The sequence below is a fragment of the Bidens hawaiensis genome, unplaced genomic scaffold (genome assembly GCF_021521415.1).
Source record: "Bidens hawaiensis isolate Kalapana, Puna unplaced genomic scaffold, B.hawaiensis_p1.1 tig00001236_1, whole genome shotgun sequence".
Taxonomy (NCBI): Eukaryota; Viridiplantae; Streptophyta; class Magnoliopsida; order Asterales; family Asteraceae; genus Bidens; species Bidens hawaiensis.
Window position 1 is genome coordinate 3,086,690 of NW_027491070.1, and position 60,948 is coordinate 3,147,637.

Below are 60,948 nucleotides of genomic sequence, written 5' to 3' on the forward strand. Positions count from 1 at the left end.
ACGCAGTTCTAAATATCAGAGTTAATTAAAAACATTCGCGGAATATAAAAACTTTAATAAAACATTTCATAACAATTCAAAACTTGTCTTAAACAACCAACTTGTCTTTTGAAAACTAAGTAATTAAAACATAACACGCCCTAAGCCTTCCGATGCCAGTCTCTTATTCAACGCCACGTGTCCCCTCAAGCGAGCTGCCTCATCCTACTCACCTGCGTGCATACTAAAAGTCAGCTACGCTGAGTGAGTTCTAGTTAATCATACATTATACAATACACATAAACTTATATTCTTTCAATCATACTTTCATACTTTCTTTTGTACTAACTTGCTTTCATATCTTACGTTATAAAGAGCATTACGCCCTACATTCCTCGAGTATTATTAGGGCTCGGTACCCTCCTTCCTCGAGTATTATCAGGGCTCGGTACCCTCCTTCCTCGAGTATTATTAGGGCTCGGTACCCTCTTTCCTCGAGTATTATTAGGGCTCGGTACCCTCTTTCCTCGAATATTAGTAGGGTTCGGTTCCCTAGTTCTCGAATATTAGTAGGGTTCGATTCCCTCTTCGTTACCATACAACCATACGTCATACCTCGAGTATTATTAGGGCTCGGTACCCTTTTCGTAACCATACAACCATACAACCATCCTTTCCTTCTTTTATTAACTTTATCACGTTCATACACATAAGCATACATATCATACTTACCTTATACATAGCGTTACAACCTGACGGTACGTGCAATATCCGAAGATCGTTCACGTACCATCAAGCCATCATTCATACATATCATTTTATTCACATAAGGCATACACTTATCTCTTAGGATAAGCATATTAACAAACATATTGAGTATGCACACAGCCCCGAAAACATAACACATAAATGGGGCTAGAAACTCACCTGGATCCTGTTACGCTCTCCGTTAATCGTTATTCCCTTATTGAGCTGTGCACGGCTAACTGTATAATATTTACATGTATCAATTAACTATCACTACTCATATCATCTTTCTAGTCTTAGCTACTACCCACAACGAACGGGGGTCCGGGGGCAGCGCCCCTGGTAGTGGGTTCTAGGGGCGGCAGCCCCTAGCAGGGTCCAAGGGGCAGAGCCCCTGGCTGGGGTCGAGCTGCCAGGCCAGCTTGGAAAAATTTTATTTCCACTAATTGTCTTAACACATTTTCCATTAGCATTTTGGATCATTGAATAATATGTTACCTAAAAGTTCAAGGGCTTATTTGAAATTAAATCATTATTTTCTAAGTCCAGGGACCATTCTGTCATTATGTTAAACTTCTAATTCGTCTCAGTCCTTTAACGAATGGAGTTCATAACGAATGAACCCATTCGTTACCTTATAACGAATCAGGCCTTATTCGTTTGATCTGGTTAGCGAATTGAACCCTATGACGAATTGAACTCTTAGCGAATCAGTCCACATAACGAATTAGTCCATATAACGAATTAGTCCATCTAATTCGTTCTCTCTTCTAGCGAACTGGCTATAACGAATCAAGGGTGATTCGTCATCCCTTTCCCTTAACGAATTGAACACGAATTGTAATCGGTTCGCTATGTTCTCATGGACGAACTAGCTAGCGAATCACCTTTAATTCGCTATATTCCTGTAGCGAACTAGGGTTAGGTCAGGAATGTCAGAACATTCCCTGACATTCCCCCCTCAACCTCGTACCACTTTCCGGCGCCGTCATTTCCGGAAAGCCGCCGGAAAAACGCGATTTCGCCGGAAAAACGGGTTTTAGCTCGTTTTTCACCGTTTTTCGTCCCGTTCGATCCAGATCTGAGCTAGGGTGACCCCTAAGCTCATCATAGGTTCGGTTTATACCCGATTCCATCCGGATCTCGTGACTTAAACGGTTTAACGGTGTCGGCTCGGTTTAAGCTAATAAAACATCATACTAGTATTACCTCGGGTCGGTGCCCGGTTTCCTTCTTGGGTTCGGTGTAGATAGGGAAGAACTAGAGAGAAATATTAAATGTGTGTTTTGGGTGGTGTATGGAATGTGTGAGAATGAATTAAATGAGGGATTAATGGTTTATATAATTATGGATCATGGGCTTAAGCCCATGGTCCTTTCCTCTATCTTTCATAATCCAAGTCCATAATCCATATCCATTTAACCCAACACTAGCCCAACTTGTATTCTATTTCTCTAAACCGATAACAACCCACTATAAAATAGACGATATTTATTCTATTAATAAAACCGAAATTAGGATGTTACATTAATCTTACTTTACATGCATACTTATATGTAAAGTGCGCAATCAAAGCGCCACATTGTGCCCAACGCCCTTCGCCGTGGCCATCGTCCTCGTCCTCGCCCTCGCCTGTGAGCGTGCGCATCGGGTGCTCCACACCCTCCGCTAGGACCACTGTGTGCATGCTAAACATAAAAGAATATTAATATGGAAACTTCATCTCTTATAAAGAGCTTCCATTTCATTCCCACTTTTTATGTGGGATGAGTTTTATCTTTCTTATTTATACTCATGTGGAATGTTCCACTTTCTTTTATCTTTCCATATGAGATGGATTCTTTTATGCAATATTTATATTTCCTTATTTTCTTTTTTTTCTTCTTTATTTTCTTTTTATTTTCCTTATTTAAAATTTTCCCATTACTTATCTTTGAGAATATTTTTGATCCTTTAACTTTATTTAAGTTTTCTAATTTAGATCAAAATTTTGGAAATGTTCCAAAAACCCAATTAAAAAACACAACTGACAACCAAACAATACAATATAAAAAAACCCACAAACTTTTTTTTATTTTTATATAACAACTAGTTTTTATCCCCCGTATTAAGGGGGTTGTTTTATATTGTTTGTTCTAATATTTATTAATTTTTTGAATTTATATTTTTTTATTGTATGAAAGTTAATAATATACTTATGGTTTGATGATAAATTGTTTCACATATACATGAGATGTTATAACTCGGTTTAAAAGCTATACGATTTTAATGAGACCAAAGACCCGTTTATATTTTTTACTATAAAATTGGTTTTTTAATTATAAATAATATTAAAGTTCCATTAAAGAGCGTTTCCACGGGGTAGAACCTCCTCAGGGAATATAAGGTTTTCATGAGGCTGATCTTGAGCCGCCATCCAAGCACGAATACCTTCGTTTTAGAGAATATTTTTGGTGTAGAAAGTCTCAAATTCAGGATCTTCCGCCGCGCGAATTTCTTGAGAAACAAAGTCATAGGCACGTAGGTTCAAGGCCAGACCGACTACTCCAAGAGCACTCATCCATAAACCAGTTACCGGTACAAATAACATAAAGAAATGTAACCAACGTTTATTGGAAAAAGCAACCCCAAAGATTTGGGACCAAAAGCGATTAGCAGTGACTATTGAATAAGTTTCTTCAGCTTGAGTTGGGTTAAAAGCACGGAATGTATTTGCGCCATCACCATCTTCAAATAAAGTATTTTCTACGGTAGCACCATGAATAGCGCATAGCAAAGCAGCGCCCGGTGTATGAAAGTTAATAATATATTTATGGTTTGATGAGACCCAAGACCCGTTTATTTTTTTTACTATCAAATTGGTTTTTTAATTTAAATAGTATATATATATATATTTTAAAATATATGGGATATTAATTTTATTATATCCTATTTTATAGGATTTTTGCATCAAAAATTTGGTGAGAATATTTTTTAATTTAATGAGATATTATAACCCGTTTAAGGAATATCTGGGTTTGGTAAGACTCATACCCATGAATTCGGGTCAATGCATGGTAAGCCTCTATTTAAAAATCAAACAAATCTGATGACTCCAAAAAAAGGGGGAGCGACCACATCGCGACACATAGGATTTTTATGTCTTCGTTTATATATATTATAGATATGACATTCATAGTAAATATAAGACTAACTTTATTCACAACCCATTCAACCCAACTTTTTAATAAAAAAACTAATTTCTCTCTATTTACAACCCAACCTGATCCTACTTTTCATTTTTATTCATAACCCAACCCAAACTAATTATTTTAATACATATATCTTATTTAGATTTTATTTATTCTATAAATTTATTAAAATTAATAAAAAATTCCATTTCCATTCACAACCCAACTCAAACCTATTTTTTAACTACAAAATATGGTTTATTGTTTTCAAAATATATTAAAAAAATAGACGTTTAAGATAATAAGTTTATGAACTAATAATATTGTAACACAACCATACTTGAAAAAATACGTTTTTATCGAAACTTCGTTTTTAGTAAAACTTATATTGGAATGTTAAAAAAAACGCTAAACAAGACTGCGTTCTTTTATCTTTTAAAAAAGTTAAATATTAATAGTTATTAAAGAAAAACTAGTTTATATGTGAAATTAATTTTTAAATTAAAAAAAAATAGAATATATGGGTCAATTAGTTAGTGACATGTGACATATAATCAGTGGCGAAGCTTGGACTGAGGCACCGGAGGGCCAAGCTGGTCCAAGCTCAAAATATATACAAAATTTCATAAACGAGAGGGGGGGGGGGACTCAAATTTTCGGCCAAAAAGGCTAAACTTACCCTATGTATAAAATTTTTTGGCCGAAAATGGGTAAATTTACACTTCTGCGCAAAACAACAGGAGGGGCTGGGGCCACCCTGGCCCCAATGAAGATTCGCCCCCGCATATATAGGTTGCAACCCAAGGTTGTCACCACAACATGGGTTGAGGAATAAAATTCATTTTATCTTTTATTTTAATTGATTGGGCCTAACACAATATAAAAAAACCCATCAATTTTTTTATATAACAATATGATATTTATATTAAAGATAAAGAATGCTTATTATTATGGTAAAAAATTTTCTTAAAAAATGTCGTATGAAAAAGTTATAGACGTTTTAAAATGATAGAGTATTTGACATGTGCATTGCATGTGAAGAAAGAAAGTTATCATAAGTGAGTTATTACCTTCATGCCCTTTTCATCAATTTGTATTTTTAAATTAATTTTCATCATCCAAATATAAGATCAATGAATTAGATTTCTTTTCACCCTTCTCATTTGTATTGTACTTTGTATTTTAACTTTACCCTATTATTGAAATGTATATTAAGGATTCCCACTCTTCTTGATCTCATAGAAACCTTAAAACATGTTTTTTAACTTTAAATATTTATTAATGATTCTAGTTTTTAAAATTTTATACTTTTTGCATACAAGTCAACATGTTTTTGTAAAAGTATCGTGGTAGACAAAAATGTATAGATTTAGAGTAGGATTAAAAAGTATATCAGTTAGCCGGTTTTCTCTTAAAGACTATCTCTTAACTCGGTTTCACCACATTCATCATAAAGCTATACTATATAACATAGTGTGCAACACTTAATTAGTTCTTTATATAATTATTTTCTACACGATGATTATTTATTTAGCTAGCATAAAAAATAGTATTTAACAATTTTTGAATAATGCAAGATTCTCAATTTTAAGTAGCTATATATAGATTAATGGGGGGTAGATATCTAATGATAATCTTAAATATTTGTGTGGAACATATATCTATAATATATATAAACGAAAACATAAAAATCCTATGTGTTGCGATACGGTCGCTCCCCCTTTTTTTAAAGTCACCAGATTTGCTTGATTTTTAAATGGAGGCTTCTCATACATTTGACCCGAATTTATGGGTATGGGTCTTACCAAACCCAGATATTCCTTAAACAAGTTATAATATCTCATTAAATTAAAAATTATCTCCACCAAATTATTGATGTAAAAATCCTATAAAATATAATATACTAAAATTTAATATCTTATTTATGTTAAAATATATATATATATATATATATATATATATATATATATATATATATATATATATATATATATAGGGGATGGATCATGCGAAAAGTGATTTTATAGCGAGAAGTGCGAAAAGTAATTTATAGCCATTGATAAGTTTGATCGATGGCCTACATTAGACATGGCAATCTTGTAATTATTTGATCATTTGTTTTAATGTCTTTTATTATAAAAGGGTATTGTTGTATTTTTCATTATACACAGATTTATAAAGTGTGATTGAAAATTGTTCACAGAGTTCAAGCCACCACCATCTTCCATAACATAATCAAAAGCTCCCTAAATTAAAAATGTGGGAAGAAATCGTCACATGCTCGTAGCGATTCATGCGATCTGCAATACTTTCTTAAAGATTAGTTTTAGTTTGTATATAAAAAGGGGTGTCTCTTAGATGGACCGCATCATTTTGAGGCTTTGCTGGTGTAGACATCTTCTATTGAAAAGGTTAGGTTTTCTTTATTGAACAATTTTCAGATTCAATATACATGTATTCATAATCTGAATCTTAATTTAAAATTCGTTGATTTAACTACTACTAGTATAGGAGGAAAAAGCTAGGGTTTTAGTATAATATAAATTGGGGAAAATTTCTCTGTTGTTCATCTAAACCTACACAAGTTAATCTTAATCATTTTTTTAATTTTAATTTCTTAAAAAAAATTCTTTAGTTGGAGAATAAGGCTCACAAACTGTTTATGTTTTATTTCATTTTAGATGTTAATCGATCTCCAACACAGCCAAGTTTTAATTTGTTTGTAAATTATATTATGTACTTACACATTATCAAACTCAAAAACTGCACTTTTACGTACACTGAAGATTTGTAGTGTTACTTTTTGAATAATAATAATAGGTGAATTTCAAATGTTAGCAAAACACTTGTAATTGGTCCGCAAAGCTATACTGAAAATAGGTGTGTAGGTACAGAATACAGTTCTTTCTGTGTTGGTACATGTATTTGTGTGTAGGTACATATCATTACCTGTCTAGTTATAGTTCATCATGTGTAGTAAATTTTCATACTATTTTCAGATTTCTTAGTGTAAGTGGTTTATATTTTTATTTATAATTTTATTATGCAATTGTTCTTATATTCTTTCTTGATTATGTGTAGGATGTTTAAGTTTATATGTAACTGTGTAGATTATATGTATTATGTGTAGGAGTGTGTAAGTTCAAAGTTTAAATTGTGAAGGTAATCGGGATTTTGTTTTGTTATATATAAAAAATTGTGATTATTGTTTTGCAGAGAACTCGGCAGGATCAAAGACTATTGTGACTTATATGGGGACGTTTATAAGAAATTTGGACTATTGTTTTGCAAAGGACTCAACTAAGTAGGATTAACAACTATTAAGCTTAAGTTAAATCAGCGATTTTATTTTGTGTTGGAATTCTGAAATTATTTATATGTTTTGCGTTGGTCGTATAGTTTGTATTGTTATTTGAAATGGTTAAACATGAGCCATTGTATTTTGTGTAGCTTCCCAAATGGGCTGAATGGTATCTGTGGATATTGTTTAAGCCAATATATTATGACATTGATTTTTTTCATTTATGTTGTTATTTTAAATAATGCATTCATTTCTACTATGTGTAAGTGTAGTATAAGCTTGTGTAAAATACTTTTGCATTTGCCTTTTGCATTATCTATCCTCATTTTACCCGTTAAAATATTAGTTTAATATATTTTGCCTTTTTTGGTCTGTTTGATTTAATATTTACTACATCATATTGTGTTGCTAAATTTTGACCCTACAAAAATACTTGTTTAATCCAACATTCTAGTGTAGCCATGAAACCTAACATTATTAAAAAAAATGATATTGATTATGTTGGGAACTTTTTTTTTTTTTTTTTGTAGTCAGTTAAATATCTTTGCCAAGTTTGTGATATTTGAGGTAGTAATTGATTATGTGAGACCTTATTTATGATATGTAGAACATATATACTTTATCCTAAACTGAATCATCTTGTCATGTGCAAATACATCGAAAATATGAGATAAAATTTATATTGAATTTTTATTGAATTCAATGTTGAATTTTTATTGAATTCAATGTAAAATACTTGTTATATGAGATAAAATTTATATTGAATTCTTGTTAAAATGTGATCTTATTATTAATATTATTATAATTAGTAGTAGTTTTTATATAACTGTTAAACTTTGATTTCCTTTATTTTGCTTCATACACATGTACTTAGAGCCGATGGTCTCTCTGGAAGCCACCTCTTTATTCCTTTGGATAGAGGTACGGTGTGCCTACATCCCACCCTCCCAGACCCTACTTATAGCTTTGCTGTCGGTGGGATTTTACTGGGCATGATTGATTGATTGATTAATTGATTGTTATGTGTAAATACATCGAAAATATGTTTCCGAGATTTAAATTTTATATCAAATTCTCTATAGGATAATGATATGAGATATATTAATGAAAAGCACACAAACATTCTATTATTCATACATATATGAAATAAATTAACTAAAAATTAATATTTGTAACTTCTTCAACAGTTATTATGGTTTACCATATATAAAAAGCCATATGTGTTTACTATTGTACCCCTATCATTAAATAAATGATAAAACAAAAAGATAAATTTTGTTTGGTTGAATTTATTTCTCGCACTTCTCGCTACAAAAACACTTCTGTAAAGAACCAAATCATATATATATATATATATATATATATATATTATTTAAATTAAAAAACCAATTTTATAGTAAAAAAAATATACGGATCTTGGGTCTCATCAAAACCATATAACTTTTAAATCGGGTTATAACATATCATTTATTTGTGAAACAATTTATCACCAAACCATAAGTATATTATTAACTTTCATTCAATAAAAAATAGAAACTCAAAAAATAAATAAATATTAAAACAAATAATATAAAACAGCCCCCGTAATACGGGGGATAAAAACTAGTTTGTTATATAATTGACAAACCAACGTGATTGGTTCTACAATTTGAAGATATATATTTATTCTCATTAAGTAACATCAATTATCTGAAATTGCCGCTATAGGCCATGAGAGGTCTCATCCGTGTCATAACATGTCAATCAAGTACGTTGTTATAGACAATAAGCCTCTCGATCACTTATTCCTATTTATGTATGTTGAATTATATTTATGAAGTGTATTTACATATAATTCCATGTGACGTATAATTGTTGTAGCCTGACACGACTTATTTTGTATGGACTCTTTTCCAACTCTCAGTTATGAAAATTCCAGGCTTGTCAATATTGACACACAAAAAAAGTTATATTGGAAATAAAATTACCGCTTGACAAGTTTTTACTTACCTTAGTGATGGTGGTTTGTGCGTGACCAAGAACGATGGCGAGTCTGAAAAGATGGTATGGGTTCTGATGGTAACATAGTATATATTTTCCTTTACAGATTAAAGCATGCGCTAACAGTTAGAGTGAGGAGTGGCAACGGTGGTGTTCCTACACGAACCCGACAAAAGATAGATTTTTTTGAAGTAGGTTTTTTAAGCGATTTATAGATTTTTTGATCAACTTTTTAGAAGCGGCCCAAAACCGCTTAAAATGATATTTTCACTGCCCCAAAAACAGTTGGGTACTAGTGTGTGTATTGTAAGGTTCGACTACAGATAAAGTTATCTCGCGAAGTGTACAAATCAAAGTATATATATAAAAAGGTCATGAGGTGACAAAATAGTAAAGAACGGGATGTGTAATTAGAGTAATTATGCTATTTATATTAGAGCAATTACACTACAATTATAATTACTCTGGTTATAAATAACCAAATTATTGTAGTTATACAAAAAAACGCGTTATTTATAAATGGAGTAATTACTCGAGCATAAGAGTATATAACTAGAACACTTCCTATAAGTAGAATAAATGTTTTTCAAGTAATTACGCTCCTTATAAGTGGAGTAATTACACTAGGTTTTTTTTGGTTGTAACAAGAGCTTTAAGCGCCTTGTATAGAGGGTTTTCTTATACAAATAACAAATTTGTTGCCGCTATTTTTGTTTTCACATCTTCATTTCGCATGCTTTGCATAATACGTGTAAAGCGACTCTTCGTATATGACATGACCCTTAACAATAAGATATAGTCAATGCGTAACACAAAAGATAACATAAAAATTATCTTCTATATTGAAGACAAAATTCTAAAATTTAAATAATGTATAACTTGCTATTCCATGATGTATAAACCCAAAATGAGGTGTATGAGTGGTTGAGACACCCTTGTCATGGCCCTCAATTAAAGCGTAGTACTAGTAAGTTGAAATAGAGTATAGTAGTAGACAAATAATTATTAAAGAACATGAGGTATTCAAGGTTCATTTAAACAATTATTGATGAATTGAAATAGGGGTTGTAGCTTTTTTCACCTTCTGTCTAGTGGGGTCTAATTTACATCATAATTTGGTATATTAGTTGGTCCATGTGCACATGGACTCTATGGTGGTAGAAAGAAAGAAAACAAGCCTTGAAAGATAAGCATGCTAAGTGACACACACACACATGATGAAAACTATTGACAAACATATGTGTCACAAATAATATGGTGCCTCAACTTAAATAAAATTGGGTTATCCAATGTTGCACCAAGTGAGGAACAACACAACACAATAGTACTTACAAGTCTTTACATTGAAAGATCTAATCATGACTTGCTTGATTTAACTATAGATAACATGAATTTATAAGCTCACATGACAATCGATTGATTTGCAATTTGCATGTTGTATAAAACGACAATCTATAATGTATCAAAATGAAATAGTCAACCGGCCATATTGTTTTGATAAGAAAACTCTCATTTAACTACATGTATAAATATTTTGCGCTAAGCCCGATCATGACTAAACTAGAAATAAGCCAAAATCGGGCTCGTTCAAATTAATAACTTAAGCTATATAATCAATTTCATATCAAAGAAATTAAACCAACCATTTTTTTTTAGTTACCATTGTGTTGGTTTAATTGTTTAATCAACCTTTACCACCGTTAATTATATTATTTGAAAAATAAGTTAAATATTAGAACTAATCAACTAAAGATGGCAGCATTTTTTAATAAGTTCTTAGTAAATAAATTGTAACAATGTATTATCATGGATTCATAGATGATAAAGGAAACTTGTCGTAATCTATATCAAAACACTTTTTAACAATATAAAAGAATGTATTTGTTGGCTATTTTATTTATTTGTCGGTTATATAAACAAAGTTTAGGATACATTCAAAGAATTAGTCGTCCAATTATTATAACTTGATCTCTTAAGACAAACTTTAGTGGCGTTCATTATCTAATTTGTTACATATCATTATCACGAAGCGTGACAACTTATTTTTCTCTTTAGACACTAGATATCTGAGAATTTGACAAAGTGAACCAGGCCAAAAGTAATTTGTAATTTAAGAAACAACATATTTAGAGCAAGTGTAGTGATATAACGCTCCCCTGCCACAAAAGCATACAGGGCGTTAAACACCAAAACATTGTGGGTGTCAAGCCGTCAAGGGGCGATATGGGTAAGGGCCTAACCATGTTAGTGGGCGCGAAGGCAAGGGTGCATGAGGTCCACCAACTCTTAACAATTCTCTTCACACACTTATTTTTATTTAACTTACAAGTTAAACCATTTACACATAAACTAATAAAGTGAAAAAACAAGTGACCGAGAGCCCCTTGCTTGCATGGCACTAACGTAGTGACGTGTTAATAACTTTTTCACTTTATAGATATACCACTATATATAATCTTACATGTATACTCGACTATCATGATAATCAAGGTTTTCCATCTTGATGTAGGCTTGACTTACACACGTCACACAACACACGGAAGAAATGTATAATAACACAAGTGCTATAAGCTATGCGAGTTTTGACATGTTTATTTACAAATGAAACAACCCCGGACCACGAACCTTAAAGTAGCTCACTAAAAGTGGCACACCCAACATTTATAGCATAAATCATCTGACCCCCTAAAAGCAAAATACTGTCTATGTACATTGTTATGAAATTAGTTTCGTGCCGTGTTAAAAGATATGGTAAAGCAGATAGACCATGCCAAACCGACCATAATAGAAATGTTATTTATTGAGTTCGTTACGAGTATGATGAAACCCACCCTTATTGAAAGTGAAGTTATATTATATAACTTTTGTGGCGATAAAGGTGTCGAGAATAGAACGGTAGATGGGCGATGTTTGTCGCAAATGAGGTAATAAAGGTCAATGCGACTGAATTGAGTGTCAGTAAAGATCAACTTGTTGACCAGACAATAAAGAAACCTACTTCCACTTAATGTTAGTGCCTAGAACTTATACTCCATGTGATGTCAAAGGCTGCATTCTATTTCTATTTCCACCGTCAGTTTATATATTATTTTATTAAGCCGAAACATGTTTAGATTTTTTATTTTTAACGACCAACTAACTAACGCCGAGTACTTCGTACGCGGCCCCCATTGGCTAAAGGTAGCCCGAGCCAGCCACTAGTCCGGACGGACGGAGACCCTAGCGGTCCACCTATTGAGGGATTCACCGGATAAAACCCGACCCCCACGCCCGCCAAATGACACGACAACGAGGAGTCGGTAAAACTGGGTGAGATCAGGACTCGAACCCTGGCAAACCAGGGTCATCCCTCATATCTCCCGTATAAATTGATGATAGTGAGGTTTGAACCCCCTACCTCTCACTAATAAAGTGAGTGCTCTACCATTGAGCCACATCCAATTTATCGAAACATGTTTAGATACATTCAACTTTTTGTAATTTTATTTTTAAATGCCATGACGTTAGGGCTGTTCACGAACCGAACCGAACGCGGACATGCTCATACTTGGTTTGGTTTGAAAGCGAGCCGAACCGAGCGGATTGAATGTGAAGAAACGAGCGATATCTTTATGCTTGAACTTGGTTTGGTTTTGAAACCGAGCGGCTTGGTTCGGTTTGGTTTTGCTTGATTTCGTACAAAGTTTCCAATTTTAAATTTCTAAAACTTCAAAATATCATTAATTCACCTTTAAAATGTATAAAACTCATAGTTAACAACAAAACATATATAAAACGAGTGGCTATGGTTTAAATTTGAACTTTGAATTCAACACGAAAGGGGAAATTTTAAAAACTTTAAACAGTATACTTTTATATATACACATAAAGATTATATATAAAACTAATAAATAAAAAATAATTCGAGCAAAACGAACCGAACCAAACCGAGCGAGGCTTTGCTCGTGCTTGGATTGCTTTTAAACCGAACCGAGCCGAACGGTTCACTTCCAAACCGAGCCGAAATCGAACGAGCATTTTTCGAGCAAAATTCGAGCGAACGACGAACGAGCGGCGAGCGGCGAGTGGCGAGCAGTTTGGACAATCCTACATGACGTAGAGAAGTAGAATAATCAACTTGTTTTAATATTATGTTTGTTGTAGATGTGTACACTGACGAAGCTTGGAAGAAAACTCGAGGGCTAAAATTGTATGAAAATTTCATAAACGAGGGGGCTGAGCTCAAATTTTCAGGTGAAAATAAGTAAATTTACACTACGTATACAAATTTTCGAGAGAAGAACATGTTAATTTACACTACTGCGCAAAAAAACATGAAGGGTCGGGACCACTCCTGGCCCTCACTATGCTTTGTCCTTGGATGTGCACGAAATGTTGTAGATGTGTATCGAGGATTAAGTGGACATGCATAAGAAGAAATCGACTTTCAATTTACAGATGTGTAGGAAAAATTTATAGACGTGCAGGAAGAAATCAATTTTCAACTTAAGAAAATTATTATAGAAAAGTGTTGCTTTTTAGTTTGTAGGTGTGTAGGAAGAAATATTTCAAATTGTAGGAGTAAGAAATTTGCAATTGTGTAGGTTGCTTGTGTGAGAAATACAAACTTATCATAATACCACTATATACAATAATGTCACTATCTAACAATAACATTGATTAATGAAACATAACATTCATGTGTCATTCTTTTTTCTTGAATTACCTTGTGTAGAGATTTTATGAGAACTTCATTTCATGTGACATCTTTGAGAAGTCATAATGACCATTAATCATGGTTGATCATTGAATATGTAGTTAGTAATCGACATAAGTTAACATTAGTCGTTAAGGGTAGTATATGAAAACACGTTTTTCGGTTTGAAATTACCACTAACATAAGAAGGATCCCAAAATTTTTACCACACTTTGTCGTATTTAGTGTTTCTTCTGTATACCAAATTAAAACTAACTTTAAAAATCGAGTCTAGATCCTTCTCATTGAAGATTTTGTAAGACATTTGTAGAACATTTTGCATATATGTAAATGATTATCTTACATATATATAATACACAAATGTTTACATATAGTTAGTTAAAACAGATGTATTCATGTTCACGAAATAAAAATGAAAAATAGAACATAAGTCTCTGAAAATGATATAAACCATAATATATGAAAAGATGCATTCGTTATGAAATTAATATTTGTAGATTTTAAACGTTCGCACCTCACCCCATCACATTCATCTCATGTTCAACCCAAACTTCCATTGGTTTCTGGTATATGTGTTTTACCTTTCTTACTGGTTTGGTTAGCGGAGTATCGATAGCAGGCTATGTTCTCTAAATTCGGGCACAAGAAGATGGTAGGTATTGAAATATCGAATGCCTTCCAATTATATCGTTAAATTTGGGCCTATCAAAGAAGAATTCACTAGCCCAAACACCTATTTCTGGGCCACTATTTATATGACTGTTTCTGACCAAGCCCATGGAGATTGGGCTTGCTTCCCCTATTGACATTTGACAATATGCAAATCAACACGAGCCCATCAACTTTATACGATTCAGTTATAATGTATAGTCAAAATTTAACACACCTTTTAGGTTTTAGCAATGATTTATACGACTAATCAAATTATAACTGTATATGTCAAAAAAATTGAGGCAATAATATTAAAATATATAATTAGGGTAAAAAGGAAAAATGCTGAAATTATATATAAACTAAAGGATTATCTTCAAATTATTTTTAAAAAAAAACTTTAGCTATTTGAATTAAACATGTCATAAGTAGATCATGCTATCTCGATTGTAAATAATGTTTATCTCGAATATTCTTAAATCATATATTCATATCATTCATATGTACCATGATAATCAGTTTTGGTAAAGATATATGTGTTAAAAAATAAATAATATTATTTACTTCCTAGTATAGCTTATGTTTACATTAACTTAATACATTTATACCAACATAACTTTCATTGTTATTATTTATTTTATTTTTGAAACAATTTATGTATTAGCCCACCGTACTTTCCAATTTAAAGAGTTTCGTGACCCGACTATTATTATTATTATTATTATTATTATTATCCACCTCCTATGACACCTCTATATATATATAACCCCATACACCTCATGTAAACCCTAAACCCCCAAATCCACATCACAAATCCATCTTCTCCGATCACAAATTCACCGAAAACGATATGTCGCAAACCGTTACTATCGAACAAACTATCGCCGCAACTGAAACCCTCACCCTCAAGCTCAACGACGCTTCATCGTCGAACGAAAACCCTAACCCTAACAACGTAGAATTCAAATCCCCAGTCGACGCCACAATCGATCCCAAGCCAGAACCCGATCATGCACCGATCCCAATCCCGGACGTGGGTTCAGCAGTTATCGAAGCGGTGAAAGAGTTCCTCAAGAAACAAGAGTCTTCGGACGAGGAGGTTCGCGCTGAGGCGACAAATGAGCTGAATAGTTTCATTGAACGTGAAAACGTTGCGATTCAGACGTTGTTGGTGCTAATTAAGTATGCTCATGATCTTAACAATGCTGACTTGTTGGGTGTGTTTTGTCAAAGGGTGGCGGATTTGATCACAGACAAGAAGGTGGAGGAGATTCGGGAGATATTCAAAATAGAGAATGATTTCACACCCGAGGAAGAACAGGCGATTCGCGATGAACATCCATGGGCTTTTGAGGATTAGGTGTTTGGTTGAATATATGATGGTTTGGTTGATTAGGGTTTATGTGTTTTTTTTGAACTTTGGTTTGAATGATTATATGCTATTTTAGTTTTGGGTTTAAGAATCTGAATTTGTTTTTTTGATTATTTTTTATTAAGGGTTTTGATTAATTCTGCTTCATTATAATATATCATCAACGAATGAAGAAAGATTTATCCTTGGGTTAAGACCCTGATTAATATCATGCCTTGATCAAGACGATTCACGAGTATGATAATATATCATCGAAGAAGGTCTTGTATCGATCTATGAAAAAATATTTATCATACCTAGATCAAGGCGATCCACGAGTATGATAATAAACGATTGTCTTGTATCGATCTATGAAGAAAGATTAATTTATCCCTGGTAAGACCCTGATTAATATCATACCTTGATCTTCTAGTTTTTTTTAAAGCCACAAGTCACAAGTAATCTCTCTTAACTCTAGTTCTAAACTTCTAATTACACCTTTCTATACGATCGATATATATGATACTTTTGTATTGGCAGGTCAAAGGCACTTTTGGCTTACTTATTATGTAGTTGCATATTTTTTTAGAATGACTAAATCACAAGCTTTAGTCTTACTTTTTAATCTTACATCTTTTGGTTTACTTATTATGTAGTTGCATATTTTTTTCAACTTCCCTATAGGGATAGACTCTTTTGTTCTAGTCACTTTTATAACACAATGGTTTTGATAGATCAATTTATTGGAATCTTGAACTTTTAAACAGGTGGTATATGGGTTTAATTATAACTCTATAAAGTTTAACAATTAATATTAGCACCTAAAGTTAATGTTTAACTTTGTGGAGTCTCAAATCTACAAATAGTCAAAATCGCAAAAACAAATCTTGCCCGACCTGTTGAATCCTAAATGTTATATCTTCAATCCGTTTAATTCTTAACAAATTAGTATTTGCAGTTTGTGAAGTTATCGGTTTGATTAGCATTAACCGGTTTATATGAACCGAACCGATGATCACCACTTATATAAACAATATTTATTTTTACTTTTTCATGTTTTAGATGTTTCATAAACAACGTTTTTAACTTCTTTATATATATTTTTTATGAAGTTACATATATTTTGACATGATAACGCTCAACCATATAGATTCAACAAAAATTTGTTTTAGAATATGTATAGTGAGTTGGTGACTTCATATTCATGACATAATAAGAAAGTCTGGTTATAAGTTTACTAGTAAAAGTTGATTAATTTTGCCTATAAAAAGAAACTAAAAATAAAAAGTAGACAATGATTGTGACAATAAAATGGAACCCCATACACAAAGGAATCCTGATCGGGATTCATCCCAATTAATGATAAGGGTCGTGAAAACACCTTTTAAACAATAATACAATATTTTTGTTTTTTAAAAGTTATGGCTTAAAGTGAATCCTGAGTTGGTTTGGGTCCTTTGTGATGAGTTAACTATTACTTAACATTTATCAATATATAATGGGGTATACATACATATTTATAATTTGTAAAAAGTAGATAAAACCATGCTTATCTACTAAAGGAAGTCTCAAAATAAAGTATTCCAGCTCAGTTATTAAATATATATACAAGAGAGAGAAAAAAGAAAAAGCTTAGCTTAGGCGATATATTATGTAAAGAAAATACTATTATCAATGTTTTGAAAATAGATTACTAGATATCTTTTTAACAACATTCTTTTAAGATATCTATTTCATTTTTACCTTGTATTTATAAAGATTTAAACTCAAAATTTTGCAATTATTATGAGGAGGGACATCATACGACTATATTTATACATCATGGTTCAGATTACTAGACCTATACATCATGATTCCTTAGGCGTTGGGTTGGACTAAAGATATTTGAAGAGTTGTGTCATTTTGATGCGGGTGGGATGTGACATGTTTCATGACCCTTCTCTCAACAGGTTGTGGACGAGCCCGATACTACCATGGGAAGGAGAATCTTGAGGGGTATTATTCATGTCTCACTTTGATTCATTTATAAGAAAAGGAAAACGGGAACATTCAGCCATAGATGTCTTTCTACGGAAGATATTTTGGAAGAGATTGTGATGAATTTTTATGTTTGGATAAAGTATAGATTGTTCTACAAGGCGTTTGTTTCGCTGGATTGGGTTTCGTCTTTGATTTACTTTGTGTGATTTAATGTGTTGCTTCTTGTTGGTTCGATCCAGTTGCCGACTGATGGTTCCTTTTTTTTATTATTATTAAAATTACTTGTCGTTCAAAAAGAATAAAAGTTGATTATCAATCTAAATATCAAAATATTAATCATAAGACGGTTGTACATGAACTTTCTTTTGAACTACTTTTAAATTTTTAATTTTCCTTTTGGATTACTTTTGATTTTCTACTTGTATTCTTTTTCTTTTTTCTATTTAACTCACGTATTAATCTAACAAAATAACCGATTGAATGACTTAGTTCTTTAGTGAATATTCAAGTTTGATCATCACTTGTGTCATTTTGAGTGGCCTGAATGGATACGGGCAATGAATGATTTGAACTAAGCCTATTGAGGTTGTGAGTTCGGATCCTGAGTCTACTCGGGTTTTCGTTCCACCGTGTGTTACGCCAGAGAATTCTGCTCTTGTGGCTTCACAACGACTGTTAAGTGGCAGCCCGTGATATATATGGTTTTCCTAGGAAACGTCTTGTAATAGTGAGGCAAAAAGGTTATCCAAATTAAAGAGTGCGGTGACCTAAACACAAAAAGAAAAAAGCCATTCTAAAAAAAACTAAACACGTTAATTTTTTGGGTTTTATATTTTATTTGTTATCCGTCGTAGCGTACGGATTTTGTAACGTGAGTTTAAACGTTACATAAAAAGACAGAAATAAACATGTTTTAGTACCATTTTACTTATTCTATAACTACAATTTTCGGTTTTCTCTTTCTTTTGCTAAAACAAGTACATCAAAACCGAAAAACTCGCGAGTTTTATTATAATCAATAATCACTAAGTATATAATATTTTTATAAATCATAATAAAGAAGATTAAGTTGGATGTGGCTCAATGGTAGAGCACTCACTTTACTAGTGAGAGGTAGGGAGTTCAAACCTCACTATCACCAACTTATATGGGAGATATGAGGGATGACCCTGGCTTGCCAGGGTTCGAGTCCTGATCTCACCCGGTTTTACCGGCTCCTCGCTGTCGTGCCATTAGGCGGGTGTGGGGGTCGGGTTTTATCCGGTGAATCCCTCAATAGGGTGGACCGCTAGGGGCTTCGTCCATCCGGAATAGTGGCCGGCTCGGGCTACTGTGGCCAATAGGGGCCGCGTACGAAGTACCCGACGTTATGGTCGTTAAAAAAAAAAAATAATAATAATAATAATAATAATAATAAAGAAGATTGAAATTAGTTTATACGGCAGAAGATAGAGTGCAGTCATGATCATGTGCATAATAAAGTCACCCCAGGAAGACCGTCAAAAGGTGGACTTGTATTATCAGCCCCGCATTTTGTTTTCCAAATTCCAGTCCAGTGTGTCTGCGCACACCCTATCTTTCTCTCTCTAACTGAATACACACACACACACACACACACAAAACAGTCTCTCAATTTTCCCTCGGAATCTTACGATCAGGTCAATTTATATATTGTATTTATACTTGTATATGTATATACGCCGATGTGTGTTATTCATAACATAATACTTACATGTAGTTAGTCTCTCTATGCATTCGATCTGTTGTTTATTGTTTAGTTCAAATTGAAGGCTGTTTTGGATTCAATTTTGTATGTGTTAGGTTTTACTGTTGGTAGTTGCTAGCTCAGTTAGTGAGTTTAGGTGAAGGAATTGTGTTTTTGATAATTGTGTATGTATATATGCCTGTTTTTAACAATAGTTACATGTAATTTGACTGTATTTGCATCCGATGTGTTTCGATTTGTTGTTTAGTTCAAATTCAAGGTTTCGATCGACTCGTACGCTGTTCTGGATTGAATTATATGTGTATTAGGTTTTACTGTTGAAAATTGCTGTTCGGTTGGTGATTTTAGGTAATTTGTGGAAGGAATTGTGTTTTTGATACATGTAGTCAGACTGTATATGCATTAGGTGTGTTTAGATATGTTGTTGGCTCAAATTGAAGGTTTCGGTTGACTCGTACGCCGTTCTGGATAGGATTTTGTATGTGTTAGACTTTATTGTTGAAAATTGCTAGTTCGGTTGGTGATTTTAGGTCATTTGTGGAAGGAAATGTGTTTTTGATCATTGAAGACTTGCTGTGAGTATGATTTGGTTGTTGATTTTATATGTATTAGGCTTTACTGTTGAAAATTGCTAGTTCAGTTGGTGATTTTAGGTAATTTGTGTAAGGAATTGTGTTTTTGGTACACTCAATCAGACTGTTTGTGCATCGGATGTGTTTGTATCTTTTGTTTCTTCAAATTGAAGGTTTTGATCGACTTATACGCTGCTTTGGATTGAAATTTGTATGTGTTAGGTTTTATTGTTGGTAATTGCTAGTTCGTTGGGGATTTTAGGTCATTTGTGGAAGGGATTGTGGTTTAAATAGTTGATGACTAGTTGTGTGTATGATTTGGTTGTTGAATTGATGTTGTTTTAGAACTTAGGTCTTGGATTGGAGTTAGGAAGTGTGTTTTTAGTTCATTTGTGGAAGGAATTGTGTTTTTGATCATTGATGACTTGTGTGTATGATTTGGTTGTTGATTTGATGTTGTTTCAGAAGTTAAGGCTTGGATTGGAGTTAGGAGATGACGAGTCGGTTGAAAGAGGAAGAGAGAAACGAGAGAGCCATAAGAAACCTGCTTAAACTTCCAGAGAACCGGAGGTGTATTAACTGCAACAGTTTGGTACAATTTTATTTTTTTTCCATTGCAATTGGATTTGATGGTGTTTGTTGTTTATGTTAATAGTTTATTTTGCTAATCTACTACAATAAGCTACTTTTAGTTTATAGTAATAATAAGGAAATAAATGGAAACATAATGCTGTTAGTACATGTAGTATAATCAAACAAAGGCATTTTTGCTCTACATATAAGAACTATTATAGTTTTCTAAGAATTTAAGAGAAAAGGAAGATTTATTATACTTCAGCCACTTATTAATGTCTGTGATACCGAACCTTAGTATTCACTATATCTCATGTTGTATACTAAACAGGGACCTCAATATGTATGCACAAACTTCTGGACATTTATTTGCACCACCTGCAGTGGAATCCAGTAAGTAATTACATGCTTTTAAACTAAGAATGTCGTTTAAAACAACGTTTCACTTAATTTGAGCTCCTATATTGATCTATGAGTGTACACTTTCTGCAGTCGAGAGTTCACTCACAGGGTAAAGTCAGTGTCCATGGCCAAGTTTAATTCACCGGAAGTTAGTGCCCTTCAAGGAGGGGGAAATGCGGTAATATTCTTGCATAATCTGCATACTAATCAAATCTTTCACAACTTGATGTTATGATACAAACTAGTGTTACACGTGTGACTCCTTTTGGTTGCAATATCAGAGTGCCAAGGAAATTTATTTTAAAGAATGGGATTCTCAACGCCAATCTTTACCAGACAGTAGGTCTGTAACTATTTAATGCAGTGCATTCGGTCGTTCACAAAAAAATAACATAATGCAATATGATTAAAGCTCAATTCTAAATTTGATTCATGTGACAGTAATGTTGAGAGGCTTCGAGACTTCATTAAACATGTCTATGTGGATAAAAGATATTCTGGTGAGAGAAGCTTTGACAAGTCTCCTAGTGTGAAGATGGTACTGCTGCTTAACTTAAAAAAATATTAGAAAATTGCCAACAAGGTAACTATGGATCCCAAATTTTTTCTCATCATCAGGAGTGTGTAAGTTCAGTTTTTGACAAAAATTCCCTATTTTTTATAATTTGAACTTTCACCAAATTTTTTCTCATCAGAAGGAGTGTGTAAGTTCATGCCCCATGCTGTTCACTTTTGTAAGGCCCCGAGCCCTACTTTAGCGTCGGATTTACTCATAAACACAGTTCTTACAAATCAGAGTTCATTAAAACTTTCGCGGAATATAAAAACTTTCATGAAACGTTACAGCAATCCAAAACTTGCCTCAATTAAACATTCTTGTCTTTCAAAATAAACGTCAATTACATTAAAACATCTTGAGTCTTCAGATGCCAGTCTCCTATTCGCCCACCATGTGCCCGCTCAAGCTAGCTGTCTCATTCTACTCACCTGCGTGCATACTAAAAGTCAGCTACGCTGAGTGAGTTCTAGTTAATCGTACACTATACAATACACATAAACTTATATTCTTTCATTCATACTTTCATACTTTCTTTTGTATTAACTTACTTTCATATCTTACGTTATAAAGAGCATTACGCCCTACATTTCTCGAGTATTATTAGGGCTCGGTACTCTCCTTCCTCGAGTATTATTAGGGCTCGGTACCCTCTTTCCTCGAGTATTATTAGGGCTCGGTACCCTCTTTCCTCGAATATTAGTAGGATTCGGTTCCCTAGTTCTCGAATATTAGTAGGGTTCGATTCCCTCTTCGTTACCATACAACCATACATCATACCTCGAGTATTATTAGGGCTCGGTACCCTTTTCGTAACCATACAACCATACAACCATCATTTCCTTCTTTTATTAACTTTATCACGTTCATACACATAAGCATACATATCATACTTACCTTATACATAGCGTTACAACCTGACAGTACATGCAGTATCCGAAGATCGTTCACGTACCATCAAGCAATCATTCATACATATCACATCACTCACATAAGGCATACACTTATCTCTTAGGATAAGCGTATTAACAAACATATCGAGTATGCACACAGCCCCGAAAACATAACACATAAATGGGGCTAGAACTCACCTGAACTCTGCTTCTTCCTCCGATAGTTGTAAATCCCTTCTTTAACTGAGCTCGGCTGACTGTATAAGTTACACGTATCAATACTCGCCTGATTTAATCTGGTGGCCTAGTATTAGCTTACTTTTGCTTATCGTTTTTAATTTATTTCTAATCGAACTTGACTTTAGGCGAAGTTAAACCTTAGGCGAACTTAGCTTTAGGCGAAGTTAAACCTTAGGCGAACTTAGCTTTGCAGGCGAAGTTGTCATCAGGCGAACTTAGCTTTGCAGGCGAAGTTGTCATCAGGCGAACTTAGCTTTGCAGGCGAAGTTCATCAGGCGAACTTAGCTTTGCAGGCGAAGTTGTCATCAGGCGAACTTAGCTTTGCAGGCGAAGTTCATCAGGCGAACTTAGCTTGCAGGCGAAGTTGTCCAGCTGCAGGTACTGTTCGTCCTTAAATCCCTTAATCATCTTCGTTTCTTAACCAAATAACTCGATTTAGGTATCCACGGAATCGTCTGACCAGCGCCTACAAACCCCAACCATCAAATCGACCTAACATCGATGTTTAAAGGGTGCGATTTAGGCATATAGGTTACGGGTTCTTTTATCAATCGATTAACCCATCAAATCATATCCATTTTCAGTAAGTTTAGCTTTGTTGGATTCGTTTTTACCATACAAACACAGATCTATCATTTCTATACTAATCCAAACCTAAACGAACAAGTTCTCGATATAAACGTACCGTAAATGAGTCGAACTACGAACACGAGCTGGTCTTGTTGCTTTGGTTCGTCACGACGATCTAGCACCAACGAGCTCGGGTCCTCGCCTTTGGATCTTGGTTCGGGTTGTGTGTGTTTTGGAGTGTGTAGAGATTAGGATGGATAAATGGATGGAATGGAAAGGATTGGGGTTTAAGGGGGTATTTATACTCCCTTAAGCCCATGGACCGAAGGCTCATATTTCCTTTTGGTCCATATCTAATCCCATCTAATTATCCTACTAAGTCTTCATATTTTGCTATTATTATTATCGTTCCACTAACTCGTTTATTTCACCCGACAAAATAATATAATAAATATTACTTTAGAAATTTCGGGATGTTACAACTTTGGGATTTTTAGTTACCTTCCTTACCAATTTGCCTTCTAAAATGGGCAAATGTCATAGAATAGTAACTCACTTTATAAAATGGTCCACTTGTGTAATTATACTCTTTTTGTGCCAACCTAGTTTTAAAAGATTTTAGAATAGGCTAACATGGTAACTATAATTGACTAATTTGAAAAGGATTTTGCTTTTCTATAATTTTAACTTTATAAATGGGGAATCAGTTCTGCTGTTACCATCACACAAGTTGTGTTCAGATAGGAGTAAATGAAGGGGCATTTATGTATACTAGCTTGAATAGGATTTTGCTTTTCTATATATTTAACTTTATAAAAGGGGAATTAGTTGTACTGTTACCATCACACAAGATGTAAATTATGTTTTATTTAGTCTTGACTGCATGCAACTTGTAAGCTGCTATCACTATAGATGTTTTATCTAAAATAAAAAAATCTTAAATACGCCCCTAAAAACATAAAGCAGAAATATTAGTGATTTGAAAATTGATGAATGATGATAAATTATACTGGCTTTCTAGTTAAGAGCAATATGCTTCTGAAGTTCTGATCTTTGCTTTGTTTTCATATCTGGATTATTTGCATATATAAGCAGGGGGGAGCAGAATCATATCAAGGAGGTTCTAGAAGTCCGCCATTTAGGGATGGACGGAATTCTGAAGACGGGAAGTTGTCTAATGGAGGATTTAAGGTTGAAGGTAAATCTCTTGATCAACAAAGAGATCCAGATATATCTAGCCCTCCTATAATAAGACCCGTTAGGGATATACTGGGGGATAAAGCATCTCCTGTGCGGATTATTGAACCCCCAAAATCCAATGGGTCTAAGCCAACAGATGGTTCATTGCGTAAACAGGTCAGCTTCTTCCTTCATAAGGTTATATTATGTGGCCTTTTAGGGAGTTATTGGGATTGCTTATTTAAACAGCTTTTGGTTGTGGTTTTAAACAAACAGATAACCAACTCATTGAAAATGTCTTGTTTCACTTTGGATCCACCGAGAATAGTTAGTTTGAAAAGAGCGATTACACTGTTTACCGAACACAAGTCGTTTCACCTAAATAAGCAGATAAGCATAAACACATTTATATATTTAAACACTTAAACATGACTTATCTGCTTCTAGAAAACACAATAAGCAGATAAGATTTTCAAATCAGCAAATCCCGAACAACCCCTATTTACTAAGAATAAACTTATACATTGAAATTAAAAGCTTACCTAGAAAAGATATGCTGTATCACTTGATACAATATACAAGAAACTTATTTTGTTTTTTCACTATAATTATAATCAGAATAAGCAAATATGGCCAGTGTATTATGATATTAAAAAAATTGCTCATGTTAAAGTAGTGTAAGAAGAAATTGTTTCTGGTTGCAGAGAACTCTATCTTCTAGTAGCTTGGGTTCTTCCAATGGGAATCCAACCGAACTTAAAACAGAAAGTTCGCTAATTAACTTTGATGCTGTTCCTGAACCTCCTCCAACTGCCCAAGCGCCACCACAACAACAAACTGCTCCATCAGTCACTCAGCCAACAACACCATCTAATAATAATTGGGCTAATTTTGATTCATTTCAAGAAGTGAAGCCAGTTCATACTCCTCCTCCAACTACCAACTTGCTAGACGTGCTTTCGGAACTGTCAGTTCCAGCGTCCAATGCTACTCTGCCAGCTAGATCATCTGGCAACACACAGTTGCCAGTTTCCACACCAACAAGTTATCAGTCAGTTGCTCCTGGGCCTAATGTATTTGGTCAGTGGCAAGATGTGCATCCTCAACAGAATCAGGCTTTTGCCCAGTCATTTAATCAGCCTGTTGGTGGGCCCCAAAACAGTCAGGTACATCCTTCGGTTTTTGTTACTATTCTGCTCAATTACTTGTATTAGGACTTAATGGCGGATTTTACAATTTTGTACTCCGGTCAACTTTCTGCAGCAATGGAATCCTTCACTTGGGAATAGTAATACTCAAATGTTTTCAAATTCTCAAGTTACACATGGGGTGGATGTTAAACCGACAAACAAAGAATTACCAGCGGTAATGGTGTTTATTTTATGGCTATAAATTTCATCTCATGTATGGATAGCGGTTTCTACCTTACCTACAAGTCGGTCAATTTCGCTTATGTTTGATTTTAAATGCGTCAAACTGGCCAAGTTAAACCCTCCTAAACCGCTTTATTAAAAAAATAGATCATTATTATACTAATACAACTTTTCTAGTCAAATTTTACATGTTAAATAGTTATTAAGTTATAATAAGAAATGAAGTGTTTACTTAACGCAACTTATTTCATCATAAAGGCAAGCTTTTAGTTTTGAATCTACCGATAATAGTCAATTTGAATCACGAAATCTCAAATTGCTTACTGAAACAACTTATTTCACCCTAAAATAAGAGAACACAATAACTCATTTTTTATCATACAAACATTCAAAATGCGCTTATTTGCATTTAAAAGTCACAATAAGCGGATTAGCTGGTTAAATCTTATAGAATTCGTTCTATGTGCAGGATTTATTTTCTTCCAATTTTTCGTCTTTTGCTGCTCCAGGTCCCGTATGGTACCCTGCTCCACAATACGGCATGGGATTCAACATGCAATACAATGTTGCAATGGTATGATGAAACCTGCCAAAGGCGTAAATGCCCATTATGCTCCTGGTTCTGTTTTAAATTTGAGATGTTGCTGATTTGATTCTTTTCTGTTGTTACAGCCTATGCCACCAGCTTACTTGCAGCAATCAAAACCTTCAAATCCATTTGATGTCAATGAATCACCTCCAGTTCAAGCTACAACAGTATGCCTACTTAAATCAACTTTTTTTTTTGGTTCTCAATCACCCGTAGTAAGAATTAGTAATAAAAGATGCATGCGTGTAACACAATATTGGTGTGCTGGATTAAGCCCTTAAAAACTATGCAACTTATTTCATCAAAACAGCTAATTGTTATTAACAAAATACCAGTCATATACAGCCCGTAAATTGTTTATTTGTTTATTTAGTTAAATCTGTGTTTTTCCTAGAAAAAACAAACTGATAGCATGATTAATTATTTTTACTTGTGTTGTAGTTTCCTTCAATGGTACCTTTGCAAGGGGCTCTACCAAACATGGTACCTCAATCAAGCATACACCGCACCTCGAGCCTCGGTACTGTATCACCATCATGGATGCCAACTCAACCATCTAACCAGTTACCACCAACATCAAGCATACAACGTACCTCTAGCCTTGGTACTCAATCACCATGGATATCCACCCAACCATCTAATCCATTACCACCAACATCAGTCATGCAACATACCTCAAGCCTTGGTACTCAATCACCATGGATGCCTACGCAATCATCTCATCCATTATCATATGGACAAGTAATGCCTTCTGGTAATGTTTCTTTCTGTTTTTTTCCCTATTCAAATTGTTTAGTTATTAGTTGGTTGATCCCGGTTATGCTACAACTTACATCTCTTAACATGTCAAACGTGTAAAACTGCAAAGATTTCTTAAAAATGAGATGGTTCAAAAGTCAACTAGACCTGCTTTGACCCGTTTTTACATAAGTTTTCATTATTGCAATAGATTTTGTAAACATATTTGATGCGGTGATTATTTGTAAACAGAAAGTGTTTTTGATTAACCCAACTACACCGGTAAGTAGGGCTGTAAACAAACCAAACCAAACCGAACCAATCTTGTGCGTTCGTTTACCATTAATTTCATGAACGCTTGCTGAACGGAAAATTTTGTTCTTGTTTGTTCGTTAAGGAATTGAACTTGTTCACGAACGCAAACGAACATGTACTATTTAAGAAAATAAAACAACATTTTTAAACGAAACATTAGACATAATCAGCTTAATTAAGTATAAAGTTAAGCACTTGAGATAATAATAATCATAAATATAGCCATCCCCCAATCGGCGGTTTATTCAAATAATGTGAACGAAGCACAAGTTAGATTTGTTAGTTAAAACAAGACTTTATAAAACAAACCATTAATGAAACGAACTTAATATAAAGATAGGTTATGAAATTTAAATTTTAGGTTGCTTATTAGAAATAAAATATTATAGAAATATAAAACAATTCTTCAACTAACAAACAAAAACAAAGGAACATAAATGAACGCATTACTGAACGTTCACGAACACAAATGAACGAACACAACCTTTGTTCATGTTCGTTCATTTAAGTAAACAAATAAATTTTTTTGTTCATGTTCGTAACGAATGTAAACGAACTATTTGCTGAACGTTTGATTCGTTTACAGCCCTACTGGTAAGATTATCCGTTTTGAACCATTGTTCAGCCTGCGCATTTTGCCACAACTACTTTGTCCCTATGTTACTTGTCATAAAGTTGACTGTGTTTTCTAGTATTGTTGCTTTACATCGCCTTGGGTTGTGTTTAGGTCCATTTATGGGACAAGTGCCTCCCAACATGCATCCTTCATACAGGTAATTGTTTTAAGGTTTATCCATTTTTTTTTCATTTCCCGTGAGTAGATCAAACAGGGTTTTGTCATTGCATTAAGAAAACGTGAAGATTTCACAAAATGTAACACTTGAATTTTGTCATTGTATGTAATTAACTTTTATTTTACAATCTGATGCAAGTTTTATTTACTACTATTTGATGCAATTGACCTTTTATAACTGGGGTCATGCCATTCATGTTTGACCTATTATAGCCGGTAAAAAATGTGACTTAAAGTGGTTTTTCTAGGTCAATTGTATCAGCTGGTAACCAAATAAAAACTTTTGACACCAAATGGTAAGGAAAAGTTAGTTTATAAATTGGTATTTTATGACATTCTCTCTATGACAAAAACATGGAAGTTGATTACAAGTTAGGCTTATCCTCTTAGCGGTTTTCATAATGCAAAAACATAAAGTTCCATTCCATATATAATACAGGCCACAAGCAGCAGGTGGTTATGGACCCTTTCATCAAAGTCAACAACAAAGTGGTTCTGGTGGAGGAAATCCATTTGGTTAAACCGGATCACATCCGAGTCGCCTTTTGTAGATTAAGTTGATAGAAAATATGTGTTTATTGGGGGTTGATGAGTTTCTGGTGTTGCTTCGTAATCCATATTTGACGTTCAAAAGACTGCAATTTGTGTTGTATTTAATTTTTGTATTTATATATATGGGCACGCTAAAATGCTTAATACAAAACCAAATTAAATTGGAGTTCGCGAGAGCTACATAATGCATTTGTATGTAGTGCCTGGATATATCTTATGTATCATGGCTAAAGCATTACTTACAAACACATTATGCAGTTCCCGCGGTTCTTTAATTTAAGTTAGTTCTGTATTGAACGGCCCTCTGTATTTCTAAAGAGAGTTGTATATATTTTTTCTTTTGAAAGCCTGTATCAAGAGACGATTTTGCAACTCTAGATTGCTGCTGCTGTCTATAATGTCTACATAGGTTATGCATTGATTAATAATTTACATAAGTTGGTTTGGTAATTGTGTAGTATATATTTCATGCAAATATGATATGCAAATAACGAGGTTTGGGGTTGTCATATTTAACCCGTACAATAAAGTGGGCCATGTTTGGGTAAGCATGTTTTTATAACACGTTTGATTAAACAAGTTTATTCATCGGCAAATTTAATTTTTCGGATATCCAAATTATCCGGTATTTTAATTTTAATATTATTTAATTTTATTTTATATTATAAACAAACCCTAGATGTATCACATAACATTAACATAACCGTCCATCATCTTCCACTCTAAACAAGTACCTCCGACCGGGCCACCATCTCATGTAAGCGTCCATCTATTTCCGGATATTCGGTTTTGAACAGTAAGCGTCATACTATCGAAACATACAGCCGACATATGTTTTAAATTAATACTTATAACTCCTCTCTCTGCATTGCATTGCTTGAACACATCACCAATAGGATAGACGATACAACTGATGTGGTTTGCTTTGAGGAATAAATGGTCGGTATAAACTGCCACATTACACATGGAGACACAGATCCTAAAATACTTCCAGGTCTGATTTATTTATGGTTTTAAAGTTGTTTTTTATGTAAAAGATAAGGCCAACAGACCGTGGAGTTCTGAAATCGATCGTTAGAAAAAAACTAAATTGGACCTTCTAATTACCGCACACTTCAGGTGGTGTACGGTTAGCTTTTGAGACTTTTGGGTTTCGAGGTTCTTTATAAGTGAAATTGAAAATTTCAATAATGACTTCGTTCGATTTGTTAGAAAGAAAAAACAAGACATGTGTTTAGGGTCATTTTTATGGATTGAAATCCAGAATATGTTTTTTCTTTAATGTTTTGCCCTTTGTTGTTATTAGTTTTGTATTGTAGTTGATAGATTGAATGTATGGTTATAACACGTTTATGAGTGCTTTCTTGAAGACGTTTTGCTGTGTGATTGAAACAGATTTGGCGTGCCTTTGAAAGTGATTAGCCGCCATGCATTCTTTAAGGTACGTACGTGATCAATAATCATCGAGGAGGACAACTGAAGCAGGAGGTATTTGTTAAAGCACATCAAGTTTGCAAGTAGCAAGTTCAGAAGGCATACCTGCATCTTCTCACACCTCTCTACTCCCCACCGCCACCGTCATCAACAACCACCCAAACAAGACCCACACTCCCTCCCATTTCAAGTCCTCTCCGATTTATGGATCAAAACCTTCACAACCCGAAGCCAAACACACTTCTCCAACCTCACCGGTTTCATCTCCAAACTCGACCTATGGGTCCTAGCGTACCAACGCACCTGCGCCCACTTCGCCGGCTCATACCCAGCCAGACACGCCGTCCAGTCCCACGTCCTCACCAACCTCCTTTCCCTTCGAAACGCCGTCGTACAAGGTCAGTTTCAATGGAACATGAAAACCAACCCTTACATTCAAAACCCTAAGGATAAAACCCATGTTTCAAAGCTCTCAAATCGAAAGCTTCGAATGATTTCGGCATCCAATGACCCTCCGTTTCAAGATTTTGTGGTCCAAGAATTGCTTTTGATGATTCTCGAGCCGGTCTTTGAGGCGGGGTTTTCCCCCAAATCGCACGCCTTTCGCCCGAAAAGGAACGCGCATACGGTGATTCGAACGATTCGGAGTAATTTTGCAGGGTATGTTTGGTTCTTGAAAGGCGATTTAACCGAAATGTTTGATAGTTTAGATGCCAATTTGCTGATTCAGTTCGTTGAAAAAGGTGTTATGGATCAGAAAGTATTGGTTTTGATCAAATCCGGGTTAAAAGGAGCGCCAAAGTCGAGGCTTGATGATGAAAAGATTAAGAGGAAAAGAAACAAGAAAAAGGGTTTGAAGAGGAAGAAAGTTCTTGATGAAAACGAGGCGAAACCCGACCCGTATTGGCTAAGAACATTTTATGATTTTGCACCTGTGGACGCTGCAAAGGTACCTAATTATGGTTATTGTGGAATATTAAGTCCTTTACTTGCTAATATTTATCTTAATGAGTTAGATCACATGATGGAGGACAAAATCCAAGAATTTTGTTCTACATGCAATGATAGTTTTGTCATTAATGATCATGGTAATCATACGCCGTCATGGCCCGAGTTTGTACGCGGGGGTGGGAAAGATAAATCCAAAAAGATGGATTACATTCGTTACGGTGGTCATTTCTTGATAGGAATTAGAGGGTCAAGAAAGGATGCGTTGGAGATTAGGGATTTGATAATCGAGTTTTGCGAGAATAAGTACGCGCTAAAGTTAAATGAATCAAAGATCGAAATTGAACATGTAAGCATAGGGGTTCAGTTTTTAGATCATGTAATCGGTCAAAGAGTGATATATCCAACTATTCGGTTTGCGTCAAGAGGTGGTCATATCGTGAGTCAAAAAAGTGTTGGGATTTTGCTTTCGGTTACTGCGAGTTTGCAGCAATGCATAGGACAGTTTAGACGGCTTAAGTTTGTTAAAGGGGATAAAGATCCCGAGCCATTACCGTGTACTCCAATGCTTTATTGTGGTCAAGCACAAACGAATGCACAGATGAATAAGTTTCTTGAAACAATGGCTGATTGGTATCAGTATGCAGATAACAGAAAAAAGGTTGTTGGTTTCTGCGCGTATGTTATTCGAAACTCGGTGGCTAAATTATATGCTGCTAGGTATAAGATGAAATCAAGGGTTAAGGTGTTTAAGAAAGGTTCACGCGATCTTAGCCGTCCACTTAGGCAGAGCATGGATAATAGGACTCCCGAGTATGCTGATTTGTTGAGATTGGGTCTTGCTGATGCGATTGAAGGGGTTAGGTTTTCGCGTATGAATATGATTCCACCGTGTGATTATACCCCATTTCCGAGGAGGTGGGTCCCGGATCATGAACAGGTGTTGCTGGATTATATAAAGTTGCAGGATTTGAAGTTGTTTTGTGAGTTGCAAAGATCAGTGAAAGAAGGAAGGTTGTGTTTGCCTCAAGACATACTTGGTGAGATTGTGTGGGATTATAAAACTATTGGAGCGCGAAGTCTAGGGTTTCAAAGAGGAAGACGGAGTCCTTTCGAATCGGGATGCTAAGTTTTGTATGAGGTATGGCACATGTTAAGAGTTTTAAAATTGACTGTATATTGTCATGTTGTAATGTCATCGAATGAGTTTTAACTGTTTTAAGGTTAGTGTTAGCTCATAAGCCTATAGACAGAAGTCTCTTTTAGTTACAGAATATACAAATTTTGGCTTTAGAGCTGTAATTTTTTAGAACAAAAAAAAGCATCTTATGTAGCATATACAGCCAGTAAATTGTTCATCTGTTTATTTAATTAAATTTTTTCTGTTGCCTAGAAAAAAGAAATTAATAGCATAATTAATTATTTTCTATTATGTTGTAGTTTCCTTCAATGGTACCTCTGCAAGGGGCTCTACCAAACATGGTACCTCAATCAAGCTTACACCACACCTCGAGCCTCGGTACTCCACCACCATCATGGATACCAACTCAATCATCTAACCAGTTACCACCAACATCAAGCATACAACGTACCTCGAGCCTTGGTACTCAATCACCATGGATACCCACCCAACCCTCTAATCCATTACCACCAACATCACACATGCAGCGTACCTCAAGCCTTGGTACTCAATCACCATGGATGCCTACTCAATCATCTCATCCATAATCATATGGGCCAGCAATGCCTTCTGGTAATGTTTCTTTCTCTTTTTTAACTAGACGTGGCGATTTCAAAGCATCTAGTTATCAGTTGGTTGATTTGGCTATGTGACAAGTTACATCTCTAACATGTCAAACATCTAAAGCTGCAAAAATATTGTAAAATGAAACGGTTCAAAAGTCAACTAGACCTGCTCTGACTGGTATTTACATAAATTATCATTATCGCAATAGATTTTGTAAACATATTTGAACCGATGATTATTTGAAAACAGAAAGTGTTTTTGGTTAACCCAACTAGACCAGTAAGATTCCGTTTTGAACCATTGTTCAGCCAGCGCATTTTGCCACATTTAGTTTTTTCCTATTGTTACTTGTCATAATATTGAGTGTATTTTCTAGTCTCGTTGCTTGACATCGCCTTGGGTTGTGTTTAGGTCCATTTATGGGACAAGCGGCTCCCAACATGCATCCTTCATACAGGTAATTTCTATTGTTACTTGTCATGAACTTGAGTGTATTTTCTGGTCTCGTTGCTTGACATTGCCTTGGGTTGTGTTTAGGTCCATTTATGGGGCAAGCGGCTCCCAACATGCAATTTGATAGCAACTTAGCCTTATTCCCAGAGTGGTTTTTGTAATGCAAAAACGTAAAGTTCTATTCCAAATATATACAGGCCACAAGCAGCAGGTGGCTATGGACCCTTTCATCAAAGTCAACAGCAAAGTGGTTCTGGCGGAGGAAATCCATTTGGTTAAACCGGATCACATCCGAGTCGCCTTTTGTAGATTAAATTGATAGCAAATATGTGTTTATTGGGGGTTGATGACTTTTTGGTGTTGCTTCATGATCCATGTTTTGACGGTCAAAAGTGGGAAGCTGAAGACCGTCTAGGCTGCAATTTATTACAACCTTTCAACTCGTTTACCCTACATCTACAATGTGTACTAATGGTAACCAAACTTTACGACGCGGGTAACAAAGACTGAACTTTTACTCCTTTATGTAGATGTTACTTGTATTAAATACGGGATCTTGTTTGTCTTTCTTAACAATGTGAGTATATAGTATCAAAAATCCATAGTACACCCAATGTAGTTTTGGACCATACTAACATCCTTAGTTTTCAATTAATGCATACAATTGACATTTTTAGCTCCATGGATGCCATTTCTTGTTCATCTCTTTGGCTTCTATATCTTTTGATTGTGTATAAATTATGTTAGCGTACGCGGCGAAGAGTGTCTTCTTTGCGTTTACTTATTTGGTTTCTTCAACCTGTCTACCTTTCCATACGATCGGTTCTACCAACATCCACACTACATTTAAAAAAAACAAGAAACAAGTTAAGATAACTAATAAGCAAATATGAAATAACAACAATCACTTCAAAAATGTGTACTATGGATGTAATGCTTACAGTAGACACAGACCGCAAGCCACTCATTTACTATTCTAACCCAAGTACTGGTCCAACCAACGTCAATAGTCCACCTAAGAAGCGGGGCATTTAGGTAAATATAAATTTGAATAATTTGAATATTCGTATACTTTTGCGAGATCAAAGATAATGGCTTACTTTGCCATGGTGTGATGAGAGTTCCATCCAATTAATAACATTGCAAAGTACATAACTCCCGAGGCAAAAACAAGATGGAAGAAGCCAAAACAATAAGGAACATCATCTTCCTCTTGTTTCTCATCATTTCCCCGCTGCAAATATAACTTTTAATGTGAAAAAACCGTCTACTACACGTTTAAAAATTTGTTAAAACGAGTTTTTTTACCTGAAAGCATTTATAATTAATTCCTATTGAAAATGTGGCAATAACCATTGTAACTAGGGCAATAACAAAGCTCTGCAACAATGATATGTAAATGAATATTTATTAATTAACTTGAAATGTAAGCTTTTAAATGTGCTACGAGTTAGAAGCTTACAATGATCGTTAGCCAGTGTCTTGAGGCTCCCCAAGTCCTCGTACATTTGTTATCTGGTGGTTCACTGTAAGCACACGAACACGAGCATAGTCCAAATTAAAATAATTATAATTTCCAAATAAAATATAACAATTTACATAGAATCGTTCAGACGTAACATAATAGCCAAAATTATCTACACGTGTACCATTTTATATAGTTTTTTTCTAAAGCTAGGCTATTAATCTATTATGCCACGTCATAGATAACTTTGATAACTTTTAACGTGCTAGAAGAATGAAAAATATACATTACTGTTTGTCTATTTACCCGCTATAACTAAAAATAATATATGACCCATATAGAAAAATGTACCTTCTAATTGCGGACCAACATAAGAATACAATGTAGAGTCCCATAAGACCTGGAGTCAGGAAGCCAGCGCGAACCTGTTTAAGGTTTAAAATAAAAAAAAATGATTAATTTGAAAAAATATACATATATGATTAGAAATAAGATTTTGATGGTTGAACTTACTTTTGGGTGAAGAGAGACACTTGTCATAAGTTGGAGGAGAAAAAGTGTCCATGTAATGAAGGCAATGTTATACACACAAGAGAGTTGTGGTGTGTACCAAATATACATTAAAATGATTCCAAGTATGCACACAAAATATTCACCAATTGCAATCACTGTGAAATGGGTATGGCTGGAAAGAAAAAAATATGTATATCATTAAAATAACAATAATAATAAATACTTAAAAATGAGAAGTAAAAGATATGCTAATGTGGCATTTGGTTGATGCCATGACACTCATAACATCATATGCCATATATGGAAAAGCCTTAATTGCAATGTATTCATTACCAGACATTTTATTGATTGGGTTTATCGGTTTTAGAAATAGCTGATTTCTTAAATAATTGAAAATTTTAAAGTAAAAATTAAAAATATATAACTGGTTTTATACAAATTGCGTGGATTTGTAGTATTAGTGCACTATAGAGGTTTAAATAAACAAAAAACGCAGTCTGGAGTAGTAAATAAATCGGGAAATGAGATTTTGAAAAGAGAAAAATCCGACCAGTTAAATAGTTAGTAAATGTCGTGTTAAAAAATGAAACGCAACATAACATGTCAGGTCAACAGTTTTGAAAACTCATGAAAACAACTATAAATTATTTCTATTTTGCATATTAAAGAAAGTCATTACCATCTCTCCGCATATTTTTCCGATAAGCAGCGCTCATTCAACCATGTAATGAAGCGGATAATGCTGATTAGTTGAATAAACAAAAATACCCTGCAAAATATCATAAACATAAACATGATGATTAAGAATATTTATTTAATGTGGTACAAAGGGAGTATAGGAAATAAAGATACAAGGTTAAAAGATTAACTAACCCTGCACCAAAATGTGCAATAGACCCTGCCAAAAAAAATGATAATTTATCGTCAATCATTGCCAATATCAGCAAGTTTGTTAATCAAAATACATATCTATATCTATATATACAATATATAGATATGTATTATGATATATTGCATATATGCATTAGTATATCATAGAGAATTCCATACTACATATATGTCTTATGATATATTGCATGCATATTTATAGTATAGAGTTACGTAGTTCTCCAACGAAGAAGAGTTCTGTCATGATCCCTCCCCTATGATATACATAGAATATGTTTATTTGATCATTTATGATTGAAATAAGTTATATAAATTACCAATTTGAAACTAATTGATACGTACCGTTTGTTTCGATTTTTTAAACGCCATAGAGTAGAAAAACAGTTTTTAATAAGAAGTCCTTTAGTTGCATGAAGAAATATTTTTTTTAAATAATAATAATAATAATAATAATAATAATAATAATAAATACCATATGCAAGAATGAGTTGTGTAGGGAGAAAGAAGGGTAGCACAACTAATATGATCATGAGGATGATTTTAACAGACCACCAACTAGAATGCCACAACTCTTTTCTTCCATGTAACTTTTTGGTGCCACTAGTTGAAACAAACATTATAAAGAAAAATATCTTGTATATCATTAAGGATATATCAAAAATCTTTCAAGGTTTACTTAAATTTGATTAAATATATGTAGGGAGAGATATTTTGAGAATTTTATGAGTTTTAATAACTTTGATAACTCAATTTTGAACCAAACATTTAATTAAATAGTATGAAATATGTGGTTGAGATTAAATTTAATTAAAAAATGAATCAGGAGAGAGAATAAGTATTTTTGATAATTACACAAGTTTAAATGTTAGTTACACATGTGTAAAAAAATTCAAAAAAAAATGGTTACGATGAGTTCTTTCGAGTTCTTAAAGCTCAAATCATCATCATCATCATCATCGTACTCAGTATATCCCACCAATAGCAATGCTATGGTAGGGTCTGAGAAGGGTAAGATGTAGACACCCTTACCTCTACCCATTAGGAATAGAGAGGCTGCTTCCGGTGAGACCCCCGGCTCGATAGTAGTTTTGCATCAAGCCTTGGACATAAGGCACATAGCACTCAATCATCGGGACACCGGCTGATCGGTGCATGTGCCCTTGTCTTTCGGCTATCAACGCCACCACATGATGCCTGATTAACCTTCCGCCACTTTTAACGTTATTTTCACGAGATTAGTAAAATAACGTCAAAATTAGTGCAATTTTACTTTTGCCCACCCGAGGGTTCACACATATATACATTATATGCGCGCACCGCAAGCAGGGCGTTGAGTTTATAAGAAAAGCTCAAAGCGGTTCTCAAAAGAAATCAATCCAATATATGTAAATAGTTTATAAGAAAAGGATACAAAACATCCCATGCTCACTCTTAGAACTCCTTGTGTGCCTAAACAGTCTTCGCCACCTTCGCAAGTTTTTAATTCTGCAAACACCATGTAAAATTATAATCCAGAAATTATATCATGAGCTCGGTCCGTTTAATTTAAGAGAGTCCGAGCTCAGACCATTTAAAGGAGCTCGAGCTCAGCTGATGAATGGATTTTCAAGCTAAGCCTCGATTGGGCTCGATTTATTTATTATTTATTAACTATTTAGTTATTTTCTTTACATGAAATTACGATTATAAATTTTATGTATAACATAATATATATTATCTGAATACTACTATCTAAATTTACATGTGGCAATAATAATTATTATGTATATACATATATATTTAAATTTAGTATTTAATATATTAAACTAAGAAAATAAATAGTTGGCTTGTGCAATGCTTGCCAATCTTTATGTGAAGCTTTGACTTGAGCTCGTTTATTAAATGAGTTTTAACAACTAATTACAAGTGGCTCGACTCGTTTAGACTAATGAAGATAAAATGTTGAAACAAAGTTGGTTGAGTTTATTTATGCAATGTATATCTTACTACTCATTTGGGTCAATGCAGTTCCGCCATAATCACGAACTGCCCACGCAAGCAAGTTCGCTAACAAAAACATGACGCTATACACATATCGCGCCATCCAAGGATTCGATTCGTATCTGAACTGGGCCCACCACGAGCCCGTTAAGATCTTGGCATACCGATCACTAGTAGTATTGTTTCCTAATCCTTCTTCCATCCCAGCTTCAAGTTTTACTGTCATGATAAATTATTCACTTCTCATCTGCAATCTGTAAAATTATAATATGTTAATATTACTCAAAGCATCAATATTTTAATATATCTTAATAAAATTATTATAACCACCAAAAAGACCAAGTAATGTCTATGTGCCACATGTGGCTTGGCCACCATCTCATTAATGGCTCAAGGGTTCATATAGATCCGTGACTTTTTTAATTAAAAGTACATGTTCATATTTACATGTGATACCAAAAAAAAGTATGATGAAAAAGTATTATTGAGTATTTAACAAATTATTAAATATTAAATATTTTCTACATGATATTAAATATCTTCTACATGATATTAAATATTTTTAATTAAAAGTACATGTTCATATTTACATGTGATACCAAAAAAAAGTATGATACAAAAGTATTATTGAGTATTTAACAAATTATTAAATATTAAATATTTTCTACATGATATTTCAAATTAAGCAATTTATTTATTTTTGTGTCTTGTTCTTAAAATCGTATTTCAAATATATATATATATATATATATATATATATATATTGTACACATCGTACTCGTGTGTGTGATTAAGTAAAAGAAGAAATCCATACACTAAAGACCAAACCCGCAATCAATTAAGATGACAGGGGTTCATCTGTTTAAAACTTTCATTTTAAGCCGAAAGGGTTATATGACGTAAACCACATTAGCCAAAAAAAAAAAAGCAATTTACTTTATATTCTTATTTAATTTTTTTGAAGTACCATATGATTCCTCCATATTCTTATACGTTTTTATTATTATTATTTTTTTCGTTCCCATCTTATTCCTCTATATTCTTTATATTTAGATATTGGAATGTTTGATACGAATGAATAAGCATCTAATGTTAATCTTATCTCTACATATTGGTGCAAGTTTCGTTTGGGACTCCAAATTGCTTATAGAATATGTTCGATACGGCCACAAGGCTTATTCTAAAACAATGATAGTTTGTTACTTTGTCATGTAACAATTATGTTAACCTTAAATGATATACATAACCACATCATCATAGTTATACCAATATCAACAAGCACTTGTATGTATATAATTAAGTATAGACGCTTATATAGTAACTTAATTTAAAACTTTAAATAAATATAAGAAGAGTTATAACTTTTATGAAACATATTTTAATAGAAAATTAATATTTTTAATTTGGTTTTAAACTTTTATTATTTGTAACTTAAAACTTCAACAAATATTAAGAAGAGTTGCAAATTTTAAGAAACAATTTTTTTCATAAAAGCATTAACAAAGCATTCAACATGGACACCAGGCGTTTCTATACGGCTCGTATAGAGGCTATAACAGCCGTATAAGGCAAAATTTTGTCATTTGTGTCAGAGAGTGTCAGGTGTTTGAAGTCTATACAACTCGTATAGGGGCTATACGATACAGACTGAAAAGTTGTCATCATGTCTCCGCCGTACAATAGTTAGTCACGTGAGGGCTATATGACTCATATAGCCCCTATATGAGCCGTATATGATTATTAACACACCAGAGGGTGGTGTTTGAATATAACGACCCATTCATGCACATGAATAACTAGATGAACACGCACAAACATTCCATAACTTAAAACTTAAACGTATCAAACAAACCTGAGCTTTCGCAATGGCAAATCCGATAACTAATAAACTCGATTAGCTCAAGTTTTTGCTTCCGATCACTAAACCAAAAGGAGAACAAAGCGAGAGTTGATAGCGGACCGGAATTGTAACGAACTCTTTGCTCTTGTGTTTCTAGATATGTTTCAATCCTTGCCTCATGTATATAAGTGCACAGATATATATATATATGTATATATATATATATATATATATTTGCATGAATAGGAAGAGAGAGTGAGATTTGTTCTCTTTTCCGCCGAACGATTTTTTGTATGTTGTTTTTTTTTTCAGGTTGAAGTTATGATTATGGAAGTTGATATGATATTTATTTCTGTTTTCCAACTTTATATTAAAAATAGGAAATAAGTCACTTCGAAAAGGTAAAATAAATCATTTTTTGTGGTGAGGGAAAAAGTGAGGAGAAAAATAATATTAAAATATCTAGTTGACACTTGATGACGGGTGGCTGGACTTGTGTGGTGTCTCTTATTAAAGTTTTTTTTAAAGGAATGATATACGGAGATAAAGTGGTGGGTTAATACTTAATAATTAACTTGAGTGTTAATCGTGTCGGGTTTGATGGGTTGAAGGGTTTTGAAGTAGCATATTGAATTGTTCAATTTTAGTGTGATTCGTACTTTTTTGTCAAAACATAAACCTAGCGTCCACATGTTTAAAATCGTTTAGCCTCAACATGGCTTGTTTAACCCGCTTATACGAACATGTCAACCGAGTTGGTGTGTAGTTTTTAAGTTGTAAACGTGTTATCGACATAATTAATTCTCGTGTTTGGTAAACATGTTATGCACCGCCTACTTACTAAACCGGTTATGTATGAATCAGAAACCAGCTAATTACTATGTCATGTTGAATATTGACACCCCTATTTAATACAAAACTAAGTTGAATAACAAATTTATAATTAATAATGTGTTTCACTTATGTCACACGTAAAAGAAAAAGAGAGAGAGAGAGAGAGTCATATTACAAACCGTCTATTTGTATTCACCAAGGGGAAGAAAAGCAAACGTTTAATTATGTCCTTGTTAGAGCTTCCTCAATGTGGATGAATGGATCCGACGTAGAGCAAAGGTGGAGGAGCGATAGAGGCGAAGGAAGAGAGAGGGTGGAGTGTATACAGAATTCAAGGCGGAAAATCGGACATCCGGATGGATTTTGTGAAGGGGGAGGGGGAGGACGACGAAAGGAGAGCGTAGAGTATATAGAGGCGGGCGATGGGTTCGTGTTGCGGATGCTCCTAACTCATGATATCTAAATCATTATATTAAAACCACTTAAATAAGTCAACTACTAAAAATAAAAGTTAGTTATGAAAGTAGGACCATTTAAAAAAAGGCTATGCAATTAGAATGATCATGATTCAATGATTCATGAATTCTTGAAACATATTAGATGATTTTGTGGAAAATAAGATATTCATGTTGACATAAAGTAAAGCAAATTAATCATTTGCATTCTCAATTGCTACATTAAATTGATGCCTTATTGTAGCATTTTCAAACTTGGTTAGCATAATCACATTATACTTATTTTAAACTTATCAATAATATCAACAAATGAAAAGTATAGAATCGTACATCTTTTATCAATAATTAGTATCTTTAATAACTATTCATGATTACCACCACATGACACTCATTATCTACATACTTTTTAAAGATTATATTAGTAGGGTGTGCAATGTCGGTTCGATATTTATAAAGGCTTAAACCAAATCATAATCGAGCTTCGGTTACAAAAGATTATCTAATCATGACAAATTCGTTAAACCGTATACATAACAAAATCCGGTTGTATCTCAAAATAGAAAATCAAACAACTTGACACTTCTGGACGATACAATTTAATATATTTGGTAGGAACATAGGAACAATGATGGTTTGTATTAGTGTGGAACGATGTCACGCTTTCATATGAACTTAGGATGACGTGCTCACTTGTACACCACACCTTGTGCTTTTTTAGCATATTCATTTTTATCATTTTTTTTTAATTTATCGCTATCAATCTTTTTCTTTCTTTTTTTAACGATCAAAAAACCTCAGGATTCCGGATAAACCATTTAGCAAAAGGTCACCCATGCTTACAGTTGCAAACAACGCTGGTGATCTTGTCCTCCATTATTTACAGAGGAAACTTTCCGTCTAGCAAAAGGTCACCCATGCTTACAGTTGCAAACAACGCTGGTGATCTTGTCCTCCATTATTTACAGAGGAAACCTTCCGTCTGAAGGTCCAATGTGAAAAAACCCTTATTCACGCACACAATTTTATCACGAACGAGACTCAAACTGACGATCTCTTCAAAAGAAAGCAACCGAGTCACCGCTAGAGCACTGTTTTTTTGGTCGCTATCAGTTTAAATGCGAATGATTTTTTTATTAAAAGGCCAAAATTATAAATAAAAAATCCTTGTCCATGTATATATTCTTGAGTAAACTGGTCCATGGATAAAGATTTCAATTGGGTTAATTCCACTACCATATATTATGACTTATGATTCCAATTCCTTTTTACTCTACCATTCATATTCTCAACTATGCATTTGTATTAATATGACCAGGAAAAATCCGATAAAGAGAATTTTGAATTGATTTGTTGTATAATTTATATAGGATAATATCGAATATGAATAGACAAATTAAAACCTAATTAAAACTAACTAAAACATAAATTAAACCATGAAACAAAATTCTCAAGTCAGAATGTTAACATGACCTCCTGACAGCCAAGGATCATCATAAACCGACCTATTGACTGGACCAAGAACAAATTATTAATTTTGCACTTGCCACTTGCCGACTATCAATTGTAATATGGTACATAGTTCACAATTGTTAATTGTTAGATTTAAAAAAAAAACACATGTTTAATCCTCTTGTAGTTTTATGGTTATGGTTTTTAATAAAATTATCATCTTTTTGTATGTTTAATATTTGGTTAAGTCTTTGTATTTAATTTTAATTAGTGTGTTTAAATTTATATATTTTAAAAATAAATAAGAAAACCGATAATAAATAGGACACCATCATATTTGAAGAAAACTGAAAAGAATCAGGAAAAAACTAATGTGGCATCTGCGAAAAACGGAATGACTCCAATGCTCTAATACCCTTTTGACAAGTTTAAATTATTTATTATTTACTTTTTTTTTTCTAATGACGACATTTTTTTATGTTTAGGCCACTCTTTCCAAACTATGTTGTCTTAATCGGGTCTATACTGACTTTAGAGTTTGGTTAGGGTACGTCACCTTTTGATTAGTCTAAATGATTTATTAGTTATTGTATTAATATATATTATACATAAAACTATATGATTATTTATAAAAGTTAGAAGTGAAAAAACGAATTTTAATTTGTACTTTCCAACATAACTATATGCATGTGTTGTTTACCTATTGGCTAGAGGTATATCATAATATATGTGGTTATTTATTTAGTTTATTTATTCTGAACAATGAAGAGGGAAAATTTCATTAAACAACAAAAGCCAAGGAGAGGCTATAATTGCAAACCATGAAAGTCCAAAATAATATACACACACACAAAGCAAAACTTACCCATTTCTACATCTTACTAGATGACATGCAAGTTGCAACTTATTATTATAGGTTTAAATCAAACTCAAAGACACATAATTTTTTGTTAATATAAATGTAATTTGGTTAAGTCAAAGTGTCAAACTCAAAGACAGTAAATAAGTTCTAATACTATATTTTTGCATATTCAAGTTATAAAAAATACAGAAAATACAAATCTGGTATTTTATATCTCCAAATTTCAAGATATATCTAGCAATTTAGCCTCTTGTTGCCGATGTTCCTTGGCTCAATTGGCAAATGCTAGCTGGGTTAAGGCAAGAGGATGTAACGGGTTCGAAACACACAATGTGACAAGAATTATGTGGGATCTCTTGGGGTCCCGGTTCAATTCCAACAAATGAGAACACAACTGTTTTAGGTTTCGGATTCGGGTACGGTGAGTTGTATACGGGTAGTAAGCCTTTCGAAATCTTCTAGCAACCAGTTTGCACATAAGTCTCAAAAAAGAATCTAGCATGTTGTTGAAACAAGGTGGTCAACGAGTTGGGTGCGCCAAGAGTCCAAGACAACTTGCATTCTAACACATGCTACGCAAAAAGGTTAATGTTTATCTAGGCCTCCTTAGACTATATAAAGCAAGACAATGATATGTGGAATCATATAGGTTCGACTCTTGGTCATCTAAAAAGTCATTTTGATTTAAACACAATTTTCATAATGCTTTTTTCTTTTTTGTGTATAGGTTCAAAAAAAGTTTTTTACCCGGTTTCACCCGCCCATTTTCCGTCCCAATAACAAAAATTCATGAAACGTCAACATTGCGCACCAAACACTTACAAATTGCCTAACATTCAATCGACCGGAAATGCTTTTGTGAGGGTTTTTCTTTTTTCAAACCAAAGGTTTTTAACTATTTATTTCCAATTTTCCATTGTTCTTGATCAATAACATGCTACTCCCAAACTTGATATATGTGCGCATGTCATGTGAGTTTAATTTTGTGGGCTATATCAATAAGTTTGGGCTGCTTAGCCCAACTCAAGTTGTTAAAACTTACAGATCTTTGCATATTGGGCCACATATTCCAAAAGTTGCTATAAGATCAATATTTATTTAACACTTGTATATGGAAGTAGTCTCTATATTTCTACGGGTTAGAGATAAGGTTGTCTACATTGTATCCTCATCAGGTTTTAATATAGCTTTACTATTGGTGGGTTTTATTGAGTATCGTGATGATGATGATGACATGGTTTATTAATTTAAAATTTTATTCTTTTTGTAAATAATTAACAAAGTTTGTAATTACTAATTATTGACTTTACCAACAAAAGCCACACTAACATTCAACAATGGAAGGAAACCTTTTTCTTGGATTAGAGATGCACAAACCAAATATTGGGCCAGAGTCATAACCGGGCATTCCCAATAACCAAACCCTATTATGAGGGATGAGATTTGATACCCACAGGAACCACCGAACTAGTCCGGGTAAGGTAGGGTCGGGTCCATTTTTTATGCCCACGTCCACTCAAATGTAATTGTAAAATCTCTCTACCCGGGTAGGAACCCATTTTTTAAAATGAATGAGCCCAAATTTCGCCCCCATTAAATTTATCTTTTTAGATTTCAAAGTCCGTGTTGGCCATTTTACCAATTCACTAGGCCAAGGTCGGCTCTTAAGGAGGATAGAGCGATCGACAGACCCTGGCTCAAATTTCTGCTAAGCCAGAAAATTATTTTAAAAAAATTATATATGTTTTTATAAAAAGAAAAATATGTATTTTTGATTTTTAAACTTAATTACTCGACTTATTTAAGCCTATATTTATACAAAAAAAATTGTACACAACTCAAATTATAACCAAGTAAACCCATTTAAAAACTTAATTGTTTCAATCCAACCAGAAACGTTTTTTTACTTTAGACCCAAAAAATTTATGCCTTCAGCTTAAAAAAGTTTTACAATTCTCGAAGACGGTCTTGCAATAGACAAATATGTTTTTAAATCGAATACGGTTATAATCAGTTGGAAATAAAAAGAATATAAAAGAACATAAGAAAACATATGATAAGTTACACATCAATCATATTTAATATAATAAAATTTTAAGCTCAAACAAGTTAAAAAATCATTCATGAAAATTTAAACATATACAAGTTCTTTTATAAACAATCTAACCAATCTACTAAACTAGAATGATAAAATACATACCAATTCAACTATTAACAACACGTAACACAATTATACATGTATGGTGCTTAGTAGAATGTAGAAATCATTGAGATTTGGTTAGTGGCAATATAAAGGTCCCATTGACTATTAAAACAAAGTGGGTGATCACTTAATTGCTATGCCCAACATACACTCTCACTTGCCCATATAAATAAATACAAATAATGATCTTACCAAACAACCGATATTTCATTAACTACTGGATCAAAATTATTAGTCAACAGTGCTTATCATTAATACAATGTTTAGTAGCCCATGTTTGATAAACAGGGCCCATTTTAATATTCTCTTAATTCTTTTTTTCTTTATTTATTTTAATTATTATTAAATTTTATTATGCACATGTTTTTTTATTTTATTTTTCAAATTGTAATTTGATTTAAAAGTTTTTCTGTTTTTATTATTGAATAACAACCTTTTCATTTAACATTATGTAACAAAATTATTATTTTGCTAGCAATCTACCACTTTATACAATTAGCATGTTATAACAGGTAAAAATCCATATGAACATTTGTTACAAGTCCAGAATGGGGTGGTCCAATGGTTGTAAAGTAAGAGTAAAGGCTACCATTCAATAAAGTTGGTGAGGGTTAAAGTTCAAACCATTAAAGCGTCGTTTAATAAAGTGTCAAGAACAATACATTTTAATACAATTCACTATTGTTTATTTTTAACATTAATTCCAAATAATTTTTTTTAAAGATACATTCACAAGTTTGATCGTCGGCCATAGGGTGTCCGGGGTGGAGTCGGCTTCACTCATCAAAAATTTGGTATTCATCGGCTAAGCCCCTTAATTAATTGGGTTTACAATCGCGTGTGTGAACCCGAAGTAAGTGTGCCGGTGTTTGGGGGGGAGGGGGTTGTTTTTATATATTTCCTTCATAAATCTTCATACACCCTTATAAATGTTCATACCCCTAATACCCTGATACCATACATTTGGTTTATCGGTAAATCCAAAAAGGACAATATATCTATTGCGTTAAAGCTTTAACTCGTTAACTTACAAGTAAAAACGACGTGAGAAAGGGCCAATTGGATGCAACTTATAAAATGTCTTCATCGTCGTCATCATCGAATTGACATTTATAACTAACAACAAAAGAAAACCAAGAAAAAACAATGAACAAAATGCACTTTTCTCAGACAAATAATATTAAATAAGAAAAGGCTAATGCATGCTTGAAGATGAATGATACTGCAATGACCCACTAAATCTCATGGGCAATAAAAAAAATTAATAAATTGGTAATTTGACGCTCGGTTTCCATCACATTTAATGTTTTATAGACTGAAATTAGAGAACGAAATTACGGAAGTTTGAATATATGATTTGAATTATATGACTTTTATATTCTTATAAAAAATGTGTTGCTACTACTTACTTATTTATTACATATATTAATATTTCGTTTTCAATTATTTGAATTTTCTAACTTCGAATCGCTTTAAATTCGAATTCAGTGTAAAAAATGTCAAAACCCAAACAGCACGACTCGTATAACCTGAAAACCAACCTAACAAACGGTGCACAAACATCCTTGGAGCAATATTCACATTGCAAATCAGGTGCACAAAGCCCTCGCATGCGCAAGAAATAATCTACTCCTAAGTACTCAAATAAACCACCTAGAATAGACGGGTGCATTATACCACCACAACATCTCGAGGATAATGCACGCATCTGTAACATGCATTTCAACTAGAGTAGAGACGGTTCCCACAAACCGACGTCGTGACCACCAGACAACAACCTTATTGTTGATACAAGGTGCACTTTAACATGACTACTCCACCTCTACTTTGATATATACTAGGTTATTGACTCGTATACAATACCATATTGATAGAAATTATATAAAACGTCAAATCCATACCATATGGATGGAAATTATATAAAACGTCAAATATAAATATACGTTAGGTGTACAGGCGTACAAGAATGGGCTACGTGTAGTGGAGGGACTACAAAATGGGACGTTTTGTGCAATGTGGCACCCAGTCAGCGACGACAAAAAACAACCCCCCCCCCCCCCCCTCGCCCCATTTATCGCCTGGGCGGTGTTCACCAACAAAATCGCCCCACTTTGTGGGCATTTGTCGCCCCACTACAAGTAGCCTTAGCATATGTAATACTAGCCTAAAAAAATAAGCCAAACCAATGGCATCATAGTCAAGGTTCAACACCAATAGCAACACAAAATCAATGAAAGAAAAAAACTAAAGCAAGAAGATGGTATGATAATAAATTAATACATGTAAATATGTTGATTGATTATACTATAAAATTTAAAAAGAAAAGTATGATAATAAGGATAGAAACCCAGAAGCAAGTGATGATGATCAAGATCTATACATAAAACTTGTCTGCAACCTAGTATTTTCCCTGCCAAATTTATTTTTCACAAAACCAATTTCAGAGGAAAGAATCCTCTTCCTCTTCCTATGAGTACCTATTTTCCGATCATTCCGCGTTTCTCAACAATTTTGTTTTTGTGAATAACACCTGCAAATAAATAAAAACAAACACATAGTTGTCAATATGTTGTAAACAAATTGCAAGTTTAGTTTTGGGATGAGATTGATTACATTGAAAGAATCAATAGAACGGTGGTGGCGGTGGTGATGAGTATGATACTCCGGTTATTGGGGGTAGTGGGCCCTCGTATGCCGGTGTTGGAGGTGGTGGTGGTGGTGAATTGTGGTGGACGGGTGGTGGTGGTGGGGAGTAATATTGGATTGGTGGTGGTGGAGAGAAATGTTGGACCGGTGGAGGTGGAGGGTTGTGGTGAACGGGTGGTGGCGGTGGTGAGTATTCGATGCAAGGAGGTGGTGGTGGTGGTGGTTCTATACATAGAGGTGGTAATGGTGGAGGTGGGGAGTGGTGTAGTGGTGGTGGTGGAGAGTGGTGTGGTGGTGGTGGTGGTGGTGGGGACGAGTAGATATATGTGGGTGGTGGTGGTGGTGGTGGTGAGTGAGGTGGAGGTGGGGAGTGTGGTGGTGGTGGTGGCGAGTGCGGTGGGGGTGGGGGGTGTGGTGGAGGAGGTGAATTGTAGTAGTAAGGTGTGGGCGGTGGCGGGGAATTCAATGGTGGTGGTGGTGGTGGAGATGCTGATGGAGGTGGTGGTGGCGGTGGTCTTACGCAATAAGGCGGTGTTGTTGGAGGTGGAGGGGGAGGCGGAGGAGGCGGTAACACAATTGGTGGTGGTGGAGATGGTGGTGGAGGTGGTGGAGGTAAATAAACCGGTGGTGGAGGCGGTGGGGGTGATGGAGGAGGCGGTGATGGTGGTGGGGGTGGAGGTGAGTAAACTGGTGGTGGCGGTGATGGTGGAGGTGGTGGCGGTGAATACACGGGCGGTGGCGGTGGTGGAGGTGATGGAGGAGGCGGTGATGGTGGTGGAGGTGGAGGTGAATAAACGGGCGGTGGCGGTAATGGTGGAGGTGGTGGCGGCGAATTAACGGGCGGTGGAGGTGATGGTGGAGGTGGAGGTGATGGTGGCGAATAAACGGGCGGTGGGGGTGGGGGTGAATAAACGGGCGGTGGGGGTGATGGTGGGGTGTAAACAGGAGGTGGTGGCGATGGGATTACAACGGGTGGAGACGGAATCACAACAGGCGGAGACGGAGTCACAACCGGGGGTGAGGGCACCGGGGTTGGGACAAACCGAGCACACCTAAATGCACTACAATGTATTCTCTTAGAGGCAAACAATTTACACTGATTCGCAGACCTCTGCGCCGGCCTGCCCGGCAAACAATTCCTCCTATCATCAAAAGCATCCAACCTCAAACACACCGGAGGCTCGCCAGTAAAGAAATTATCCGAATAAGTAAAATTCTCAAGCCGCGGCAACCTACACACACTTTCGGGTATACTCCCAGTCAAAAAATTATGAGCCACATTCAATTGCTCCACACTAACCAAACCCGAAATACTTTCAGGCAACGGACCCATCAACTGATTCGAACTCACATCAAACACAGTTACATTACTCAACAACCCGATTTCATCGGGCACACACGACCTTAACCCATTGTTCATCATGATAATCTCATTCAATGTATCCGACATGTTGCCAATACTCGAGGGTAAACACCCGTGAAACTTATTATTCGCCAAAACAATAACCGAAACAGGCGAATTACCGAAATTATCCGGCAATTCGAACTGAAACCTGTTATGGTTAATAAAAATAGCATCCAAGTCTTTATCAAACAATTCTTTAGGCACAATGCCTTCGAATTCGTTAAACCGGAGATCCAAAAACTTCAATTTCGGTAACTTAAGAACCACATTCGGAAACCGTCCAGCGAACCGGTTATTACTCACATCAAGCTCGAAAAGTATCTTCAAGTGCCTAAACTTTTGCGGAATTGTTCCGCAAAACCTATTCGAATTAATATGAAACAAAGCGAGATCGGTAAGCAACCCCAGCTCTTCGGGTAAGTACCCCGCGATATCCCCATGGTTGAGATCAATCCCGGCAACCGTCCTTTCGGACCGGTTGCCCTGTGCAGGTGCACAGAACACGCATGTGTACCCGCACACGTCAGATCCAACCCAATCTGTAGTCAGATTGTTTGGATCTGAGAGAATAGCTTGCTTCCATGCTTGTAAAGCAATGTAAGCTATTCTCAGCCTTGGGTTCTCAAACACCAAGGAAGGATCCACCGTCACATTCTCGCCTCGGTCACCATATTCATCTCGGTAGTACTGAAGCTGGCGGTGCCGGAAGTACAAAGCCTCAGTACTTCCGACACCGTCATTGGTGTAACCACCAGCAATACAAATACAAATACAAAACGAATACAAGACAACCCAAAAAAGAAACAAGTGTCTCGGGGTGGAATGACTAGTTGAGATGATGGTGTTCTTCATCTCAACAAATTAGACATCTGAATGATATGATGGAAAAAATGTGTGTGAATGGGTAATGAGATTAATATTGGGGGTAAGGATATTGGGAGAGAGTGTGTGAAATGGGATGAGAGAGAGAGAGAGAGAGAGAGAGAGAGAGAGAGTGAATACAGCTAAATCACAGCTCAAAACGCATTTGGTTTTATTTGTATTTCTCTCTCTAGAATATATGTGTTTAATTTTTGTATGGAGGTGTTATTTATTGACAATTGAATGCACGCCGGAGGCCGGCAGAGGACCGGACTGGTTTATAATATTTGTAATATATAGTCCCTTAAGTTTTGATTACTTTGTATTTATTGTTATCATTTTTTTAAATGGTAATTTGGATTACTGACGAGTCAATAGTCTACCCAGGGCCGTTCATGCCCAAGTTCGAAATTAAACGAAGCAGTTCAGTTATTCTCGAGCTCAATTTTGAATTTAATTGAGCCTAAGATCGTGTCAATGAGCCTAGCCATGACTCGAGTCTAGTTTGACTCCGTTTCAAATAAAATCATACAATATTGAATGTTTTATAAACAAGTAAAATAAAATGAAAATAATCAACAGATATATGTTAAGAATATTGAAATTTGAAAGAATTAGAGTTATAAATGGAATAAAAATCAAAGAGTTAAAATATGAGATATATTTGATAATGATAAAACACGTGTCGTCGAAGATGTTGTTGGTAGTGATAGTAAGAAAGGACGAGATTCTATTTTTTTTATTAAACTTCTTCTATATCAAAAAAATCTTTAAGAAACTATTACAATTCAAATTTTATTATTAAATAGTTTAGTTAAGATGATTAAATACAATGAAAATACTCAAAATATATATATATATGTTAAGATTTAAGAATATTATAATTTCAAAATTAAAATTATAAATGGAATAAAAATCAAAGAGTTAAACTATGAGATATGTTTGATAAAAACACGTGTCTAAGAAAGGACGATATTCTAATTTTTTTTATTAAACTTCTTCCATATATAAAAAATGTGAAGTTATATTACTTTAACTATTACAATTCAAATTTTATTATTAAATAAAAGTAATGTTTAAATATAATATATATTTTATTCATTAAATTCTACGGAACAAACGGTCGAAAGTGGAATGATTCTTCACATAGTGCATGTGGGGGCGCGGCCAAGCTTTCCTTTTATTCTATAACCGGCCTTTTTGTCTTAATGTAAAAAAAAAAAAAAAATCACTCATGCTATTATATATGCTTTTTAAAAGATGTAAACTAATCACCACTATAAGTCTATAACTTATGATTTAGAGATTGAAGAAACACTAATCGACCTCGGGCAGATTACGGATAATCTGGGGGTTAAATAGATGTTTCCCACGAGGGTTATGTCCGGCAAGATGGTTATTCTTCTGATAACCTGCAAAACAGACCGTGAGCTCGTCACTGAGAAGGGGGGGTACCTCCTTGTGACCACCCTCCGGCGTGAGAATCAGACTAGATTGCTCTTGAATATAAGTGTATATTAAGAGAAATAGCTAGAGAGAAGATGATGATACCGTTCCAAGGTGTTGGAGTATTTATAGCCGAAGGTAGGTTTCCAAGCAGGTACAGCCGGCTGAACACTATTCCTGTTCTACCAACTGTGGGCTACGCACGTGCCATGCTGATGGTTGGTGGGTAGGCAGCGGCTGATAGTGACCCGGCCGGCCGTGTACTATTCATTTTCCACCAACTGCAGGCTATGGACGTGCCCCGACAGGGGTTGGTGAGTAGGCAGCGGCTGATAGTGACTTTAAGTACTAGAGCGTGCTGCCCGTCGTACTGTTGTCAGTGAGCTGTCGTAGCTTTGGTCAGATCTTTTGTCCCTACCTTGGCAGGTACAGTACAAAAGATCCTCCAGTGTCATACGGACTGGCTCATTTGGGCGGGAGTATTCCCGGCTTTGGGAGGGAGTGTTCCCGGCTTGCTCATTCCCTCTTCAGGTGACATTACTGATTTATTTGAGAGTTAGTGCCTTGTGCGTGTAGCCTTGCTGCGCGGGTAGCCTTCCCTGATGGCTAGTATCCGTAGCTGCGGGAACAGGCGGAGTACTTCACCATTGGGAGGCTTTTCCTGCGGGAACAGCTTGCGTACTGCGCGTAAGGACGTCGCGTCTCTGAGCATGGTTGGTCCTGCGGATCCAGTTGGTCTTTGCGCAGACGTCCCTCTAAGGAGTCTTGCGAGTTCAACTGCGCAGACATCTCTCTTCGAGGTGAGTCTTGCGGGTTCAACTGCGCAGACGTCTCTCTTCGAGGTCAGTCTTGCGGGTCCAACTGCGCAGACGTCCCTGTTTAAGGTGAGTCTTGAGGGTCCAACCGCGCAGACGTCCCTGTTCAAGGTGAGTCTTGCGGGTCCAACTGGGCTCTGCTATGACCTACCTCTTCATGTCCCCCCAGTCCAATGTTCTTCTCATGAATTGCTAATAAGTGAGGTGAACTTTTGGACTTAAGCAAGGGGTTTTGAAAAGGGTTTAGTTTTAAGGTTTTCCATGGGGATTCTTCCCGTGGAAGTCCTAATGTCACGTGCAGAAATTCCCGACTTTTCTGCTTGATCTTTGGGTATGATGCGGGTAGGTCTGTAACCTCCTCGCAAGTCAGGAGCGTTGAGTTCCACTTGTGTAGATTCTCCTTGAGGTTTTGGTAGTTTTAAACATAGTGATCAATTATGTTAAACAACCAATTCCATCTTGGAGCTTCAAACAATCTAATTCTCAACGTTCCCGCTATGCGGGGATGTTATTTCCGTTTCCGCAAGCATGGCCCAGAAGATCCTTCTTGGTTTCAATTCCCTGCGGAGTGCTAAGTATGTGAAGGGTTTTGCCTTGACACTGTACCCGCACTCGTCTTATAGTTACTTTACTTCCAAGGTATTCCTGGCGTCAATTCCCTGCAGGTGCTAAGTATGTGAAGGGTTTTGCCTTGACACTGTACCCGCACCCATCTTATAGTTAGTTGGTTGCCGAGGTATTCTTGGCTTCAATTCCCTGCAGGTGCTAAGTATGTGAAGGGTTTTGCCTTGACACTGTACCCGCATCTGTCTTATAGTTACTTGGTTGGCAAGGTAAGGGGTATAGTCCCGCTTACTTTTGAATCTTTGTGAGTTGCGTTATAAACGTTACATGACTTGCGCATGCATATTTTAGTTTATTTTAGCAATTTTCCCAGTGTTTTGAATAAGTTAACCGTTCGACGCGCGGTTGTCAATAGGTTAGTGTTCAGTTTCCTCTATCATGATTGTGCGGGTAGGACCGTCACTTTCATTTAGTGGGATGACCAATCTTCACCTATAACTGACCTGCGTGAAGGTTTGCCGTTTTTTGTGTTTGTGCGGGTTTTGCCGCTGTCCACACGCAACGACTTCTCTCCATATTTATGCGGTGAATACCGGCATACAGTCCGGAAAGTTCATAAGTACAAATGTAAAGCGATCAACACAATGTGAAAGGAGAATCATTTCCATTAGAAGTGGCCCCAGGCCGTTTCTTTATAAGTTTGGAATTGATCTACATGTAACATTTGCGTAATTGAGCTCCATTCCATGTTCTTGGGATGGGGGTGCCATCGAGCCTTTCGAGCCGGTATGCGCCCTTTCCGAAAACTTCTTTGATAATGTATGGCCCTTCCCAGACGGGGGCCAGCTTTCCTGGGCGTTCTTGGTTCGAAGCCTCGTTGTTACGCAGTATGTAGTCTCCGACATTGAAGTTGCAGAGTTTTACCCGCGTGTTGTAGTACTTTTGCATTTGTCGCTTGTAGTTCTCTTCACGCGCTGCGGCTAAGTCTCTGCGTTCCTCGGTTAGCATAAGGTCTAACCGTCTTTCCGCATCATTGTCCTCTGGTTGAATCAAGACCCTTGGTGAGGGTAGACCAATTTCGACCGGGACCATGGCTTCAGTGCCGTAAGTGAGGCTGAACGGGGTTTCTCCCGTACTTGCCTTTTTCATCGTTCTGTGTGCCCAAAGGACGTGTGGAACTTCGTCCACCCAGCCGGATCTGTGTTCCAGGAGTCTTTTCTTGATGCCGTCGACGATGCTCTTATTTGCTCTTTCCACCTCACCATTACCCTGCGGGTGCGCCACTGAGGTAAAGGTGTGGGTGATTTGAAGTTCTTTCAGCCACTGTTGTAGCTTCATGTCAGCAAAGTTGGTGCCGTTATCGCTCACCAGATTCTGTGGAAGTCCAAAACGACAAATAATAAATTCCCAAATAAATTTTTTGATATGTTTTGCGGTTGTTTGGGCTAAGGGTTTTGCTTCTATCCACTTGGTGAAGTAGTCGATGGCGACCAATAGAAACTGGACGTTCCCTGCTGCTGCTGGAAATGGGCCTGTCACATCGATGGCCCACTTCTGAAATGGCCATGAAGAAGTGACTGGAACAAGTTCATTCTTCGGGCGATGCGTGTTGGGTGCGTAAAGTTGGCAAGACCTACACTTTCTGATGTATGCCAGTGCATCCGTATGCATCCCCGGCCAAAAGTATCCCGCGTTGTTTAGCTTAGCTACAACTGCGCGTGGACCTGCGTGTATCCCACAGATGCCTTCGTGTACTTCCCTCAGGAGGTAGTCGGCATCTTGGTCGTCGACGCATCTGAGGAGTGGACCAAGAAAGTTACGTCTGTAAAGGATGTCATCGATGAGTTGATAGTTCAGTGCTTTACAGCGTAGTTTTCTTGCCTGTTTTCGACTCTGGTAGTATACCCGCCGCAAGGTAATTTATTATTGGTATCATCCATGTTTCCGTGCCGGTTTGGATGACACAGACTTCCTTGTGTGGGACTGATGGTGCTCCAAGGAGTTCAATGCGGATGTCCTTTCCCAAGTGGGTGAAAGCCAATGACGCAAGCTTGCTTAACGCATCCGCAGATTTGTTTTCGTTACGCTTGACGTGTATGACTTTACAATCGTTAAAATCGCGCATGAGGGTTTTTGCTTGAGCGAGGTACAGGGCTATTGTGTCGTTCACGGCCGTGTACGTCCCGTTTATCTGATTTGCTACTAACATGGAATCCACGTGGGCTTCCAAGTTCTTCACTCCCATCTTACGCGCAATCCTCAGCCCGGCCAAGAATGCTTCATACTCCGCTTCGTTATTTGTACTTGGAAAATCCAGTCGAATAGCGTAAGTGTATTCTTGGCCCGCTGGGTTGGTTAGTTTTAACCCTGCGCCTGAGCCCTCGTTGCTGGCTGCTCCATCAGTGTAGAGTCGCCAGACATCATTGATGTCCTGTGCTGAAGAGGGTTGAGCCTCGTCCTGGCACTCTTTCTCCCGCGAGGCGGGGACTTCTGCAATAAAGTCGGCCAAGACCTGGCCTTTTATGGCTGGCCTCGGCTTATACTTTATCGCGTATTCTCCCAATTCTATTGCCCATTTGGCTAGGCGTCCCGACAGTTCGGGTTTGCCTAAAACGTTTGCAAGTTTGAAGTTGGTGAGAATGGTGATTGGGTGACCTTGGAAATATCGTCTTAGCCTGCGTGAAGCCTGTACAAGTGCTAAGACTAATTTTTCCAGGGTAGAGTACCGGGTTTCGAAGTCTGTTAGCAGACGGCTAACATAGTAGATTGGCATCTGGATGCCTTTTCGCTCGACTAGCAGGACGACCCCGGTTGCTCTATCTGTGGCGGAGAGGTATAAGATTAATTCCTCTCCCGCTTCTGGTGCTGTGAGCGTTGGGAGTTCGATCAAACGTGGCCGAATTTCCTGAAAAGCTGCTTCCGCTTCTGGTGTCCAGCGGAAGTGCGTTTTCTTTAAACAGTTTCTCAACGTTGACACGAATGGGAACGACCTATCCGCATGGTTTGCCAAAAAGCGGTTAAGTGCGACTAGGCGTCCATTCAGTGTCTGAGCTTGCTTGATGGTGGTAGGTGATTCCATTTTGATAATGGCTTCGACCTTTTCAGGGTTCGCTCTGAAGCCATCTTTAGTAACAATGACTCCTAAGAACTTCCTTTCTTCCATCCCAAAGGAACACTTGCTCGGGTTGAGCTTCATGTTTATCTTTCTGAGTGTGTTGAATGTTTCTTCGATGTCTTTCAACATCGTTTCTGGGTCAAGGCTTTTGATGACCAGGTCATCCATGTAGACTTCCAAGTTCCTAGGAATGGCAACGGGGCGGGTTTGGGGCGGGTTTTGCTTAACCCGAACCCGAACCCGAAACCAAAAACCATCCCCGTACCCGCCCCATTACCCGTCGGGTTTAAATCGGGGATTCCCCGTTTGGTTTTTTGTACCCCCCCGACCCGCCCCGTCCCCGAACCCGAAAACCCGAAACCGATCCGACCCGACCCGAAATTGGTTCATCACATAACTGAACATTTATCGAAATAAACTTCTGCATCACACACATGAAAGCTGAAACAATGTGTTACAAAGGAAATAAAACCAAGTCTACATGGCCGAAAAATCATGCCAAATACACAAACTACAAACTTGCGACCAAATCTAAATACCAAATCAAACCAAATCATCCAAAGTCGTCGTGCCACTTTCTTTAGTACCTACCTACATTAAGAATATTTATCAATAAATCAACCAAGTTAAAAGAATAAAAGCTATGTTACAAAAATAGTAAATTTTATAAATATTATTACCTCTTCCACATCCATTTCATATTCAATGGTGCGGCAATATGCCTCGGTCTCTTCCGAACAAGTTTCTATATTTAATAGTAATAACATAAACATATATTCATGATTATGAAGAAAAATAACATGAGTAATAATGTAATATTCAATATAGCGTTACCTCGAATCTCATTCAACAACCAACTTTGAGCACACATTAAAGCCTCCAAAGTTTTTGGGTGAAGTCGACTTCGGTGAGGACTTATTAATCTTCCACTTGTACTGAACGCAGATTCAGAGGCAACGGTGGAAACTGGAATTGCCAATACATCTTTTGCCATCCTTTGAAGTGTCGGATACTTACCTCCATTTGTCTTCCACCAAAGCAACAAATCCAGTTCTACTTCATCAGGCAAAAGATTTTCTTTCAAGTAGTTATCTAACTCTGCCATATCATTCAAGTCATCATTCACCTTAGCTTTGGATTTAATGTCAGATAGGAATTTTTGGAATCCACCAGAAGAACACTCTGACAACCCCGAACTGAATAAAGATGAACTAGAACCACCACCTATAAATTAATGTGAATCAAGATAAATCAAATATTAGCAATTTATATTTATACTCATTAAATATTAATATGATTATACCTTCATAGTAGTTTTTACCACGTGAGTTGGTAGATTCATATTCTTTAAAAAAAGCTCGGACAAAATCCTCAAGAGATTTAAACTCTTCCTTTGCCATTTCTTCACCGTATAAGGCAGGCATAAGCAACTCTACGTATTTTAGCTTGTAACGTGGATCTAAAACCGCAGCCATCCCCATAATCCCATGAATTACAGACCAATATTTATCAAACTTGATACTCATTTTATACGCCATTAGACTAATGTCAACAATAGAAGACTTAGTCCACTCCCGCATAGAAAAACGAATCTCACATATCAAAGGGAAAAAGACATTAGCAGTAGGATACTTGTTACCAGAAAACAAAAGAGTTACCCGATAGAATAGTTGTAGCTTGTTACATATCTCAGTTGCTAAGTCCCAATCAAGGTCCGTAGGCAAACTAGTATACCTGGGCTCTCTTTGCTTTAATCGCGTGAAAACATGTCTATAAGGTATAGCAACACTAAGCATCAAATAAGTAGAGTTCCAGCGAGTCTTGCAATCAACGATCAGTTTCTTTGTGTATTCCATTTCAAGTTGATTGGCTGCTTCCTCAAATTTTTGCTCTCTTTTTCCTGATGCAGACCAAAATAAAACACTATCTCTAATTCTTTCAATCCCATCCTCAATAACAGACAAACCATCTTGAACAATCAAATTGAGAATGTGCGCGCAACAACGCATATGAAACAACTCTCCTTTCCTCATGAGTGATCTCAATGGAAGCTTCTGTAGTAACTTGTTGATAATTGCATCATTTGTGGTACAATTATCAACGGTAAGAGTAGACACTTTTCTATCAATATTCCAATCACATAGACAATCATATAGCGTATCTGCAAGAACATCAGCTGTATGTGGTGCAGGCACATAAATAAACCTATATAAAATTTATGCATCAATATAAGTGTAAAATACATTTAAAGTTTTAAACTAACTTTATATTAGACTTGTACAATATATATGCTTTACCTCATGATTCGGCTTTGCAAGTTCCAAGAGTCATCTATAAAGTGTGCAGTGACGGCCATAAACCCTTTTCTTTGATGGTTAGCTGTCCACATATCAGTAGTTATTGCCACTCTACTTGTGATCCTCCCTAATAGTTTCTTAGTTTTCACCCTTTCATATTCATAAATTTTTAAAATGTCGCTCTTGATGGTATTTCGACTCGGAACCTTAAACAAAGGTTGAAGACCTTGAACAAACTTTCTAAAACCATGATGGTCCACCGTTGTAAGAGGATACTCGTGCACAATAATCATCTCCGCGAGATCTCTCCTTGAGTTGTCTGGATTAAACGTGTAGTTGGAGAGATATGATGAACTACCATCAACTTTCTTTTGCTCCATAATCAAGATGCTTTGTCGTATATCTTTAACAGTTCGTCTTGGACAACGTTCAAAATGATCTCGTAAATGCGATGTGCCGTTTTTGCTTGAACCTCCTAGCTTTTTCTTACAATAGTTACATTCCGCCTTATCTTCACCGTTCACTTTCATTAATTTAAAATGGTTCCACACGGCAGATCTTTTCCTTTTACCACCGACATTTTGACCATCTTCAAAAGTATCATCAAGGTTAGACTCATCGTGGGTAGTAAAGTTAGTTGGTGGTGGTTCATTAGAATCATGTACCCCTTCACTGCTTCCTTGAGGAGTAGAATAAGTAGGAGTGTTTGAAGCAACGGGAGTAGGAGTACAAGTGTCTGAAGCAAATTTATCACCTTGTGATGCCATATAGTTGTAGATGCAACTGAAATAGAATGGCACATAGAAGACTTTAAGCAAAAGCCAACTACAGGCTGCTAGAAGATAACAAATTAAAGACATAGTAAAGAGAATTAAAGAAGATTATACAATATGGACCAGTGGCTCGTGATTGCTAGTGCATGATAGATTGATAGGTCAATGTATACCAGCTACACTACAAATTAAGAGGCTCGACTGCTTTCTTCTATTATAGAATTTATAGAGGAATCAATGAGATTATACTTCATATGAACAGGTGGTAGGATGAGAAAGCGGTGGAATGAAACAGAGACCGAGAGGCCATAGAGTAAGAATATGAATATAATTGAGGATAATATTAATATTAATATAGTCTATTATCATGGAAAGAGGAAACCCCTAAAACAAATTAGATTCCCCAAATCAATTATCATGTCAATCATCAATCGCAAAGAGAACGGTGTATCATACGATATGCAACAACAACAAAATTAGGTCAATTTCAAATGAAAAACCCTAAAAAAGGAGAAAACATACTTCGGTGTGTGTGTGATAGTGGGGAAGAAAAGAATGGTGTGTGTGTGTGATTAAAGAGTGAGATTACATACTTCGGCTGGGATCAAAACGAGGAGGAGGAGGGTGGTCCGGTGGTGCAGACGGCGATTGAGTGGATGGTGATGGTGGTGCAGACGGCGATTGAGTGAATCGGGGGCGGACTGGCGGTGGCGGAGTCTGGATGAGTGGATGTCTGGATGCAGGTTTAGGTTTTTAATATATATATATATATATTATTTATATTTATATTTATATATTATATCGGGGCGGGTCGGGGCGGGGGTACCTGAACCCAAACCCGAACCCGAACCCGAAACAATCCCCGAAACAATCTCCGAAACCCGACCCGAAACCGAAAAAACAAAACCCGACCCGACCCGAAATAAGCCGGTTTTCGGGTTTCCCCGTCGGATTCGGGGATTTTTGCCATCCCTACAAGTTCCTCCCAATTTGGGCATGAAACTCTTTGTCCATCAGGCGTTGGTGTGT

General features: G+C 35.7%; 4 protein-coding genes and 1 pseudogene across 8 annotated transcripts; 2 read left to right on the forward strand and 3 right to left on the reverse strand.

Moving 5' to 3' along the window:
• Positions 1 to 19,385: 19,385 nt before the first annotated feature.
• On the forward strand, positions 19,386 to 33,899 carry LOC143569244 (uncharacterized). 4 transcript variants are annotated; one of them, XM_077055217.1, is made up of 15 exons: positions 19,470 to 19,513; positions 20,499 to 20,526; positions 20,647 to 20,745; positions 21,058 to 21,119; positions 21,219 to 21,306; positions 21,410 to 21,471; positions 21,570 to 21,666; positions 24,480 to 24,743; positions 25,271 to 25,732; positions 25,830 to 25,931; positions 26,409 to 26,513; positions 26,612 to 26,695; positions 26,970 to 27,282; positions 28,309 to 28,354; positions 28,814 to 29,006. In XM_077055217.1, the coding sequence occupies exons 3-15, from the start codon at positions 20,647 to 20,649 to the stop codon at positions 28,893 to 28,895; spliced, it is 1,866 nt and encodes a 621-aa protein (XP_076911332.1). In that variant the 5' UTR covers positions 19,470 to 19,513; positions 20,499 to 20,526; the 3' UTR covers positions 28,896 to 29,006. The 4 variants fall into 4 exon arrangements, with proteins under 4 accessions (XP_076911337.1, XP_076911327.1, XP_076911341.1 ...); XM_077055222.1 differs by lacking the exons at positions 20,499 to 20,526; positions 28,309 to 28,354; positions 28,814 to 29,006 and adding exons at positions 33,467 to 33,512; positions 33,706 to 33,899 and having other exon boundaries at positions 19,386 to 19,513; positions 20,619 to 20,745; XM_077055212.1 differs by lacking the exon at positions 20,499 to 20,526 and having other exon boundaries at positions 19,386 to 19,513; positions 20,619 to 20,745.
• Positions 30,354 to 32,437, forward strand: LOC143565747 (nuclear intron maturase 1, mitochondrial pseudogene; annotated as a pseudogene).
• Positions 33,900 to 34,077: 178 nt separating the features above from the next.
• On the reverse strand, positions 34,078 to 40,674 carry LOC143567777 (uncharacterized). Its single transcript, XM_077054098.1, has 13 exons — positions 40,207 to 40,674; positions 38,361 to 38,608; positions 37,786 to 37,859; positions 36,847 to 37,006; positions 36,360 to 36,384; positions 36,166 to 36,255; positions 35,487 to 35,658; positions 35,325 to 35,398; positions 34,971 to 35,034; positions 34,817 to 34,888; positions 34,609 to 34,742; positions 34,450 to 34,523; positions 34,078 to 34,348 (listed from the first exon to the last, which is right to left on the reverse strand). Exons 2-13 carry the CDS (start codon positions 38,578 to 38,580, stop codon positions 34,290 to 34,292), a joined length of 1,218 nt encoding a protein of 405 aa, XP_076910213.1. The 5' UTR covers positions 38,581 to 38,608; positions 40,207 to 40,674; the 3' UTR covers positions 34,078 to 34,289.
• Positions 40,675 to 48,238: 7,564 nt separating this feature from the next.
• Positions 48,239 to 50,920, reverse strand: LOC143569270 (leucine-rich repeat extensin-like protein 4). 2 transcript variants are annotated; one of them, XM_077055238.1, is made up of 3 exons: positions 49,592 to 50,920; positions 48,611 to 49,561; positions 48,239 to 48,527 (listed from the first exon to the last, which is right to left on the reverse strand). In XM_077055238.1, exons 1-2 carry the CDS (start codon positions 50,898 to 50,900, stop codon positions 48,621 to 48,623), a joined length of 2,250 nt encoding a protein of 749 aa, XP_076911353.1. In that variant the 5' UTR covers positions 50,901 to 50,920; the 3' UTR covers positions 48,239 to 48,527; positions 48,611 to 48,620. The 2 variants fall into 2 exon arrangements, with proteins under 2 accessions (XP_076911353.1, XP_076911347.1); XM_077055232.1 differs by having other exon boundaries at positions 48,611 to 50,920.
• An 8,222-nt stretch (positions 50,921 to 59,142) lies between these two features.
• On the reverse strand, positions 59,143 to 59,913 carry LOC143566620 (zinc finger BED domain-containing protein RICESLEEPER 3-like). Its single transcript, XM_077053271.1, has 2 exons — positions 59,619 to 59,913; positions 59,143 to 59,549 (listed from the first exon to the last, which is right to left on the reverse strand). The coding sequence occupies exons 1-2, from the start codon at positions 59,911 to 59,913 to the stop codon at positions 59,143 to 59,145; spliced, it is 702 nt and encodes a 233-aa protein (XP_076909386.1).
• Positions 59,914 to 60,948: the final 1,035 nt, after the last annotated feature.

Bases quoted from the DNA above. Each gene is read 5' to 3' on its own strand.
- LOC143569244 (XM_077055222.1), top strand. From the start codon at position 20,647: ATGACGAGTCGGTTGAAAGAGGAAGAGAGAAACGAGAGAGCCATAAGA. The intron at 25,932-26,408 runs GTAATGGTGTTT...TTCTATGTGCAG, and splicing joins CAAACAAAGAATTACCAGCG to GATTTATTTTCTTCCAATTT. The intron at 26,696-26,969 runs GTATGCCTACTT...CTTGTGTTGTAG, and splicing joins CTCCAGTTCAAGCTACAACA to TTTCCTTCAATGGTACCTTT.
- LOC143567777 (XM_077054098.1), bottom strand. From the start codon at position 38,580: ATGACAGTAAAACTTGAAGCTGGGATGGAAGAAGGATTAGGAAACAAT. The intron at 35,035-35,324 runs GTACATTTTTCT...GTGTGCTTACAG, and splicing joins TGTTGGTCCGCAATTAGAAG to TGAACCACCAGATAACAAAT. The intron at 34,743-34,816 runs GTAAAAAAACTC...TTATATTTGCAG, and splicing joins TTAATTATAAATGCTTTCAG to CGGGGAAATGATGAGAAACA.
- LOC143569270 (XM_077055232.1), bottom strand. From the start codon at position 50,900: ATGAAGAACACCATCATCTCAACTAGTCATTCCACCCCGAGACACTTG.
- LOC143566620 (XM_077053271.1), bottom strand. From the start codon at position 59,913: ATGGCATCACAAGGTGATAAATTTGCTTCAGACACTTGTACTCCTACT. The intron at 59,550-59,618 runs GTTCAAGCAAAA...GAACTGTTAAAG, and splicing joins TTGTAAGAAAAAGCTAGGAG to ATATACGACAAAGCATCTTG.